Genomic DNA, 72,089 nt, shown 5'->3' with positions numbered 1-72,089 from the left:
GATTTTTTTATATACCAATGGGGCATGGCATATATAGCTATACACAATATACTAATTCATGTGTATGTAGCTTCAACCAAGTACATGTACTAACCTAAACAAGTAATATCAAAGTTTATCGCAAAGTAAGTTTGATGATTTGTATGTCAGTCCATTTCATTTCACAGGATTTAACTTATCCCTCATATACAAAAAACAACAACAACATCCATACATAGAATAAAAGTGCACGATGGACCATTGATTGAATCAAGCAATGCATACGTATGCATAATGTAGAGAGGTTCCAATAAGGCCCTAGAAAAATAAATAATTTCAAAATTTAAACCCTAGCTTACATTGTTTTTTTTTTTATAAAGTGAGAAACAACATTCTAGCCTTGCCAAGACTCTAGATAATAATTATCCAAGAACGAAGGATGATGTCTTTATATATTTTCCTTCAATTCTCAAGAATGGTTTACCTGATGAGGAAAAATTATTCATAAATTTTTCTGGAGTTAGTAACATAGAGCATATACATAGTGATGAAAATCGTGTATACTTTGGACATGTTAAAAAGAACTTAAAAAACCAGATAACAACTTGGTAATCCAGACAATTTTAAGAATGTTTTGGAGGAGAACAACATTGTTAATGTCGGCCATTTTGGGGGCCATTCATTTATCATTATTTTTTTATGTAGGACTACCTAAGAGGATACTGAGTTTTCTTTTGTTTCTATCAAAACTTGAAACATAAAAATATTTAACGGATATGGCCTTGGACAACCCGTTGGCCGGCGTGTATATTAGCATATTAGAAGGGTTCCTTGGTGCTTAGAAACACAGGGGTGGTGGAGTTTAAAATATTTTAAAAACCAGCACTTCACCTGTACAACCTGAGGGCTGGGGGGTATATTTGGGCATATTAAAAGTACATATACAACTATACAGCCTATTGGCCAGGGCAAAATATAGCATATTCAAAGAGTTCTATCGTGACATGTTTCTTCATCATTCAACAGTATACATCTTATTCATTAAGACTCTTGCAGCAACAATTTTAAGCTCCGTGTCTCCTGATATTGATAATTTAGTAACTCCGACTAGGTGGAGTTAAATCCATATCTCTGATGAATTTGTCTAGTATTTTTGACCTATTTTTTTTAGATCATAACGTGAGTTACATTTAGACGATTTTATAACTGGATTATACAGACTATAAAACAAGCATTTGAAAATAAATTATTTTATTAGTGAATAAAAACTGCATTCGAGTAGAAAAAGTTAAATAAAAATACATATCATACGACACAAAAATCTATACATTTTCCTAACAAGAGTCCAATTTAAACGATGCAATTACATTTCAAGACCTAACAATGGAATAAAAATATACATTTTTTAGAAAATTAACTAGTTCTGAATCAATTTTAAAACTATATAGATTGTCTGAAATAGGTGAAAAAAGAAGAGAGCAAGATTGGTGGTGATGTCTCAGGGAGCCCACATTAAGGTGAGCACTCTTGTTAGGACCTCTTATTCAAGCCACAGATATAGGAGTTGAGAGGTTTTATAATCCAAACTTTATGTGTGGCTAGACAAGCCTCTCGACCCCTCCTGGCTGTAGACGAACAGGACGTGCAGAGATGCAAGTTACTTAGTTTTGTATACAAGAAGCACATCCTCGTGATCCTCGCAAGCCAACTGTCGTTCATATAAAGAGGTCCTGCCTGCTTGAGTTACAAGAGGAGACCCAAGGACTTACAGAACCAGTACTTCATAAGAGCCTCAAGAAGCCCTACTTCAGCTTTAACACGTAGAAATTGTACAACTAGATGTGTTGTGGAAGTACTGTGGATCCGCCCGAGTCATTGAGCTGTTCACTGATTGCGATCTGTTTGTTCACTAAGATGTTTATGATGTGATTCATTGTACCATATCTCTTATGCTCCTTATGCATAATGATGAATAATTATATAGTTATGTTCAGGCTTGTTGATAATTGTTCAAAACTCAGAATTGTTCATTGTTTAATAACTTCCTAGTATAGAAAGTCCAATCTACAAAATACTCATTGATATATGAATCCCTTTTTTGTTTCTCAATACATAAAATGAGCCTCAAGGGCGTAGCTTACTAAAAACAAAACAGGTAATCCCAGGGGTCCTGAAATGTAAAGGGCTCTAATATACTGGTAAAAATGGTGCTCTCAATTTTTATAAAATGGTGTTAAATTTATTGAAAATGTTTATTTTAAACAGCTTCCTAGCAGTTTTTTAGGGAAGCCTCGAAAAGTGGCTAAAGGCAGTACTTCAAGGCAACCTCCAATTGATTTTCGACAGCCTTCCTCCTTTAAAAAAACAGCTGAACAGACGCATTTTTTCAGAGTAACCTTATTTACTAACAAGGCCGATCCGTGCCATAGGCAAAATAAGCAAATGCTAAGGTTGTAGTTCATTCAGGGGGTTCCATAATGGGTGTGAAAGAAAAAAAAGGTGAGCCCAAACCTAACCCCACTTTTAGGTCGAGCTCTATTTTTGCAACATGAGAGTTAAATAGTGTTAAATGTTTAAAATTCATTTGAATCTTTTCACACACTCTGTGAAAAAGAATATATATATATATTTAAAGGACTTAAATTTCATTCTGATACAATAACTGACTCAATTATGCTCTCACTTCATCTCCTTAACAGCCCTTGATACTAATACATGTCTATTTAGTGTGGTTCAATATTATACAACACCTCTGATGATTGAGAGTTGAGTAAACTTATCATGTATTGATTTAACTAAAGGACACAAGGCAAAGAAGGTAGGATTTAGTAGTTCTCAATTCTAATTAGCTTAAAATTGGAAGCTGCTACATGTTCCTCGAGAAACACAGCCAGTTTGAAAAGGCCGTCCCCCTCCCCCTATTGAAAAGAGAAGAATAAGAACGACTACGTCACAACAATAACACGATATTATAGGTCGGTGTTAGGAACATAGTCTTCCTTTTATTTTGATTGAATTATTTATTTTTCCCTTAGCTGCTATTTTCCTTGAGTCCCTCAGATTAACTAGTGTTTCTTGTTTGTAGAATTTATTTCCCTAAAAAAATCTGACTAACTGGAAGAAGAAGCTGTAAAATGGACTGTAATTATGTGTTGAAAGACTCGCTACTGCAGATTATAATTTATGACCAATGATTTGATATTGTAATAATAAATCCTCCACGTCTTGCTAGGCCCATTCATCAAGCTCTGTATGCTACCATGTCTTAAAAATATATCTGTCTCTCTAAGTTTATTAAATAATTAATGGTACATAAGAATGTACAGGTTAACATTGTACATTCGTTCAAAACTACAAATTGTGTAGTTATGTCCTTTTTGTACACAGTCCTCATAAGTACAGATATGCTCATCTCCCATTTTTGAAGTTATTCCAGTAAATAAATATAAGTGTCTTCCAATCGAAATGACTTCAGCCAATTTTTATTGCTTCGTTTATTTTGTTTATTCCACTTGTGATGCCTGCAAATGCTCTTCAAATGCAAGCCTCTCCGTCCAACTTGGGCAATAACAATGATCCTGCTAAGACGACTGGTTGATGACCTACAAATTGTGCTTCTACAATACATCGAAAGTAATCAATGTACAAAGTAATGGCAAGTTCAAAATACAAAATCAGATGTATAATTTTTCAATATCATAAAACTAAGATTAATAGAAATATTAAACTTTATAAATATATTTTAGCCACTATCAAAAATAATAATTATAATTATACTACTGAAAAAAAGATGTAGTAATCTTCCAAAAAAATAGTCAAAAAGTAAGCAATAAGAAAATGAACGTCAAAATGATTTTTTTTCCATTCATCGTGCATTTTTTTCCCGTTTGTCGTTCGGCCAAAAAATGAACAGAAAAGCGTGAATGCTGTACGTTTTTTCATTCAATGCCAAGCCAGATTCTTAGATAATGATAACTTTTAAACTAAATTTTTACTTGTTTAATTTATGTATTATTAATAAATAAGAGTTCCAATGACGTCAACAAAAACAGAACGAGAGAGATTTATTTAATAAATCTGCACTGCTTGCCCAGGTTCATGTTCTAGTAACATTGCTTCCAATTCCCAAGGTACAGGATAATTTACTACACCATTTTTTTGCTGAAGTTAGAAGTTTAATATTGAAAGCTCCAATAGCTTCATACATATTTACTTTGATGTTTCTCCTCTTCAGATATCGGATAAAATGCGCTATCAAGAACGTTATCCATTCCCGCCTTTATTATTTAATATTAGATGCTGATAGTCGATAGAGAACTGAATAAAACCCCTAAAATAACGTCGCCGTCTTCTGGATTTCTGAAAAAGGAGGCCCTGGAATTCGGAAAATACTTACCGCATGAGAAACAGATGTCCTGTTGGATTTGTAGATATAAATGTGCCTTTAGTCCCCCGTCTGGAATTACACGCCACTCAGTATCCTCATCTCATATCAAGAGCATGGATATTCATCTATAAAATCAAGTTAACGATGAATACATCAAGTCAGATTTTAACTTTGATCTCACAAAGGTGCTTATTGGATTTAATATACCCTTATCCATTGCTAATCATCCTACGTTCAAAAAAATTATGGAGAAATATACGGATAAACCCGCCCCTTCCCGAGGAACTATTATTAAATCAAGCTTTTGCTCTAAAACTTTACACTGTCATGTTAGAAAACTATATTAAGTCAAGAATGGCTGCCTGAATAGTCTCATCTGTTATAAAGGAGTCTTATTTTTGTATTTAAGATAAGTAATTAAGGTTTAAAATTTGACTGCATGGATTAACTTTTTTTTATATAGATAAACATGAAATAAATGAAAGTAGGATTATAAAAGCAGTTCGTACTAAGATTGGAAGAAGAGATGGACATAATTCTAACATTTTTTTATTGGTATATTTATTGTCTAATTTTATGATTTTGACAATTACTTCATTATTAACAATTATTTAGATCTTATCGGTAGAGATATATCTATCCTGTGCACATTTGTACATATATATCAACTTTCACATGAGGAAAAAGGGGTGATGCTCTTTTTGATTAAATGCCATGTCTGGCTTGTGGGTTGGAACCTAAAATTATGACATATTTAACTGAATTCCGATGTCAGAACAATAAAATATTATTTGAATCAATCTATTATTTCAATATTCTGTATTTATAATTTATTGTTATTATTAGTTAAATGGTTTTAATTGTTTAATTTTGTATACTTAACATAAATGTATGATGGTTTATTTTTTAGTATATAGGTTATACTTAATTTAAGCCTTCTTTTTTAAACTTGGAACTTCAAATTTGTATTTCAAAATACTCTACTTTGTCGTTTCATTAGTTATTATTCTGAGAATATGATTCATAATAATTACAATTTCATACAGTGTGACTTTTTTAAATCTACTTTAACGGATAAAAAACGTCCAAGTCAATTATACGTAGTATATCTTTATTAAACATTTTGCTGATAAATACTGTCGTTATACCCCCAAAATTAATAATAAAGCTGGCAGATGATAATCACATCAGTATTTTAAACAATGATGCCATAATTCTTTCTTACCCCCCTTCTTCTTGCACTCGTTTTTCTTTACAGGATTATCAACTTTACCAATGAGACATGCATGTTATGAAGAAAATGATTGGTATATATATAAGGATGTTAAAACTAGACATAAGCTGATGTCAAAAAATTTCCGATCCGATATTATTTAAATAATTATTTTCCGGTTCAATATTCCGATCTCATCTTATATTTTAAATGATTAGATAAACATTTAAGAACATGTTTCTAATTCATCTTGTTTTTAGCTCTTTTTGGTTAATACTTTACTTGATCACAAAAAAACTTACTTTTGAGGGACACATTTATTTGAATAATAAATATTTAAGTTATAAAGTTCGGATACATCTGTTTGATGACGGTTTACTTCGTTTAGCAAGATGACCGATTAAAAACAAAAGAGCGATTTGAATGGAAAACAAACTTGACGTACCTTGGTAATGAATAAATCTTATCTTTGATTTTCTCACGTAACGTAATGACCAAAGATGGAAACTTTGTATTTTGTTCTTTTAAGAAGTACATAAGTCATAACATATGCATTCATTCATCAAATTTGTTATAAATGATCTACAAAATGAATGACTGACTGTTGTCAATTCAATTAATACACAACTTTAATAATCAAAACAGGATATACCTGGCAAACTGCGAAATGTGTTCAATCCTTCACATCCTTGTGTAAAAGTGAACAATTGTGGATCATACCTACCTTCAAATCCTTTAATAAATTGTTTTTGTGAACATAGTATACTACTTAAGTTATAATTATTCTGTTTACGACATAAACCTCTTTTTAAGGCATTTGAGAGACATTATTATAATTGTAGTATACTGTTTTTTACTGTTTAATGTGTTTTGATTGTCATATACTTTTTAGATGCTCAAATCCTGTTTGATAGAATTATGAAATCATATCATTTTCTTGAAGCCCTACAATCACTTTGTTCGGATTTCGATCCTTTGTGACTACCATGGCATTCTAGAACAAAACAATTATTCACCATATGAATGGATTTCAATGTAAGGCACTCTGTATGAATTAACCTTGGACCAATGGGAGTTTCTACAAAAATATTAAGTTTTGACTACATACTTAGATATATATAAGTATATAATTGTAATAAGTGTAAATCATAGTCAATTAATTAATTATGAAATATATTATAAAGATAACCAATTTAGACAATATAAAAATATAAAATTAAATCAATGAAACTCATAAATATATGCATATTTCGACCTTTTCATAGAAACTGCTCTCTCTTTGCTGTGATTATCTTGCAAATGCTTTCTGTGAAAGGGAAATATCGCAAAAAATGCAAAAATTTTTGGTAGAATTTTTTGGTTCCTTATATTTATTTTATCAAGTTTGTTTATCCTAAATGGGACTAACCCCTCGACACTTTGGTAATTATTCTTAACATTTTATCCCAGTTTTAGTCTAATGCTTCTTCCTCACTATAGCAGGAAACTATAATACCCAGAAACTCCTCGATAAGTTCATTTTAAATAGATGTAAGTAGTTGTGTCTTTGATAAGGAGGCCTTTAATCCAGATTCCTTTTTTCCGAATCGAGATTGATTGCTTCAACCTCAAAGTGGGGTTTAGGACTTGTCAACCTGGATTTTTTTTTTGGAGAACCTTGACATTAGCTGGCTCAAAAAAATTCGTACAAGTTAAGATTTTTGGGTGGTATTAATTAAGTTGAAATACAAAGAAACCAGAGGAAGCTCTTTCAAGGAAAACATACTTAAAGGGGCTTTCAACCTTCCTCAAGTGACGAACAAGCTTAGTTGGTACTAGAAAGAATATCTCAAGGGTGGTCAAAAACCTTTGTACAAGTTATCAATATTCTAGGACAAGAAGAACCCTAAACTATAACCCAAGATTGGATACAAGGAATGAATACTATCCATTCCTCAATATTACTACCGCTGGAGAATACTGGCTTTGGAATGAATGAGGAGTGGTCCTCCAAAACTTTATAACTCACAGGAGGACTACTTCACTTGTCCTCTAGGACAAAGGAACTAGACCAACTCCTTTTTTCATAGCTCTAGAGACAGTAAAAAATAAAAGAATAAGAACAGAACTACTAGGTCGGGAGAAACCTCAGCGGAAAAGCTGGTAACCAAACGTTTGGATAGACTAGGTCTCCTGAGGGTTGACTTCGATACAAAAATACTAATTAAAAATTTGTGGATTTTTCAACACTTCCTTATCCCTCACTTGTAACAATAAGGGATCCACAGCAACTATAAGAAGAATTGCTGCTATGGGATCTCCTTGCTTACATCCACGTTCTACCTGGAAAGATCTTAATATGTGTCCTGACCCATAACTTGTACTGAAGTTTACATGCATTGTAGCAACAGCTCTTATCATGAATTCTCCAAATCTTTTGCCTTTCAATGTTCTTATAATGTGAGTATGCGAGACACAGTCAAAAACCTTTTCAAAGTCCATTGGCAATATAGTACAATTGCCAAAATTATCGAATGCAGTCTGTAAGTTTGCAACTGACCAGCTATAAATCCTCGCTGGGAATTATGTACTCTATCTTGTAGTGTCTTCTTATGTCTTTCCACAATTACATGTGAAAATACTTTGTACAAAGTGTTCTGAAGAGTGATTGGCCTCAAATTCTTAATGAATCTTATATCTTTTCCTTTTTTGGGTATTGTAATAAGTAAACCATCGTTTATATATGATGGAAAGGAACCCATCATCAGTATCCACTCAAATAGTTCCTTTAGAACCGGTGCAAGTTCATACGCATAAAGTTGATATATTTCAAAACCAAAGCCTGATAAGCCAGGAGATTTATCTTTTTTCCACACTTTCTTATTGAATCTACAATTTCTTCCTCTGAGAAGTGTTTCTCAGTTTCCTGAACAGACAATGGTATGCATTCTTGAGGTTCAACACGAATATAATCGGCAAAGCTGGCATTATTCAATACACACTTTTTGCAAGTAATAGCTAACACACAGTCCCGGCATTTGTACAATTCTTGGTAGTACTTAACCACTTAATCAGTGTCAAATTCACTCGTCTCATATCTTGAACTGTGTTTATGATGACGGAACTTTGTCCCCGGATGGCATCCTTTTTAAAATTGTTCAATCGATATTTTCTTAACTTCTGATTTTGCAACACGATAATTGTCATTCAAGAGACCACTAATCAACTGCCTACTCCCATTATCTTTTCCTAGCTTCATAAGATTTATGAGTTCCGCTTTTTCCTTCACTGCATTCCTACAGCTGTATTTTATGGCAATTTTTTTCCATGTCAACTCGATATTCTGAACTTCTTCCGACACTTCTTTCTCCATATCTATACGAAATCTAGCATTGGAGATCACTGCTCTCATTTTCTCGCGGCATTCCTCATCGTATAGGATGGATAAATTGAATATCCATCTCCCTTTCAGTTTTACATTATGTATTGGTTCGAACTTAGCTAGAATAGACTGAATGTCAGAAACATTATTTGGAATAGCGGTAAATTCAATAGGCCTAAATGCATTCCCTGTTCTACACAAGTAAATGTCGAGACGTGAAGATATGATCTTATTGTTTCAAGTTTTAGTAAAGAAGGTCTGTAATGGATACAGTTCATTAGAATAAAATTCAGGGGTATCCTCATTCGGTCCATATATACCAAAAATGTCGATGAAAACACCAACGTGTTTTATTTTAATGTACCATAGATTACCGCCGTAGTGAGAATATTTCAACATATTTTTTTGCTAATATGGCTACTCCTTGACTATTTTCATTTGAATTCGATTTGAATATATCAGAAAATTTAGGAATTCCATAAAAACATTTGATACTTGTTCTCGTATCAACCAAGACAACTATATCTGGCCAATATAGAAATAAAAAGTACTTCATTAGCTCTGTCTTCCTTGGTTTTTTTTTGTCAGAGAATTTACATTCAAAGAACAGATAACTAATGTCATAAAAACTGAATGAATATGAGAAAACAAGCGAAAACACCTATCCTGTATTTTGCTGATATTGCTGATGAAAATTGAATAATTATTTATTCAACTAAAAAGAGTATGGAAATAATGAGTAGATACTTTCATTGGTTTGTGAATATATTTTGTAAAGTTAGTCCTATTATGTTTATCAATTATTTACGGGAACCGTACTTGTCACGGATACAGTAATTACATGTGTATATGCACTTTTTTCAAATAAAAGTCATGAGACATTTGTACAGTAGATTTTGGGATAGATTAATGAGGAACATATGTGGAGTTACATTTAATCCCATTAGTGTATTAGCTGATTTTGAACTAAACACTAAATCTTCAACTAAGGATGCTTTACCTTTGACTAAAGCTGTTGAATGTTTTTTTTTTTTTTTTCATTTGAGGCAGTGTTGTGGAGGCAAGTTCAGAAGTCAAATTGACAAATTGAAACGAGGAAATACTAACTAAAATAAAGAGTTTTATTGTATTACCTTTCCTACATCCTGATAGAGTTATAAATACTTTTGAGATCCACACAGAAACATTTTCTGAGGAAATCAGAGTCATTGCCAATTATTTTGAAGATAATTAAATTGGTAGATAAATGGGAAGAACAAAAAGAGAGCCAAGATAGCTTTATGGAATATGAATAAAAGAATGGAAGAAGGTGTACCTTCAACAAATAACTCCTTAATGTCTTCGTGTATGGCTTTCCAGTCAGCCAGAACCCTTCATTTTGGAAGCTTCTCCAAGCCATCATTAAGGAAAATGGCTTACAAGAAGTTGTCTTCCAACAAAATATATCAGGATCAAGGTTAAAAGAAATACAAGGTTATACCATAATGCGTATACGACTGATGTTTGACTTCCATCACGCTTTTAATATTGACGCCATAGTAGATGAGTGGTTGCGTGTTTTTTCAAAATCCCCTGTTTTGCCCAGCAGTGAGTACAATACATCAGATTGAAAATTCTAGCAAGCCCAATTAATATGATGGTCTAACCTTGTATTTCTATTAACCTTGATCAGGGTTAGTTCATTTACACCCCCCTCCCCCATAAAAAAAATATAAAGATTAAAGATGCAATAAATAATTAAATTCAAAGCATAAATAATATCCCTATTCTTGATTTTTTGGGTGGATACGATAAGTATAGAAATAAATGTATAATTTGAAAATTAAATTTTTTTTAACTTATTTTAATATATAATACCAAAAAAGTAGAAACTTAATATCCCGAGTCGTCACCTACAAAGGTAAGGGCGAGGGGGCTACGTGGAAGCAAGTAAATGGAAGGATGAAGGATTAAACAAATAAAATGTGTATTGTTATTAGCGAAATTCCTCTACATACTAAAATGATCAAGATGGGTACGTACAAGGTGATAGATTGGTAAAAGTATTATGAATATAAGTGTAACTAATACTAATATGCTACGATAAACAAATATCCAAGTAAAAATACATCACACCTGACCTATGTATCAGCTATTATTGATTAATTTAACTATCCACGAATAATCGAGATTTTTCGAAAACTTGCTAAATTATTAAAAAAAATCCACATAGATAATTTCATCTAGGTCTTTCACAAGTTTCCGATCCATATTCTAAATGAAAATAATCAATCAGTTTATACATTTAACATTACTAATAGGGAGATTCCATACTTTATTTTACCCTTTAAGAATTTTTATATTCAATGAAGCTAGCAGAGTGATGAAAGAGTACCCAAAAAGATCCGTCCGAACTCCCATCAAGTCTTCTCCTTAAAAGAACAAAATAAAAGTAAGATAGTTTGTAATCAAGTCAAAAATGACTCATGAATTAAATGTTTACTGACATTAGACAGCAAAAATGACCAGTGAAGGTACATCCTTTTTTAAAGATCCTTTTCCAGGAGGACCCATGGATCAAAGTGTATGAATGCCATCCCACTTAATATGTTTTGTAAATTCATCCCTCCAAATAAGCTTAAGGAGTAGAGACGAAATCCCAAAAGAACCTCAATTGCTCCTTCCAGACTTCTCTAATTTCATTTTGAACACTGCTCTGATGGGTGATACAGTCTATTAATGACATAATTGATTTCATAATATTTACTATATGAAAATGTGGCTAAAATAAAGCTTGCCGAAATCAATACTTGCTCAAATGATGTTGCTAAGATGATCCTCACCTAAATAAATGTTGCTCAAATGAATGCACGCCGTATATGTGTCTCTAATCATTATGGCCACAGACCAGTCTATATTTATATTAATTTTTTAAATCCAAAGTATTCCAATGTAAGACTCTGAGCTCACTCCCATGTTTAAAAATTGTTTTCATTTATCAATGTTTTTATGTAGGACTACCAAAGAGTTTACATAGTTTTCCATTGTTTTGATTAAAACGTTAAGTATATCAAACAGATTTGGCATACACAACCCTTGGGCCAGGGTGTATTATAATAACAATCGATTAAAAAAAATTAATCTATTTCAAAACACAATTTCTAAAAATGGGAATTTTTAATGTATTACAGCTTAGAATGAATAATAGCCTTATACACACTTGTGTATCTATTTGAAAATATAGAAAAAGGTATATATTAATCAAAATCTTTTGAATTGCTACAGACCGCTTTCAATTGATCACAATGAAGAAGCATTTAGTAATAACGCTCTTAAGTTCAATATTGTTTTCACTCTGTTTGAGTGATGAAAATGTTTCCGATGAGGGAAGCTGTCGAGTTCTGGTGGATGCCCATGACAGAGCTGCTATGTATTCAAGGAACTTTATTGGAGGAAAAAGCAATAGATGGCCCAATGGAATTGTTCCATACACAATCAGCTCAAGTTTCTCTTCAAGTCAACGACAAACTATCATGGATTCTATTAAGCACATTTCGGATCGAACATGTGTCAAATTTGTTGAAAGAACAAATGAAGCGAATTATGTAGATATCTTCACTGGCGGAGATGGATGCTATGCTAATCTTGGCTACAATAGTAGGAGATCAAGAAGTGTCCTTCACTTACAGAGCAATGGCTGTGTGGTAAAACGATTTTCATTATGTAAAAAACTATGATCGACAATAACTTTGAATTTTTTAATAAGCATTTGGGCGTTATTGCTCATGAATTGCTCCACATCCTTGGATTTGCCCATGAGCAAACCAGACCTGATCGAGACCAATATGTTACAATTAGTTGGGAAAATATACGAAGTGGAACCTATAGCAACTTTTGGAGAGCTCTTGGGGAGAATGAAGCTGCTACTATTCCATACTGTGGAAATGTAGGCATTGATCAATATGACAATTGTTATGCTGGATTTAGAGCTTCAACCTTTGGAATGGCCTACGATTATGGATCAATTATGCACTATGGACTTACATAGTAAGGTCTACCAAAAACCATATAAGATTTTATTAATTTAAAAAAGTCATTTTCCCTGTTATTAGCTTTTCAACTAATGGTCAAAACACAATTTCATTGAAAAAGTCGACAACTGCTCGCATTCCAAATAGAAGTGGAATGAGTGATTTGGATGTTCAAAAGACCAAAGCAGCCTATGAATGCCAAGATGCTGTCACAGCTCAAGCTTCTACTACATCTCCAGAACCCACAGCTTCATCTCTAGCACCTGCACCATCAACTACAACTGCTAAGCGTAAGAAATATTTACAAAATTTTAAAATAAATAATTATTATTTATTCTTTTTTTACAGCTTGTGTTGACGAATTTAAGTATTGTAGCCGCTATACATCCTATTGTGGAAAACACTCGTATATTAACCAACATTGTAAAAAGACCTGCTTCAATTGTGGTATGTGATTTACATTTTGTTTTTGTATTCAATAATTAATTAATCATCTCTTTTTTAGTATGTGAGAATAAAATTGCTGATGAGAGTTGTACAAGTCTAAAAACATATTGTGGATATAGTTTTATCCGTCAATTTTGTCAAAAAGGATGTGGAAAATGTTAAACCCCATATTTATTATACATATACAAACATAAACCTTTTGTATGTGCTCAAAATTTTTTTTTATATTACCAAATATTTAAATAAATAACTGTTGATTACATTTTCATAATTTTGGACTCTTCGTTTTCTCCTTTTTTGTATTTTTTAAGGTTCAGTAAATGTTTATTTTTACTTAAAAATAACATACATAATACATCATTCTAAAAATTTATTAATATATTAGTATTCTCAGTAGTTTGGGTGGTTTATAGAGGAAAGGAACAATTTTGGTTAATGAAAATTTGGATTTAACTGTGTACTGTACATAATTATATGAATTTGAAGATATCAATAGGAAACTAAAGTTTTGACTTACTATTTTCCAGAGATGGAGACTTGGAATCGATAGGTAAGACTCAAGACTTGACTTGTACCTCAAAGCTAGTACCTAGTCAATTCAAGAAAAGCCTTAACACTATTGATCCTTTATTTGTTTGTGAAAAAGTTAAAACATGTAAATAAACAAACATGAAAAGTCAAAAAGTCTGTAAATTGAAACTAAATTCGAACCACAAGCAAATATATTGTGCTTATATAAACAGGCGTCCTTTTGTACATTGGTGTCACCTACCAATTCCCTGTATCCCTTGATACGGCATGTTTATTTCATAATTAATTATTTTTGATAAATAAACGAAGTATACTCCATTTCGAAAAGGACCGGAATATAAATTTTGACCATCTTAATATTTTTATGAAGAAATTTTTGGCATCATATACAAAATTCAATTGTATAACTTCGCTTTTATTAAAGAATTACTTTGCAATATTATAATACTCTCTGGACAGTCTGATGTGAAACCCCGAGATCTCTTTTATGGCCCCTCATTGAAAGGAAATTACCTGGGCTGTTTTATCTAACTCCTCGTGGTCCAGTTTGGCCTTTTTGACAGAGTCCCTCTTCTTTTCCAAATTGGATACTGTACCACCTGGTACAGTATCGAAGAAATTACTAGATGGATTTTAATACTATAAAATTTATATATGCAATTTATTTTGAAAATTGTAGATAAACAATATGATAATGATAGTCCGGGAATATCAAAAAGATAAGTAGCAGTTGGTATGATTTACTTGTTTGGCTAACTTCTAGATGATTTTGGGCCTTTCACCGGATGATAGATTGTGTCGTACAATAAAGGTATCGACGTGATAAAGATCATTAATAGGTAATTATACTTGAAAAGAAAAAATATGATTCTGTAGAAGAATACTCTATTAATTTATCTATATGGCATGACCATATTAATTGTTCTATTGTAAATTGGCGAGTCTAAGAGATTAGCAAAAATACCAACTCATCATAATATGAAATGAAATACAATTAAAGTATGTAATCGCATATATTATAATATTAAATATAATTTATGACCCAAGTGTCCCAAATTTGTTATAAGGCAAAAATATTTTTCTCAAATAGTCCTAGAGCTAACCCCATTACTAAATGAATCTAATAAATAATCTTTAATATATGTAGATTATTTTAACAAAACGACTGCTGATCCCCGTTGGGAGAGGATCAAGCCCTTCAGAAGTGGTCAAACCGTTTGACTGTTGGAACCTCTAATCCCTATTAAGTATGAATATAATAGTAAATAAATATGGAACTATTAAATTTTGCAGCTGTATTCATTCAAATATTTGGTGATATAAGATATTGATAAACAAATTAGATATTAACCCTTTTTATATTCTTTTTGACAACATTTTTGAATGAAATCATGTTCACAATAACGAGTAAATTTACTGAATAAATTGTCATCCAGTTTGTTCTCACAAGCTTAAATAAATTAAATAATGTATTTTGAAAATTTAATTTTTTTTTAGGTCAATTGGATAAACACAGCATTGGGTAATTGTGTTGTATCTAAGTATATATCATTAATGATAATTTGACACGCTTATTTGTACCTCTATATTATAAAATAATTATTGTAGTATATAAAACCTTTTAAAATAAACGACATGTGTTTAATCTTAATTGGCGTTTTCCATCTCCTTGTATTTGCTATCTAATTTTATCATTGTTTTTTTTGTAACATATTATCAAGTACTCAACTCCATGGAAAACCCTGAATGATATCACAATATCAATAACAAAAGTCAATAAAATTTTACTTTTCCAAAGGTCTTTTAGATTTCATGTCAAATTTTAATTTTTCGAGTTGAGCACAATCAGTACCTCTGTTTTCAAGAATTGTAACTTTGGAAATAATATTTGGATTCATTTTAAAGATATTTCGATTTGAATGAGAAGTTAATTACATTTACATAAATTGACTATTTTTTTTAATATGATGAAATATTAGAACTATTGAAAGATATAGTTCTTTTGATTTTTTTTATGTTTCCCCATTATATTCCATGCTCCAAGATGTGAGAACCTCAAAATAATTTTTTAAAGGAAATTACGTATGTTTTATGTCTTAAAGTTTTTCCAAAATACAATTTTTGATATTGTTGGGTAGTTTTTGGACAAAAAGTTTAGATAAAACATATGATTGAATGCCAAAAAGACATTCCACTCAAAAATGATTATTTTTGAATAATATTTTTATATATTTTATTATTTAAGTATCAAGATTACCCAGATACAATGAAGGTAAAATGAAGCATATAGGAGCGCGGATGGCAGGAATAAAAATTTATAGATATACTCTCATCCATCAATAATAGTTTATCTTATATTTATCTATTTTTGGAAAAAACTTATAAATTTTTATTTTAATATAACTTTTCTAATACAAATAGGAAAATCAAAACGATATATTTTTTATGTATTTTATTAGACTTCTATAACTGAAAACGTAAAATTGAGACATGTAGTTATTGGATTAAATTATTAATAACCTAGCTTAGCAACTTGTTTGTTAATATTTAAGAATTAAGTTTCTCGTAATGACTTGCCAAAAGTACTCGTCGAAACAGCACTACACTAGGATACCAAAATGTTAAAAGATTTTCATGGATCCAATCCAGATATCATGAAGGGAAACTGTTTGGAGTACTAAATGAGAATACCAATCCAATGTAAAAATAGATCTATTATAGACATGGAAAATCAAAGTATGATTAATGCCTTGGTGTTTTTACACCATGGCATTAATAGTGGAATTCATAAGTGGAGCTGTTAAGCTTATATAAAACAAGTTAGACGTAAAGTTATTTTATCTAGCATGTAGACAGGATAGGGAGTTGTATACGAAGTTTGATAAAAAGTTGTTTAGTAAAGTTATGTCTCCTAAAATTCTAAATTGAATAAAGGGCATCCAAAAAGCCTCACTATCAAAGGATTATGGCTGAAAGAAGGGCAAATTATTTAAAGAAGATTGATAAAATTTTGAAATTTGACACATCTCTAAGAGTTGATTACCAAGATATTGCAGAACTCACTATAATTTCACTCTTCCTCGAAAAAGAAACCAGGATAAATTCATCAAGCAACATGGATGGCCAGAAATATATACTCTCCAAAAGATGTTTTTTTTTTAAATTTAGGGAATTAAATATGATGAAGGTACAATGAAAAAACTGGATGGAATGAACAAATTCCTGATTTTTTTAATAAGCCAAAATGGATTACTTCACCATTTGCACTGGATACTCTTGTCAAAGATTTGAAATTTTTTCGAGGATATGTTATTATTCAGAGGAATTGATAATAATTTAGCAGAGATCGTAAGGAAGAATTTTCATAAGCACATGTTATATTTGGTGCAGGAGTTGGTTCTGTTCGCTGTATTCATCAATTTTTTAGATGAATATCAAAAGAGGAATATGGCCCTGAAATTATATTCGACTAAAAACCCTGACAGCTTAAGAAAAGACAAACCTATATTTCAGATTATAACTGAAAACTCTAAATTAGTTATCTTATTGATCTAGAATCGCATCCTTTTTTAGATAGATTTAGATTTTAAATAGAGGGTCAAGTTGGCTTCAAGATTCAGTAAATGAAGATTATACATCATATATATTCTTTAATTATAATAGTCAACTAAACTAAAATTTATATTATAAAATTTCAGATTGTCAAGGATGAATTGAGAGACAAGCATTAGGAAAAGAAAATTTAGTGAGGAATTTTTAAAAGTATAGATTAATTTTCATAGTTGAAACAGGAATGGAAAAGCTACAATCTGCCATTTGCAACGAAATGATGTCTCCCAAATCAATAAAGCCCACAAAATGAAGCTCCATTTTGACGCTAAATTTCCTAAATTAACGGGTTAGGATGTCCAGTATTTAAAAAAAGAGCAGATGGTAGCAAAAAAATATTTAGGCATGATTCTGGTGGCAAGTACCAGAGTTTGATTTATAGCCTAGTACTTCTGTAGCTCCAAAAATGAAAAGAAGGTGGATCAATCCAACTAATATGGTCTAATTGTTATTTTGCACCAGTAGTTCCCAATATCAGGGCTGTCAAGTCTCACCCTTGTGGCGTGAGATTCAAGTAATTTTTTTACCTGAATAAATGCTTATGTGTATTTCATGAACAAAAGTCTCAAATTCTCACACAAATTCAAAATGAAGAACCTGTATCACAATCTGGCTTTAACCCAGTCTGAACAAGAAGCAACCGTCAATTACCCCAGGGTAGTAGCTCTTTTACATCCACACATCCTTGTATATTTTTTAGAAGAGTGAATAGTATTTAAAATAACAAATTTTTGCATACAATTCAATTCAAGAAATGGATAAAGATACCAAAATTGGTACCGTAAAAGTCACAATTTGGTTTTATCCAGTATCTCGATTCAAAGTTGATAAAAATATGAATCTTTTTCTGCAACATTCTTTATTATGATAAACATTTAATTTTTTTTATGTGGCTATAGCCTGTTGCACTCGTTTCGTATTGGAACTATCCTTGACTTCCTTACATATATTAATTTATTTGACACATTTGTTTGTCACTTCATTTAAAACAACAATAATATGTTTCTGACCAGGATATATATTGATTGGATAAAGTCTAATTGGCCAACAATTATGATAGATGATGTATCAAGTGAATTATTGGACGTCGTACATATTCTATGTTTTTAATCTTGATAAAAAAAATATTGTATTTTGTTTTTCACTCTACAATATTTATCATTCCAAAGTTTATCTATCTTCTTCCAATCTACTAAGAGCTGCTTAGAAAGGGAAAAATATTAAATCAAAGTCACTTATCCAAATCCCAAAGTGGACTCAATCTTCTGGAACAAAATTTTCCAGAGTCAAAACCCCTCAGTGAAAAATCCTCCGAGGACAACCCTTTTGCCCCACAAGATAAAACACAAACCTAAACAAAAATTTAGGGAAATCCATTTATTTAATATTTTGCTACAACGACTCATTCATTTTACGTTATTGAAGAATATAAAAAAACATACTTAATTTTGAGCCCTCACCACGATATTTTAACTGAAAAAAAATGTTCATAGCGAATGAAAACGGCTGACTTCACGCTAGAAAGTTTCAACTTGTACATGCTGTGTACAAATTGCTACTTTTATAAGCAAATTGTACAAGTTGCAATTTCTTTGTCATAAAATACATTATTCAATTATAACATTGGACATTCTAATCAAGAAAAACCCTTTTTTTTTGTTCATTCGTAGAATTTCCCAGAACATGGCAATAAATCCGGCATAGTCAGAGCTTGTCAATAGAAGTGTATTAGAGGGAATACCCTATATTTGTCAGAGTTATTAAGTGCCCATGAGCTTATATTTAAAGTACCCCCCCCCCTCTTTCTTTTAATATGTTGTTGTGGACTTTAGCTACACACTCCTTGCCAAACCTCGTATAAAGTCACATTCATTATTTTACTTTATATATGAGACCCGTCAAAACAAAAACAAGCTAGAATGAATTTTAACAAAATTCATTTTGTTTGAAAGGCCATATTGGGCTAATATAAGTATTTTAAATCAAATTCTGGGATCTCTGAAGTTGAGGGGCATTTTCATAATGAGTAAGACTGGATTGTTAAATTTATATAATATCTTTGCTGAAATGTTGTTAATCCCCAGATAATAGGGCACTTCTGTAAATACTAATGATTATAATTACTAGGTAAGAAACTTTGCTGTAACTTCGACTTTTTAACTGATTCGGTTCCCTTCTAATTAAAAAAAATCAGCCTCTATAAGCCATCACTGATGCCGAATCATTATGAAGTAAAAATAAGCTAATAAAATTCATTATATAAATTATGTTTTTATGTATTTTTACTATTAGGATAAACTTGAATAAAATCAACCAGCCCAAAATGAAAAGGTTCTCTTAATACTAAGTTGTTTTTGTTTTTAAACAAGGTTCCTTGTTGATTTGCTTTATTCTCCCAATACTCTCAAGAAACCAATTAGTATACATTTTTAAAATCCTGAGCAATATGAAATAGGAAACTGTAGAAAAAGAATTATCTTTTTTTGGAACGGTTGCCGGTTGGTTATGTCAACAGCTGCAGTCCTTATCACAGTAAATAGTGTATAAACTTTCCTCTCCGCCTGGAAGCCATCATTACCGCTAAGGATAGCTACATTTATGATTAAGAGAGCTCACCCACACATATATTTACAGTAGGTTTTGTTGGAATTATATTCTTAATTAAAAAAATAATATATTGTGAAAGTTTAAAATTCAAAGGGTGTAAATTTTAATGGACCACTCAGTATGTATAAATAAAAATATTCAAACGTCATTAGCTTTTACCATGTTTATATTATTTACTGTCCAATAGGGCATAAGCAATTCTCTTGAGCATGTGGCATTTTTTAAAAAGAAAGCTACAGACTATCACAACACCTTGCAGATAATATAATTTTAGTTTGTTCATGCCCAGGGGCGTCCGCAGTGGTTGAGTTGGAGGGGCTAAAATAAAAAGAAGATTTTTAACAAGAAAAATATTATATTTGAAATGTTTCTCCAATATTTAATATTGTAATTTTTTTTTCAAAAAATGTTATATTTAAAAAGTTTTTTTTTAATTTTTTGTGATCAGCTGTGTTTTTTTTCTCAAAAAAATGAATTTAATATTTGATTTTTTGTTTACTATTTGAAGAATTTTTGCAAGCACTTTTCCTTTTTTTTATTTATATAAAGATGACTGTTTGCTTCAGACACCATTTTTTTTGCAAACATATTAAACATTTCTGATGCAATTTGATTAAAGAAAGTGGCGCTGAGAAGATAATTATTATTGTTTAAAGATTTTTCAAGCCATGCTGTAGTTTGATTAGAAGTAAAAAATCTTCGTGCACATTTTACAAAAACACTTCTGAAAGTAGCCATAGATAAAATAACATTTCACCCTCCTTTATTTGAAAAAAATATGTCATCGAGATGTCCTCCCAGAAGATGGATTATATCACCGGACTTTTTTAAACCACCTCTATTAATTTTATTTACAAAAGGAGTCTAATTCTTAATATTTTCACAATATATCTATTAAGAAAGTAATATCTCCATCCGAAGATAAGAACTTAGTGCATCACTCCCGATTTAATGGTTTTAAAATAAAATGAATAACATTGCCTGATACAAAATAAATGAGCGGCTCCAAACCTTTAAGTGAATCTAATTATATTGCAGAATTGGCTGATAAATGTAGTTTTTTGAAGCTGAAAAAAAAAAATCGTGTTAGCCTACTTTTAAAATCAATATAATTCCTGTATCGACTAGAATGATGCAATGGTTGATATTGATTTTAAAAGTAGGCTAACACGATTTTTTTTCAGCCTCAAAAAATTGTACACAACTGATATAGTAATTTCCACTAGTCAGTTGTTTATACCACCCAAAAAGTCTTTCTATTGGTTTCGAATGAATTTTACAAAGAAAAATAAACTTAATTTTATTTTTATCCAATAAATATATGACTAAATTGGCAAGTCCTATGGATATTTAATAGGTGATATGAAATGTTTTGGAAGATAAACCACCTCCATGTTTCTTTGAGAGTGTCTCCCATGTTTTAATCCATTCTCCAAACTTAATCAAGAAATCAATTTCTTCCCGCTCATTTACAAAAATTGATTTTAATGAATCATCTCTCTTATGGACGTACATAGTATTAGATTTCACATTTATGGAATATCAAAAGCAATTAAGAATATACATAACTTGTGCTGTTTCTTGAAGCTTCTGGATTAATTATCTTTCGACACATAATGGTTTAGTGCATTCAGAGTAGACTAGTGAAAAAACCTTACGGAAAGATCAACATTACACTTTTCAATTGGTTGGGGAGCAATTGCTTCATGATTAAGTTTGTGAGCTAATTTCAATCCCTGGCCTAGCTCCATGTAGTAAATTTGGCTCACATACCCAAATTCGGCTTCAAGAATAATCTCCTCATTTTCAAAAGATGGACATGATAATTTTTGTTTGCTAGTAAAGTTGTTATACATTTTTTTTGAAGATATGTACGGAATCGAATAACATAAATATTTTTCTTTCGGAAGTGAAAAAAAGATTCAATATATTTATATCTAGGAAAAATACCTTCTCCTAGTTCATCCACATACAATTTTCTGTTTGAGGCATGGGCATCCGTAATGGTTGCAACGGGGTGTAGCCCAACTTTGGTAACTACTTCAAGAACTATCATATACCGGGTGTCCGGAAAGTCCTGACTGATTTCTAGCTTCCAACTTCATTAAGATCTACAAGGACTAAAAGTAGAGATACAGAGAAATGTTTTTAATAAAAAACTTTGGTTGGTTATAATCTATAATATGTTTTTAACAATTTGGCCTTTAGCTTCCATAACAGCCACAACACGGGGACGGAAGGAGGAGCAGGTGTTCTTGATGTAGGTGGGGTCCATCTTGGCCCAGGCCTTAGTGTTACTGGCCTTGAGAGCTTTGGTACTGCTGTGGCGTTTTTTGCCAGCCTGCCTCTCAAAGACACCCAGATGCTGAAATCCAAGGGGGTCAGGTCGGGGGAGGAGGGGGGCCAGAAGTCCTTAGGCCAGAATTCACATTCTCCTTCAACCACTTCTGGGTGTTCCTGGCTGTGTGTACGGGTGCCCCATCCTGCTGGAAACACACCCTCTAGCCAGGATACTCCTTCCTGATCCATGGAACCACCTTGGTCTTGAGCACCTTGATGTAGTCCTCTGAGGTGAGTCTGTAGCTCTCTCAAAAGAAGACTGGAGGCATGGCTTTACCATCTGAGCCAACAAATCCAAGCATCATGATGCTGGCTGGGTGCTTGGTCATGGACACATATTTCTCAGATCCCACATAACCATTAAGGCTAATGTAGCGATCATTTTTGCGGTTGAAGACTGGATCCACTGTAAAAGTTTTGTCATCGGAAAAAATGAGAATTCTGTCCCCATTACTTTTCATGTTGTTCAAAATCTTCTTGCATCGGATGTATCTGGCCTCCATATTGGCCATGGCCAACATGGGACGGGTGGTGCGGACCAAGAATTTGCCCCTATGTCCTTGACAATGTTGGCAGCAGTAGTCTTACCCATGTTGTTCTTCTTGGCAATTGTTCTGATGCTCAGAAGAGGGTTTATCTTGATCTGGGCCCTGATCTTCTTCTTAATGGACTTGGTGGCATTTAAGACAGGTCTCCTACTTCGAGGCTTGTCTTCAAGGCCTTCCCCCTTGCCCAACATCCTCTTGATCCTGCCAATGGTGCTGGTGGACATGCTGGTGGCCTCAGAGATCTCCTTGTGGCTGATTCCTGCACGAAGCAGAGCAGCTACTTCATGTCTTTTAGCCTCCATGTCAAAAACAATTATGAATGTCGAAGTGTTATTGAAACAAAACTTGTAAATCTGAAAACGGTCTTTAACTTTTATTTACACAACATTTACGTAAAAAGTCTTTAAAATCTCAAAAAAAGCCATCGAAGGTACCGGTCAAGACTTTCGGGACACCCGGTAATATTGTTTTATAATGGAAGATTTAATATTTACAATTGGTACCATAGCTGCCATGCCACTGTATTTCCGAAGTACACTCTTCAATGTATGGCTTTAGAATATTTTCTATCCCTATCACATCTAAAAAAATTGCCACCACTAAATTCAACTCTCTGTGAAGAATAGACTTTGTCAATTATTATACATACATATTTCTTTTTTATATCCAATAATTTAACTCAAGATTTTAAATAATCAATTGTTGAGACACAGTTGTTATTCTTCTTATACGCGATTCATATGGCAAATAAATAATTCAAGATTCTCTAATTTGATTCTATAAAACTGGGATTGTATTGTGCCAAAGTATTGAAATTCTAAAAATTTGGGAGAGTATCTTCGTCTTTTCGCACTTACAAAGTCAAGATGAAGTGTTTCTATAATAAAAATAATATTTGGGCTCATATGATTTTTCGAATTTAAGTTTTGACGATGTACTGCTTCTTCCAATATCTTAATGGCATATTTGATGGTTGAAGCTATGTAGTTTATGTTCATTATGTTTATTTTTTAAATATGCTAAAATGTTATTGATCTCAGGATAACGGCTCACACTCTTTAAGGAACATATAATATTCCCTTTTACAATAGGTATAGGACGTCCTTTTGAATTTTTTTAGAAAGAGAGGTCATTATTCACTTTTAAACCAAACAAAATGTAAGTAACAAGATCCTGTGTGATGATAGGGGGGAAAACATGACGAAGATCCAGGGTTTTTTTAAATCTGTCAAATTTTTTATCTAATCTTCTTGCATATTAACATTCAATTTGAGAATTAAGACGAAGTCTATCTTGCTCAAATCTGCAAAATATAACAATGCCCTTTAAATTACTTTGAAATTTTAATATGACTTTTCTAAAGCATAACCTTTTCGTAGAAGTAGATGATGTTGTTTTCCTTTCAGGAAAAGTTTGTTTTCTGATTTTTTTTTTTAAATATCCGAAAATACTGTTGGAACAGCATCATATCTTAATTTATATCATTTAATTGGACTCTATATTTTTTGCCAAGTTGAATTTGTATCAGTTCTTTCATGAATAAAAGCTGATATAGGAAAATGCTTGCTATAGATTCTTGAATTTTGATTTGCCTCCTAGTTTTTTCTTCTGATGGAATTGACCCATACTTTTAGTAAGTTCAGAATCTTTTTGAAACTTATGAAAATAATGTTTTTCTTCAACAATTTCTGCCTCACTATGATTTTGATGAGTTTTTGATAGGATAATCAGTCCTACAAGTGTAGTGACCTTGTCAGTATACAGTTTCATAAATTTTACAAAATTTGGATGGCTATCAATATGGAGTGAGATATTACAGGAGACATACGTCTTGTTCATTTCTGACATAAAATTAGAAGCAGTAGGATTTGATTCAATTATATATATTGAATTATTATTGTCAATACAGTTTTTCTTATGCTGTTCAAATGCAAATTTTCTAAAGGTTTGGATCCCAAAACTGTAAAGACCACATGACAAATCTTGAAGCCTTGCGATCAATCTTTTTATTCTTCTTTATTGGCGATAAAGAAATTAAAATTACATATATACATAACAATTATAAAATGAAAATTAATGTTAAAAAGAAATATGAATGTTATAATTATTTTTCCTTGTTACATGCATAATATTATATTTAAAACATGTTAGAATTCTACATAAGAAAGGTGTGTAATATTAAAATTCTAGGTCCAATGCATCACAGAATAAATACACTTAAAACTAATTAAACTACCCTTAAAGATTAAATTGCAAATGAAAAATATAACAAGAATTTAACATCTTTAACTTACCCTCTAGTTAACCCTTTATTAATGTAAGCGTTTATTTTTGTTAATAAATTATTACTAGTTAAAATCACCTAACTACCCAGGGGCCGGGGTTTATTTTAGGATATTACAAGAAGTCATTGATGCTCAAGGAAGCGGCGGCGGAGGAATTTAAACTACCTTAGGATCCGGCCTTAAACTCCACAACCCGCGGATCGGGGTATATTATAGAACAATAAAAGTGTTCCTTGATGCTTAGAAACCCGACGGAGGTGGAGTTTAAACTACCTTGGGGCTTAGAACTTTTGCTAGTACTACGCGTTGGATGGGGTGAATTTTTGGATATCACAAGAGGTCTTTGACGTTCAAGGAAGCAGGGAGGTGGGAATTTAACCAGCCTTGGGGCCTTGCACTTCACTTGCAAAACCTGTGGGCCGAGGTGTATTATAGTATAATAGAAGAGGTCCTTGATGCTTAAAAAACGCGATGGTGGTGGAGTTTAATCTACCTTGGGGCTTAATACTTCACTTTGGAGTGTATTTTAGTGTATTACAATGATATCTTCTAGTGAATCAGTTCTTTTAAGATTCGTTCTTTTAAAGATTCATTTCTTTTTATGATTCGTTCTTTTAACAGTTCAGTTGGTGAGTTGCTAACTTATCAGTCATTCATGTGCGCAAACTAGAGTGCACTCAAAGTATCAAACTAATGAAATACCGTGTGATACTTAAATATATTCTTAAGTTTATAATAACTTAACAAAAAAAGCCAAAGTGGATAGAAATAGTTAATTGAGGTTGAATGATATATTTTATATATGGGAAACTTACGATATATACAAACGAATCACATTACAACTGAGTCATTTCAGTACGTTCACTAAAAAGAGTCGTTCAAAAGAACAATTCGTGCGCGAACGACACAGCACATCATACAAATACATTCCGGCGCCGGTGATATACAGTCCAACCTATTTCATCAACAATAAACATAAGCAATGTTGATTCTAGCACAAGATTAACCTTATAGTGTTCTTGAACAAGAACTTCTACAATTCTTATCGATGGTACTGTCTTAGGACAAGTGTAAGATATATGAAATGAAGTTTTAACTCCGTTTAATAAACATGGTATACTCTGTCCTCTGCTTGGAGTTGAGACTTGTTTGTAAAAATGGAAGATGTCACTAATATGTATCGGAACCATTTATCTCAGAGGTTAGAGAATGAATTCCTAAAAATCACGTTTGAATCCATTTTAACTTTAAAATATTTTAGAATTATTCTCTTCTCCCATAATACAAATGGAATTAAAGTTATTTTTATTATTCAAGATGCATCGTGAGTTAAGTATAGCCTAGTTTTCAATTGTTAACAATGGTTACAATATTATTCCATTATCTCACTCAATTTTTATTAAGGTTGAATAACTTACGAAATGTTCAAATTTGAAGAAAAGGATCCAATCCTAGATCATTTGTGTCTTAAAATGGTAAAACTCTCAATAAAGGTATGAGAAAAGTAGAATATGGATCCTTTATATTACAATATTAAGCTATCATGTCCTCTAAATATTGAATTCATATTCTCTTTTTAATTACAAAATTATTATTTCCAAGAATCGGATTCATTATTATGTAGGACGTCAAAGAACAATTCCATCGTCATCATCAAAATCCAAAAAAGACAACTCAAATTATTTAAATGTAGATATTACCAAAGTTTGATTAAAAATGAAATCAAATTTCAAAGCGAACACGGATGGAACAATCAAGTAGAAACTGCAGCAAAACCCACTCACACAGTAAACAAGAATGCCCTGCAAAGGGTCAGAGTTGCAACAGCTGCAAAAAGAAGGGGCATTATGCTTCCATGTGCCAGAGCTTCAAAGTCTCTTATGTGTATGTGGGAAACGTAGACAAACAGTCCCCAGAGTTGAAATCAACTAAGTTCCATGAGCTCAGGTCCATCACTGCCCATTTCTTCTCCATCAATGGAATCTCGGTGGGATCCCTCAGGAATGTGTTCCCAAACAGTGGTGCTTCAGCTAATTTCATCAGTACACAGAACACTGAACGTCTGGGATTTAACATTAACTCCGGCAAAAAGACTGAAGGTCAACTCAAAGCATCAAATAACCTCAGTATCAACATCATCGGCGAGATAAAGATCCAAATAAAATATCATCACCCCAATGACTTTTCAAATATCCAGTGAATACTGTGGCACACTCCTCAGTCTGGACACATACATTAAACTGAAAATCATCGACCCTGAATTTCCATTTCCAATAGAACCTGTCAAGAACGTCCAAATTCGAAGTCCTTCACATTAACGGCGACTCTGCTACAAGCCCTTTGCATTACTCGGGAATAACTATTAACACGAATCAAAACAACCCTGAAGCAGCAGTAGAAAGTATCTTCACCACCAAAGAATCCCTCCTCAGGGAATATTCCGACGTCTTTGAGCGAGAAAAACATCTGAAAGTCATGGAAGGACCTCCCATGTTCATCCACCTAAAACCCAACGCCACTCCTTTCAAAGTTAGAGGTCCTAGACCTATCCCTCTACCTCTTCGTGAGCAGGTCAAGAAGATGTTCGATGAACTAGAATCCCGAGGTGTCATCCAAAAGATTTCTAAGCCCACTGAATGGGTCCCCCCTATGTTAGTCAAAGTTCCACTATGGTCAAGCAGAAGTCAAATTTGCTGGCTTCAGAGTGACAAGCCAAGGCATCCAACCTGACCCAGAAAAATATAAGCAATTGCTCATTTTCCGACACCTAAGAACATCTCAGATCTCTCTTAGGATTGGTAGAGCAATTAGTAGGATTCTCAGACACGATCTCAGCAAATTCATTCCCCTCCACCCACTCCTCAGCCCCAAGAATCCATACAGCTGGAAGGGCCTTTGAAGAGATCAAAAAGTGCTTAGTTTCGCCACACACACTAACGACGTTTGATCCTAAACGGGATACAATGATTCAAACGGACACAATCAGGGTCAACGGCCTCCGGTATATATTACTCCACAAAGACGAACAAGATGTCTGGAAACTTATTGAGTGGAGTAGCCGATTTGTCACAGAGACAGAATCACATTATTATGCCATGGTTGAGCTAGAGTCGCTCGCTGCTGTCTGGGTACTGAATAAATGCCATCCCCCTGGAGGGCATTGCACACGATCTGATCTTGGAAGACATTGCTCAAGTATCTCGGAATGATCCAGTCTTCCGCCTCTTAAAAGAGAACATTTTAGAAAAAATGATCAACAAAATATCAATCCTGTGCTAAAGCCCTACGCAAAGAATCTTCCCCATCTCATCATTGACAGCACCATCCTCTTCGGCGATAGAATAATCATCCCACAATTGAAACGGGACAAAATCCTCCCACGACTACACTCCAGTCATCAGGAGACAGAGATGACACTGAAACGGCCCACCAAACTATTTTTTGGACTGGAATTAGAGCAGATATACACAACCTCATTGAAGCTTGTGAAGAATGCCAAAGTCGTCAATCAAGCCTACACAAGGAACCTCTTTAATCGGACCCTACCCCTAGAGATGCTTTTCAAGAGATTGCAACCGATTTTTTTTAAGTCAGAGACAAGCACTATTTGGCAATAGTCGACCGATACCCAACATCTAAGTCCCTTATCAGCAGCCTCCTCCAGCATATCGCAACCTTCAGTATACCAATAAGAATTTTCTCAGACGGAGGACTTCAATTCACAGCAGCAAAAGCACAAAACTTCTTTGCTCGCTGGGACATCGTACATAAACTTTCATCACCACACTTCCCTCAATCTAACGGACTAGCAAAATCCGCCGTTAAGCCAATGTAGGCTCTGCTCCTTAAAACTGGGAACACAGAATCTGAAACCTTTCAGGAGAGGCTACTCTAATTGAGAAACACACCACTTCGACATGGCTCAGTGCCCCCAACTTAAATTGTTTTCGGAAGACCAATACGATCAAGACTCCCTGCTCACAACCTATCACTTGCCTAGGAATATGCAGAATAGCTTCATCGAACATGACAAATGCATCGCCTAACAGTATGAGTACGCAAGAAACCGCTATGACAATACAGCAAATTAGCTCAACCCCATCCCTACGGTTTACAAGGTGTGGATCCAGGATCTAACTTCCAAAATCTGGTATTGGACAGCTACCGTTCAAGGCAAAAAATAAGATACGAAATATATTCTCCTCCTTCCATCGGACAGACCCTATGTAGAAACCGACGCTTCATCCGGATCGTCAAAAATCGCAAGGACATAATTACAAAGCCTCACTGCGAAAGTTACCTCAAGGATAACGGTCAAGCTGACAAGCCTTCGAACCTACAACCACCTAAAAGATTAAGATTCGCTCCAAACAAATTTACCCATTCGGATTGACACAGGCTCGAAAGGGGGTGTGAGGATAGACATTAAGGGCTCGGCTCGTGAGCTATCGCCTCATTCCTAATCCTACGACGCTCTGACTTCAAAGAGCATCTCTCAGTATTATGATTCTATTGTATTATGTTATATCGAGAACACGTGTGAATAATTGAAAAGGATAAAAATTATATATTATAAGATTACATTTTACAATGGTTAATTGATCTTATAGTAATCCCATACGTAATATAGGGGAGCACAATTTTCGAGAGTTTGAACCCCCCTGTTCTATTAGAAAAAATAGGAAGATATGGTACATTTGCAACAATTTAATAGATATTATTTTTTGAAGGACCAATATTTTTGTAATAATGTTATCAGACAGTTTTACATTGTGTCATATATATGAAATAAAACTATCCATTAGAGGGATAATTTTTTGAAAGAAAGGTAGGTTTAAATTCTTTTATTTGTTTTGTGTCATGTTGATATTGAATTTTTTACTCCTCTTTATCATTTTAAATTGCTACGCATGATTAGAATACATAATCTCTGTAGCCAGAGTAAGGCCATGAAGGGGCCGGTATGAGAGTAAGAGTGTACGCACACAGAATATCTTTATTCAGTAATACTGATCCGTCATCTATATATAATTAATATAAATGTGGTACATTATTATATTGAAAGTTTAAAGTCCAGTAACTTGAAAGATCTATTTATATATTTACCCAAGAAATATGATCTAGTATAATTTTCTAAATGATATAACTTCTAAATTTATTAAATAAAATGGAAACATATGTTGATATGTTATGTTAAATTGTGGTGTGTTGATATCAAAATTAGCTAAAAATAAGAGGCATTGCAACTGTCTTCGATCTACTACATAATTTTGTTTGATGTAATTTGAATATAGCACCAGAACCATAGGGGCTAAAGAGCCATTGCCCCCCCCCACTTTTGTAAAAATTTTATAGTTATAACATTAAATAAAAAATTCCTCTTGTATTAAAAATTAAAGATGTTATAATTAAAAAAGAAAAAATCAGGTCGTTAGTTCAAGTAAAGTATTTTCCAAAAAAATCATTATATCCAAAAAAACAAAACAAAACAACAACACTTGCAATTACATTGCAACGCAGGTGATATACAGTCCAACCTATTTCAGCATCAAGAAACAGAAGCAAAGTTGATACTAGCGCAAGATTAACATTATATTGTTCTAGAACAAGAGCTTCTACCATTCTTATCAGTGGTACTGTCTTAGGACAAGTGCAAGATATATAAAAGTAAGTTTCAAACTTCGTTTTATAAAAGTGACATACTTTTTCTTCTGCTCTGTTCTTACTTTGCCTGAAAAAATGAAAGATGTCGCTCACATGGGTCTGATCCATTTATCTCGGAGGTTAGAGGATGAATTCCTAAAAATTACGTCTGAATCCATTTTAACTTTAAACTATCCTAGAATTATTCTGTTCTCCCATAACACAAATGCAATTAAAGTTATTTCTATTATTCGAGATGCATAATCTAAGAAAAACGATAAAAAGTATCTATCGTGCTGGTAAATCACTGCACATTCGGTATTCTTCGGTATGCAACATTGTTTTCAAAGTTATGATTATGGGTTGGATAAAAATCTTTATGTGTTTCCATCTATTTCTCACTATAACGATTTATTCGTCTGTCACCATCTATCAATTTAATTGAAAATAGCCCATGAATTTTATCTTTACCAACGAATTATTTCGTACAAGATACTTCCTCATCATCTTGGAGTAATTTATTAGAAGTTACAACTCGTCATTTTCCGTTGCTTCATTTTTTAAATTTTAATCTACTTGTATTCTATTATAAGGCACATCATGTAACTTTGATAGCACAAATATGGATTTATCTACATCTTCTGATCAGATTGAAAACTTCCAGATGAATCAAAAAATGATATGCTTAAATGACAAAAAATAAAAAATAAGTGCTTTTCATGTGATGGATGTAATTTACAAAGTAAAAATTGAAAAAGGAGAAAAAAAATGTGGATATTGCACATTTTGCATAAAAACATTACAAAAATCGGAGAAAAGCTATTTTTATACAAAATATTAGTCATAATCTATAAAATGAATTATAAAATTATTCTAGTTTGAGGGGTTTTTCTTGTCTACCTCCTGTATTCAAAATAATTGGTTATGGATAAGAACCCATTAAAAAAGTATATGATGATATTTATGTTATATCATTAATATACTATCTATATTAAGATGTAATAAATAATTTTATTGTGTATTTTAGTCTAGATCAATTTAGTTCTATACATTAAAAGTTGGAAGATCTGAAATAAAAATCCTTATTTCTTACATTCATTTCCAAAATATTTAATTTTGTAAATAGAAAACAAACGTGACCACTATTTACTGTTAAAATAGAACTATTTGATAATAATAAAATAATTATATTTTTCAAGCAAAATGCTAAATCAAGTTAACAAGGAATATAATAGTGTATAATAAGAAATTCTTTATTATCTAAACTAAAAGTACACCGTAATTTCTAAGATTAATAACTTTTTCATTTCAAATTATAAGAATATCTACTTCTAATATTCCTAATCCTTCAGCAATTCGATCCTCCCTTTAAACTAATAAATATCTACAAGAATTACATAATAAAAGTTTCAGTAACAATCTGGATGTGGTAAGTCAGTAAATTTGTATTCAAATAAAGTAAAGCATTACACCAGATTAACTCATTTGTAAGATATGTAGAGGGAAAAAATCATTTTCTGAACTTCCAAATGTGCCATTAGGCGACATTTATCACTGATTAGGAACACGTTATTTAGGTTAAAAATAAGTTCATCAAACATTACAGAGTTTTATTTGCAATTACCAATGAATAAATAACCTATGGAAAACTAAAATTTAATAGGAATTGAACTTGGAAAGCTAAATTATATTTTATAGGTAGATAATGACTACATATAAATAAAATAGCATGTTTTGAAAAACTACACATTTTCAATTATAATTTTCGTAAATTCAATAGGAATAGTTTCAAATCTTTTTTCCGTTAATATTACCATATATATCAGAGATAAAATAAGAACATTAGTATCTCATAATCCTGGAAGAGAGGAAAAATGCAGATTATATTAGATACTTTCTTCTTATATTACAGGATATTATTTTAAGTCAAAATCATAGGATCCTGGAAGATACAGTTCTATGCAAATATCATGAGTCTAAATAATTTAGGCAACTTAAAACAAATTTTACTCAAGTAGACACCCCTTGAGTCATTGTCGAAAGCTAAATAGTATTCAATAGTGGACAAAAAGTCTTCAAAATATTAGCCCAAGTCCTTGAATATCTTGATCAGATTTCTTTTGAGAACAATTTCAGTCCATAATTATAATATAGGGTCAATAGAGTTTAAACTTTTCGTGAGTTCGGTATAAACTAGCTTTTATGTCATTAGTCCTAGATATCGGGTCCAAGTAAAGTTTCGAGTCTTTGATTGTGGGATCAAGTCGAGTCGCAAGTCTTCAAAACATGGACTCAAGTCCAACTCGAGTCCCTGGTGTCTCTCTGGTAATTAATTTACAACATAATGAGAAGAAACTGATTAACAAAAACATTGAACAATGGATTGGAGTTTCGATAGAAATTGAATTTTTTCTCTTCTTATTATTTATTAAGCTTTTTTATTCCTCACACTTAAAGAAGCGCATTCTATTAAATATGTGAGTACCAATTACCCTAGCTCAGTTGTTATTCAGTGTTTTTTTCTTCATAATAATTAACCTTAAATATCGGGTCGTATATAAGAATAATTGAAATATTTATGTAATATAAATTATAGTGCAATAAAGGAATATAAAACTGTCCTTGGTTTACTTTAAGGAAAAAAACAATCTTTTTATTATTTCTTGTGTTCATCTACAGAGTTGCATAAAATGTTATTTAAAAAGAGGGTCTGCGTTTTTCCAGTTGTTACGTAATTCAGGGAGGCCACCGACCTATGTATAAAGTTGATAATTCTGTAGAGAAAAACGCGTGCAAGGAGACCGGGGGGGGGGGTGAGAAAGACTTATGGTATCATTGTTTAAAATACTGATGTGATTATCAACTGCCTACTTTATTATGATTTTTGAGGGTATAACGAAAGTATTTATTAGGAAAGTATTTAATGAAGATATACTACGTATAATTGACTTAGACCTTTTTTTATCCGTTAAAGTAGATTTGAAAACGTCACATTCCATGAAATTGTAATTCATTATTATGAACCATATTCTCAGAATAATAACTAATGAAACGACAAAGTAGAGTATTTCGAAATATATTTGAAGTTCCAATTTTAAAAAGAAACCTTAAATGAAATATAAAAAAATAAACCATCATACATTTATGTTAAATGTACAAAATTAAAGAACTAAAATCATATAACTAATAATAACAATAAATTATTAATACAGAATATAGAAGTAATAAATTGATCCAAATAAGTTTTCTTGTTCTGACATGAATTCAGTTAAATATGTCAGAACTTTAAGTTGCTAAACAAAAGCCAGACGTGAAGTTTAATAAAAAAGATCATCACCCTTTTTTTCTAATGTGGAAGTTACTATATACAATTGTGCACATGATAAATATATCTCAACGTATGAAATCTAAATAATTATTAATAATAAAGTAAATGTAAAAACCGTAAAATTAGACAATAAATATACTAATAAAATGTTAGAATTAAATCCATTGTAAAGATTTAGTGCAAAAGCTAATTATGTAGTAATACCCGGCGATATTACTTCTTATTAAGAGCATAAAAAAATATTTATGCTTATATAACAACATACTATTATATGAAGGATACGCAAAATTGCTAATTATATTGCTACACCCAATGTAACTACCCCCGTTGTTGTGACCATTTAAGCAGTTGTTTTTGCCTTTTATGAGTTTTCTGAACACCATTTCTTGAAGCTTATCAACCATAGCTAATCCTTAAATGATAAAAAAGTAATATTTATTGACTATGTAATATTGGAAAACCTAATGATCATACCCAAGTCATTAAGTGAAGAAACTAATGTCAGACAAACTAGTTGCAAACCATCCAAAGCTACTACTCCCGTTGTTGTTTAAGCACTTGTTTTTTTCTATTTAATGAGTTGTGTATCATAATTTTTGATAATTTTAGCGAAAATAGAATCATATTTTATGATTAGATTTAAAAAAAAATGAATACTTACTGTTAGATGGCACAAAATTCAGAGTTCCATTTCGTAATTTGGTGTGGATGACTCTAAACATGCTGAAAATTATATTAACTTCACAATTTACAATGGGGTATTTCTATAAATGACATCATTACCAACATCCTCCATTAATTAATGATGGTTCTTCGGGAAGGGAAGAATTTACCCGTGTATTTCTCCATAAATTTTTTGAACGTAGGATGACTAGCAATAGATAAGGTTATATTACATGTAATAAGAATCTTTGTGAGATCAAAGTTAAAGTCTGACTTGATGTATTCATCGTTAACTTGATTTTATAGATGAATATCCACACTCTTAATATGAGATGAGGATAATGAGTGGCGTGTAATTCTAGAAAGGGGACAAAAGGCACATTGATATCGACAAATCCGACAAGCCATCTGTTTCTCATCCCTTAAGTATTTTCCAAATTCCTGGGCCGCCATTTTCAGAAATGCAGACAAAGGCGACGTTATTCTAGGTGTTTTATTCAGTTCTCTATCGACTATCAGCATCTAATATTATATTAATATTGAATAATAAAGGTGGGAATGATAACGATCTTGATAGAAGAAGATGTATATTATTTAATCAATGATGCCATAAGTATTTCTTCCCTTCTCCTCACACACTTTTTTGCACACTTGAGGAGAAAAATATATCAAAATTCATAATCATTAATCATATATAAATAAGTAACCTGTAACTACGGACTACGTATTGATTATTTTCATACGTTTTAGAAATGTGTAAAGTTGCTTCATGATAAAGTTTGAGATAAAGTATTGAGTTGAGATTTGGTTTTGTAAGTACAGTAATTCATTACGTTTCTTGTGTTTGAATAATAAAGTTGTGTACTAAAATCATCAAAATGTCTTTTTCACAAAAATTAATTTTTTGGATCGCTGATAATGGTGGTAAAAATATATGGAGTTACAACGAGGATTCTAGATTTTTTTTGTTTCTAAGTATGTTATTGCATATTCTTCAATAACATAAAATGATTGATTCATTATACCAAAAGAGTAACTAAATATCTAAGTGGATTTGCCTAAATTTTTCTAGGTCTGTTTTTTATCTTGTGGGTGTAGAAGGATTGTCCTAGGAGGATGTTTCCCAGAGGGGGTTTGCCCCTGGAGAATTTTGTGCCAGGAATTTTATCCACTTGGGATTTGGATAAGTGACTTCGATTTAATATTTTTTCCCTTTCTAAGCAGCTCTTTGTAGATTTTTCACATACTTAAATTGATGAATATTTGGAGAGGATAAATACACTTTGGAATGATAAATATTGAAGTGTGAAAAACAACACAGGATATTTTTTTATTAAGATTAACTACGTAAAAAATGTATCAAGTGAATGATTGTACATTGTACATAATTGTTGCCCAATCAGATTTTATCCAATCAATTTATATCATTATCAGAAACATATTATAAGGGAGTGTTCTTTTCAAATAAAGTGATAAACAAATGTGTCAAATTAATTAATATATGTAAATGCATGGATTATTTAAGTAAGTAAGTTATGTACAGATTATTAATATTGCCTTGTTGAGGTCACTTCAATAATTAATTGTGGGGTGACTATGTTCAGCAATTGCGTCTAAGAGGCAGTGAGCTTCTACCTGTTTTGTCTTTAGGGGGTGGGGGGTTGTCCCTTAACAGTTTAGGGGTTATTTATAAATTTTGTTTATTTAGGATTTTGTTTAGGTTGAACTACAGAGTTGTTTTTTTGTTGTGACTTAATTATTTAAGGTTATCTAGGTTTTATGTGTATCTAATTATTATCTTACTACTTAAGCTGAATATGAGTCTAATGAATGTGGGGCGGATCTATAAGAATAAGTTTTTATTCTGGCAAACTTTAGTGATAGTGAGTTTTATGTTTATATTTTATAGCTTTTAAAGATTATTGTGAAAATAACCCTTGGATTTTCTTCAAAGCTATTTGTCTAATATTACTCGTCACCCTTTCCACTTAGTTCACGAGTCTCCGTGACCTTTAATGAGGTCTTTTGCGGGAAGTTTTGTGGGTTTAGGTTTATTAAATTTGTTTATAAATAGAAGAGGGTCTTAATTTTTATTTCCTCATTTTTTTTTGTTACTGGTGATAATTCAAAACGACTACAGGACTTAAACTCTAAAAACGAGCGGGTATGTGTTATATGAGCAACGTGCTATTTCTTTCCTTATTAGTAGTTACAAACATAATTTATATCTGTACATATTCTATTAATTAATTATCGTAATTATCCGTTCACTGTTATTAAACCACAATTTTATTTGGATTAATAGAATATTTATTTTATTGTCGTAAAATTCTTAGTTGGTATTTTTAAAATATGATGATCCTATTCGCTTAGAATCAAGCAAACAATATTATATTAGTATTATACTTATATTATCAGTTATATCGAAACTCATGAATGAAATTAGTATAAATATAATTATTACTAAATAATATTTATTGTATATATACAGAGTTACACATAATATATCTATTAATATAATATTAAAATAGCATGTGTTAGTTATTCTCTCGATGAAGACTAATATCTAGTGTATATTTTTATTTTTGGAGTTTAGATATCCGTTTTTATTGATAAAGCCTTTGTTCATTTTGTGATGATTTTTTTATTGTTATACTGTCATTGACCATCTTCTAATCTCTGATAATGTAGTATTGCATTTAAAAAGATCTTTATGAATTTGTACAAATAGTTAATGAAGTGCTGCCCAATAATGACATCAACAACACTGATAAAAATGTAAAGGAGTCGTCTTTTACATATCAGGATATATATAGCAAGGTCCATTATATAAGTCACAAAATGCCATGTTATAAACTACTACCATTTTTTTATTTATCCAATGATCCGCAAGTTGATTGAGCTCAACCATTAAAAATAAATTTGATGAAATATAAATAATAGAGGTTATTTAGTTTTAACCTTCTAGTATAATTTATTTATCTTGTGTCTTCACTGTAAAACTTTGTATGAAAATTATGAAGGAAACAAGGGTATATATTTTTTCTTTCAGTCCGTCAAATGACTTATCTTAAAACATATATATATATATGTATAAGTCAAATTCCAGACAAAAAAGAGTTCACTTCTAAATTAACAATTGTGTGTGATGATGATCATTCTTTTGTAGAATTTTTTCGGCATATATCAAATAGAAATTCAATGTTATGAATATATTGTAAACGGAGCTGTTCACAAGTAATTTTTACGACGACTAGTAGAATCTCAATTATTGAGAGATAAGCTTGCGCCAATTCTCATAAGTAAAGTCCGATATAATACGACTTAAAGTAAAGTCGAGAGTTATTGGGTACGTGAATTTGTGAGTTTCAAGCTTGGAGTCTTATTAGAATCTGAACCTTGTCGATCTGACGACGAATTCTAGACGAGTTACGAGTCTTTTATATTGAGTCCTAGTCAAATTTAATATTTCTTTTTTTTAGTCCAAATCGATTCCTCCTGGAGTTCCAAGTCCAAATTTAATAAGAGTTAACTAAATCCCATGTTCGCGTCTCTAATTCTAATTAATGAGTTATAATTATAATTCATTTATGACCAAATAAACTGAATAATATTTTCTTCACTTCAATTCTATGTAAGTAGGTTACAATAAATAAAAAATAACTTAATCAAGGACTTTAAATAGGTTCCTTCGATGTATATTAAGGGTAGAATTTAATTGACACCAAAATGACATATATTTGTCGGATAAGTAATGAGTTATTGTACTTTTTCTAAGCCGAAAATTGAATTTTCTTTTCATACTAATACTTCCACAAAAAATGACGTCATTTCTATGTTTATATAGGTACGTTGATGCCTCATCCTAAAATCAGGTCCATCTGTTGACGTTTATATTCCTACGCAACCATTCATTAAATTAAAGAGGTTATAAATTAAAATAAATATATTATTTTATATAAGATAAATATATAAAATACAGCTGTTAATAAAAATATATAACATAAGAACACTTTTCGTTATAGTATAACATCACAATTTCAATTGAATGTTTTTCATATAGATGACGTCAGAACGTCTCTTTCATATTTTATTTATTAGTCATTGTGTTTAGGAAACAAAATTTCAGCAGTCCAATCATGGCTTTATCAATGGATATAGTTTTATAAAATTATTCCACTTGATACATAAAAGTCTAAAGTTTATCAAATTCTGCCTGTAGTTGACTGGAAAGGTTTGGAAGTTGACGAAATTAATCTTTTTTAAGACACAAATTCAAAAAGTGAATTTTCAATTTGGAATGTATTAGATCTATTTAAAACGATTTTTTTCTTTAAAAGAGTGGTAGATGACAAAAGAATTTATTAGTAGCCATATATAAATGTATTCTTTATGTCTGACAGCCATCAAACTGAATATGTTATTAAAAATCAAATTTTTGCAAGACTTATAATGTCGATGTCAGCTGATGTTTTTAAATAATGATTCGACAATTTATAGACAAAACCCTAAAGTTTTCCCGATCATATCTGTAATTTACTGGAGATGTCTGAAAATTGAAGAAAATTAACCTTTTTTAACAGACAAATTTTAGAAAGGTAATTTTGAATATATTATAGCTATTTAGACTTTTTTATTTTAAACAAAGTTGTAACCGATATAAAAATGTATTTGTACCTTTATATAAAAATCTGTTTTCTATTTATTGTAGCCTACTAAATTTGTGATTGCGAAACAATATTTTGCAAGTGCAATAATGTTCATGTCAGCTGAAATAATTTTATGAAACTTTGCTAGTTGATAGAAAAAAGCCTAAAGTATACTGGATCATTTCCGTATTTTACCGGAGATATATGGAAGTTGACAAAAAAAATTTTTTTTTTTTAAAAGTCAATTTTGAATGTGTTAGAGCTGTAGAAACAAAAAAGGTATTACACAGAGTTGTAGCTCAGTTCATGAAAATTAGTTAGCTGAAAGATAAAGGAAAAAAAATTAAATTTGGCAGAGTAATTTACGATAGAAGAAATGCATATATTTAATTTCTTTTGAAAAAACAGAAAACAAACCTCTAAAAGTAAGTATAACAATTTGATGGTGGTTCCTTCTAGGTTTGTAACCTCTAGGTTTATATAATGAATTTAACTCTAGAAAACTGCATGTTAGTATAGGAAAAGTTGATAATTCCAGAAGAAAATATGGGGATAAATTAATAAATGAACATGAAGACTCTTTAGAAAACGTTGAATGGTTTGGCTTTAATGGAAAGAAAAGTCAGTGCAAAGTTATTCATTCTGATTTAAAAAAACTGGAGAAATACAAAATATTAAAGTATCCCTGAGCCAGATATGTGAACCATTTTGGGTCTACGAATGGAAAAGGAATTTCAATTGTGAAAACGAAATTGTGACTGTAACTAAAAAAGGTTAAATCTTAAAAAACGTTAAATGCAATATTAGTTGATGGGTGTGGAGTGAATACTGGTCCTGAGAAAGGGGCTTTTAGATTTGTCAAATAGAATTGCAACGAGTTCTACAAGTTCTCATTTGTTTATTGCACGAAATGAGTTGTCCTTCAGATACATATTTGAAAAAATTGATGGTAAAGCGGAAGGACCAGAAATTAAACAGGATTCATTGGCAAAATAAGTTCTTCAAAAGATAGACTCAAGCTAAAACCGCCTGAAGAATGCTAAATGTTTGAAGCAGTTGATGGAAAAGTACCAAGGATTCATTTTTAGGTAAAAATAATGGCTTAGAGTACTTATATCTTATGTGCCATTTGGTCCAGGATGGGCCAATTAAAGGAGATTTATCCATTTTAACTCGCAAACCTGAAAAACTGAGCTTATTGTCAATTTAAACTACCAAACGAAGAATATAGTGGAAGCCCTACTAGTAATGACCCTAATTGGTACTTCCATTTTAAACTTCTTGTAAAAATTGCATTAAATCTTTACGCGCTTATGTGTTGTCTATTCAAAAAAGATATAATGGGGAGAGTGGTTCCAAGCTTTTGTTCGAGCAGCTATCGTTTTCTAGGGATAATTTTTAAGAATTGTCAACACAAATGTCGACCTTGAAAAATGTCTTCGAAAATTATTCATACTTTTCTCACTCTGAGACAATTTTGTTGGCTGACTTGTATGATTCTAACTTAGAAATAACTCTAAAATATATATTGGAAGCCAGAAAAGTGAGCCAAAGATAAAAAATATTCGAAAATTCAAAGTAATAATTGGGAAAAACTTAAACCAGAGAAATTTCGTCACCTCTCCTTCTAAGAAAATATTCAAACGAAGAACTAATACTTACAGCTCAACGAGACCAAGATTTAGAATTAGATCAATTCCCTCATCATTCTCAAAGTTTGGAAAGACTAGTTGTGATAATTTATATTATCTACTTTATTAATTGAAGAGATTCTTTTTAAAATTTTTAAATCGTGATCTATTATATTCTACGGCTTCAAAGAGATACGCTCTCTCTGCGCTTGGGATTTTTAGTTATTACATATGCATAGTCAGTCATCATTTTTACTCTTTCTCTGCAATACCCGAATGCTATGTATATTTTTTTTTTCTCTCACGTAGTCTTCATGTTCTGACTATGATGTAACAGGATCTTGAAGCTGAAATGACTTAAAAAAAGATGCGATTCTGGACAAATAATCTAATCTAATTTAGAGTTTTCAATTATAATCTAAAATATAGGTTTGATTTTTCTTCAGCTGTCAGGGTTTTTAGTTGAATATAATTTCTGGACTATATTCCTCTTTTGATTATCATCTAAAACATTGATAAATACAGGGAACAGAACCAACTCCTGTATCAAATATCAGATGTGCTTATGAAGATTATTCATTACGACCTCTGTTAAATCATTGTCCCTTCTTCTGAATAATAACATGTCCTGGTAAAATTTCAAGTCTTTGACAAATAGTGAAGTAATCCACATTGGCTTGTAAAACAAAATCAGGAATTTGTTCATTCTATCCAGTTTTTTTCATTGTACCCTCATCATATTTAATTCTCTATATTAAAAAAAAGAACCTTTTGAAGAGTATATATTTTTGGCTATCCATCTTGCTTGATGAATTGATCCTGGTTTCTTCTACTGAATATCTCGAGGAGGAGTGAAATTATATTGAGTTCTCCAATATCTTGATAATCAACTCTTAGAGATGTGTCAGATTTCAAAATTTTATCCATCTTCATTAAATAATGTGCCCTTATTTCAGACATAATCCTTTAATAGTGATGCTTTTTGGATGTCTATTATTCAATTTAAATTTTCTACAGACGGAATTTTACTAAAAAACTTTTTCTCAAACTTCGCATACAACTACCTTAAGCATATGCTGTCTACATTTGGGATAAAATAACTTTTCGTTTATTTTTTTTTTCAATAAGCATAGCCGATCCTTTATGAATTCCACTATTAATGTCCTGATGTCCAACACAAGGGTTATTGTAATTTTATTCCTGATTTTCCATGCCTCTTATTGATCTATATATGCATTGGATTGGTATTCTCATGTTGAACTGCAAATCACACGTCTCCAAACGGGTTCCTTTCAGAATATCTGGATTGGATCCCTGAAAATCTCCTCAACATTTTGGTATCCCAGTGTAGTGGAGGATATGGAGAATGAACTGTAATGTATGATGGCAGCTATGTATGCTTCATTAATTTTATGTCTGAAAACCATTTTGTTTGACGTGTAGTTGATGTAGATAAAATAAAATGGTCTTAGTTAAAATAGATGTAATTTGATTAAACTGACTCCATGATTACTTTTTGATCGATTATTACATTAATGATAATCATTAATAGAAGAGACAATTGGTCGTAGTTATTTAATATGTATGCATAATTAATTTAAAATCATGTTTCAGATCTTTTTTCATAATGTCAGCCTGCTGTTGTATACCAAATGGTCGCAGTGGATATAAAAATGCACCAAAGGACCTTACAGGGTCTCTATACTCGTTCCCTAATAAAGAATGCTTAAAAAGTGCCTGGCTTAGAGCGATTCCTAGGTACGCTGGCGGAGTTTAGGCACCTTCCAAGAATTCACGAGTTTGCTCTCTTCATTTTCAAGACCATGATTTTTGTTACAAAAAGTCAAAATCAGTTAAAATCGGTGGATATCATTCTCAAGAATCGATATTTGAAACCGTCTTCTATTCCATCCGAAACTTTTCCCAAATCTTCCCAAGTATTTGTCTAATCACAAACATGAGAGAACAACTAAAAAAGCCACTTCATCATTAAGGCTTGCAGTTGGAAATCTCAGTATTCTCCAAGAGGAATTTTTTTTTAGGAAAATGGACTCCGTGGGCGACTTTCATGATTTATGTTAAAAAATTACTAGTGAAATACTTCCGGCTAATATCCATGATAGAAAAACAGATAATTGTATTCGATTTTATTGCTTGGAAGGCTCACAACAAAGCTCCGTTGAAATAATAGTCACTTTCTCTATTCAAATGGATCTGATATTCTTACTGTTCCATACGAATATTAAAGTGCACCATAAGATTATTCAACACATGACAGTTGAAGAGAATATTATTTCTATCAGTACCCTTCAAAATATATTAGCCTATATGAAATCTCTTAATTCTCCGTCAATGCAAGATACCATTTGCAATGTTTGAATGATTTTAATAAGCTTGTTAAAAATTCGTCATCGGATCTCATCTCTCATTAGCGAAAAAAAAATTGTATTTATATGTGATCAGCTCACTCTGCTTAACTCTCCTGCAACCCTTAGACGTTATTCACCAGGCTATTTGGGATCATCCCTCGTTCGGTACAACCCAAGTCCTGCACTATATTGCTAGATTTCAATTGATGCTGTAACTTTATTTTCGCCTAATCATCATAATAAACATTCTTCTTCGTTTACAATGAATGTGGGGTTAGCATCTTCATTAAGAGAATACTTGTTTTCAAGATCTATATCATTATCAGATGTTCAGAAGAAAGTTGTTCTCTTAGTGGATGAAGTTTATACTGCTACAAGAGTCGCGTTTTTTCAAGGAAAATGGACGAGACAGGAAGGAGGTTAAATACCAAAAACTCTGCGGGTCATCATGATAAAATCAATATGTGCAAATTATTGAGATACCCCCGTCTTAGCCTGACCAGGTTCAAAAGAGTCACCCATACAAAGTTTTAGCATCCTGGGACCAACGGTATATGCACCCATAAAAGACACACACACAAATTAAATAAGATATAAATACATTTTTCGGCCAAACGTCCATTTCCAAATTGTCTTTAGGCAAAAATGTTTTAGGCGAATTTCTTCGATCCACTATGAACACAGCATAGGCTAATCAGAGGCAATTGCGTTGTATCTAGATATGTATTATAACATATTTGACACACTTATTTGTAATACTTATAGTATAGTATATAGAATGCTTTGAAATAAATAATATTAATTCTAAAGTACTACATTAGCCAGCAATTTATACAAAGGATGTCAGAGGCTATTATATATTCTATGTTAATTGGAGTTTTTTCAACTCCTATTATTTGCTATCCAATATTTATCATTGTGTTTTGTAACACATAATTTAGTACTCAACTCCATGGAAAATTTCGGAAAAACCTGAATGATGTCACAATATAATAACAAAAGTCAATAAATTTTACTTTTTCAAAGAAATTTAAAATTCCATGTCTAATTTTGATTTGACAAGTTGAGCACGAATCAGTACTCCGTTTTCAAGAATTGTAACTCAGGAAATAATATTTGTATTCATTTTAAAGATATTTTAGTTTGAATGAGAATTTAATTACATTTACATAAATTAACTATTTTTTTTAAATAAGTGGAAATATTAGAGCTATTCAAAAATATATTCCTCCCGAATTTTTTTATGTTTCCCATTTTATCCCATGCTCCAAGATGTGAGATGCTCAACTATTATTTTAGGGACTTATTATGTAAAAATATTAAGTATTTTAAGATACTAAAACATACTACTAACACAGTAGATACTTGCACAGTATCTTAGACTTATTAACCTATATAAGTCTTATAGCCTTGCCTTAAAGTTTTTCATAAATGCAATTTTTGATAATTTTGAGTAGTTTTTGGACAAAAAGTATAGATAAAATCCACGATTGAATTCCAAAAAAGACATTCGATTCATTTATGATTATTTTTGAATAATACTTTTTATATATTTTATTATTTAAGTATCAATATTGCACAGGTATACAATGAAGGTAAACAGAAGAATAAAGGAGCGCGGACGGCAATAATAAAAACTGCGGATGGCAATAATCCAATATATACTCTCATCTATTTACGAAATTCTAGTCACATGGAAGAATCACGTTTTTTTCACGTTACAGGATGGGTTTAATAATTCTCTTTTATTTTTTCAGAAGTTTACAATAATTTATTATGAGAACAATCTTTTATGTAATTTAACATGATTTTTTTTTGTTTTATTCTACAGAGGAAAAAAAATAATAAGCATTTTATATTATTATAAATTTTAGTGATAGATTTAATATTTTCCTCGTTTTTTTACAATCTTTTTGTGAGTTTACAGGAAACCTTTTCATTTTTATATCATCATTAAGTGTTCTTGAATAATTTTTAGACCTAATATATAGTAATTGAATGGAAAAGTCATTAAATAAGCTTTTAAAGGAATGATTAGATGCGCAATCATGACCAAAGTAATAATCGAAGTTGTTATTTTTTTCCGAACAAATAACAGAGAATAGTCTTCCTAAATTTTGGCATTGGAAAAACAACGATTTTGATTTTTCATTATCAGTTGATACACAATGTACATTTTAATAAGCAGAGAAAAAAGATGCCTGTAAGAGTGTAGAGACCTCCTCTATTTATTTGTACAAGAAGTTTAACTATGGAATAGTTGTTACCAGATTCAGTGAAAGTAACTGAAGGAAATTTTTTTGAAGATACAAGTAGGCCAAAACAATCATTGAATTTGAGCCTTGATGTTTGAGACCAAGCAATATATCAAGAAATCACACAAAGAAGGGCTTTATCACTTTTTTCCCCTCATACACAATTTTACCTTGATTCATAAATGCCAAAAAAAAAAAATCATTTGAACGGGTCAATATCTTGGGAATGTTGAACTTCTATACTGGGCTGAATGAATGCCCTTTTTTTTGGCATATTAAGACCATCTAATTTTCCAAGTGAAAGTATTCTTCTTTTCTTCTCAGCATCAAGTACTTGTCTTACATTAACATAATAGCTCCAGAGAGCTTACGGTAAACCTTGATTCAATAAATTTGCTCTGTACTTACCCAAGAAGAACGAACATAAAGTTACACTTTGTTAATATATATTCCACAAGGCTTAATTCTGCAGTAGTAGACTGATCACAGCATTGAATGTTTTTATTGTGAGACTCTTTTTGTGATTTTCTGCTTCATCATGCCAAAGCTTCGCCCAGGTATTAAACTTCGCCGGATACTCCAAATTTTCATGTCCTGAACTAAGCAATTCTTTAGAAGCATCTCTTTTTCTAATCCCTGCTGAAGGTGTCTTGCAATTGACGATGTTCCAATAAGTTTTTACAACAAAGAGAAAGTTTCCAGCTATTTTCCATGTAGGGTGTGATGAGGAGTAATATTGAAAAGTAGCAATGGTGCTCTCATGGAAAATGTTGTCAGCCAGTAAAATGTTGTTTTTTTTCAATAGGATTTGGATATACTGATTTGAGGTTAACTTGTGAGCAATTTTGCCAGCCTTATGGTATCCATCTCATACAAGTCAATGACGTGTTGAAAATTTGGAGATGAAAAGGGATATTATTCTATATACAGAAAATAAAAAAATAGTTTGTGGAGATCAAGGAGACTAGATAGGGGTTGAGTTTATCAAAATTTAGTCATGCTACTGAAAGTTTTGGGTTCCCCCTCTGGAAAAAAAAAGTAGATTTTCCATATCTATCAATTATTCATTTTCTCATCAGAAGAACATTCGATTCGATGCAATTACCTTGGTTTCTAAGGAGGCGCAGTGCTCCTCAAACAGCCACATTCAGCCCATTTCTAATGATTTTCTTTCACCATTACAACATTTACTAGACTTCCGCAGATTTAATACATCCATTGATTGCTCCACTGTTTCTAATATTAACTTTATTATCTGTTGATAGGAAAAGTAAAACTAGCTATCATGATGTAGCACTAGGTCAGCTGCAAGTAGCCATGAGAGGAAGGTAATGAATCCAAACTCGAATCCGTCTCTAGCAAGACTGGAATTACTCCAATGTCGATCCTCAATTCGGCTACAAATTCTGCAAGGACCTACACTTATAACTCCCGAACAACCCCTCATTGTCTTTCATTAGAAAACGTACTAGTTACTATTTCAAACTTAGATGTTCCCTTATTAATATTAATGATAACAACAATGAGAAAAAAAAAAAAAATCCCGTTCAGATTACCAACTAAAAGGACGGTAAGCAGCTAGAATAAAACTGATTTTTATGAATTCCTTCAAAAATAACAAAGCAAATACAGTATATGACTCAATGACATTTTGAGTAATCAAGAAACGGATCTCTTAACATTTCACAATTACATGCAGTTATCAGGGGCGTTCGCAGGAATTATGTATATATATATTTATATTTTGGGGGTGGATGTCTTGGGTTTGGATTTGCTTTTTCAAAAATTCACAGCTATTTATAAAAAAAAATTGTCAAAGAAACTAAAATATTAAATTTTTGTCAAAAAAAAAAAAAAAAAAAAAATTCAAAGCTCCACAGCTGTTTACATAAAATTATTTTTTCGGAAAAAAAATTCAAAAAGTATATTTTTTGTTAAAAAATTTCAAATATATAATTTTTTGAAAAAAAAATAAAATCAAATGTTCATTTAAAACAGCAAAAATTTCTTTGTGGGGGATGGGGGCTACAACCCCTCCCGCTAATCCCCTGTGGACGCCCCAGGGATTAAAAAAATGAGCCTATTGTTTGTATGACAGTAGAAAACTATGTCCAAGATTTCATTTGGGCTTAGCTATTGATATTTTGAATAACATTCATTCAGTCAAAGGAATGCATATGTTGTATCGATAACTCTGAAAATGAATAAAAAAGTTTAAATGAATGTATTTTTAGATAAAGATCACAAATCCTAATATATTTTATAAATTTTGTTAAATCGATATTGGTTTGTTTTACAAAGAGTGTTGTGTTTTTTAATTGATTTTGTTTAATAAATAACCTCCAACTTCGAAGTTAAAAGTGTAATGAAATTTACTCTTGGCTTAGATACACTCGCAATAAAACATTTGTTACAATATTTCTGATAATCATGACGTGTATTAATGGCTTAATACTAAAATTTTGACAGAATCTCTGATTTTTTTTGTATTAAAAATAATAACAAAATACGCTAAATTATAGAAAAATTTATTAGAATCATTTGTAATTATCAATGTTTATAAAAACTGATCGATTGATATACCTATATGAGAATGATTTATTATTTTTATGGACCAAGAAATGATTTTATTTTTTATGTTAGTTAGATAGACTTTTCGAACAATGACTGATTGTTTCCAAAAACAAGTGTAAATTGTATAAATATGCATGCTGAATGTCTATTGTAGCATCATTAGGGACTAAGCATGAGAAAATATTACATTGCAATATCATTATTCCAAATCCTCTTTACAATTTCTTCGATTGAAGATAATGCTTTCCGAATGAGAACAGCTGTACAGTACTAATGGATGCTCATGACAGAGCCGCTATGTTTTCAAGGAAGCTTATTGGACGACAAAGCAATCAATGGCCCAATAAAGTTCTTTCCCACTCAATAAGTTCAAAATTTTCGTCAAGTGAATGACAAAATATCTTGAGGTCCATGTAGCACATCTGGGATCGAACTTGTTTCAAATTTGTAGAAAAAACAAGTCAAATTATTTATGTAGATATCATCAATAAGGATAATGGATCCTATGCTCATCTTGTCTACAGTAGTAAGAAAAAAATAAATATAATGAACTTGGGGAGCAACAACTGTTTGGTAGGACCACTTCAAAGTTACCTAAACTAAATAATAGTTTTACTAACGGTAAGTTCTCCATTTAATTCACAGATATTGGGTACAATTGTACATGAATTACTTCATACCCTCAGACTTGGTTATAAACATCTCAGACCTGATCGAGACCAATATGTTACAATTAACATATTGAACAATTTTGATAGCCGATTCTAGAGGCACTTAAAGCGAGCTCTTGGGGAGATTATGGATAAGTAATACATTAATATCTTAAATTGTTAGTCCCTTTTTTGATATCCTTCATATTTGGTAACAATGATTACTTTTTACCTAGCTTTACAAAGAATGACAAACCAACAATTATAGTGAAAAAATCGACAAATGTTAAGATGCCTAACATAAGAGGAATTAGTAATTTTGGATGATTTAAAAGCCAGAATCAGCTTATGAATCTGAAAGTATAAGGACTACTTAATATCCTACAAAAATAATAAACGACCTTTTATTTTTTAGCAGCTTGTTTACACTTATAGGTATTGTAGCTACTATAACAATTACTCTGGAAGACACAAATACATTAATAAACATAGTAAAAAGACATATCTCAATTGTGGTATGTATTTAATTTTCTTCTTTTAAATTTGCAAAATAATTTATTTTAGCTTGTGAGAACAAACTGGAGGACAATTGATTCAGTTAACTTACTCGTTATTGTGTATATTGTTTAATTCAAAAATTATATCAAAAATAATGTAAAAAGTGTTAATGTCTAATTTTTTTTATTAATATCTTATATCAACAAATGTTTAAATAAATAGGGCAGCATTATTTAATTGTTTCATATTTATTTACAATTATATTCATACATAATAGGGATTAGAGGTTCCAACTGCCATACGGTTTGACCACTTCTGAAGGGCTTGATCCTCTCCCAACGGGGATCAGCAGTCGTTTTGTTAAAATAATCTACATATATTAAAGATTATTTATTAGATTCATTTAGTAATGGGGTTAGCTCTAGGACTATTTGACAAAAATATTTTTGCCTAATAACAAATTTGGGACTCTTGGCTCATAAATGATATTTAATATATTAACATATGCGATAACATATTTTAATTGTATTTCATTTCATATTATGATGAATTGGTATTTTTCTTAGTCTCTTAGATTCGCCAATTTACAATAGAACAATTAATATGGTCATGCCATATAGGTAAATTAATAGAATATTCTTCAACAGAATCATATTTTTTCTTTTCAAATATAATTACCTATTAATGATCTTTATCACGTCGATACCTTTATTGTACGACACAATCTATCATCCGGTAAAAGACCCAAAATTATCTAGAAGTTAGCGAAACAAGTAAATCATACCAACTGCTACTTATCTTTTTGATATTCCCGGACTATCATTATCATATTATTTATCTACAATTTTCAAAATGAAGTGCATATATAAATTTTATAGTATTAAAATCCATCTAGTAATTTCTTCGATACTGTACCAGGTGGTACAGTATCCAATTTGGAAAAGAAGAGGGGCTCTGTCAAAAAGGCCAAACTGGACCACGAGGAGTTAGATAAAACAGCCCAGGTAATTTCCTTTCAATGAGGGGCCATAAAAGAGATCTCGGGGTTTCACATCAGACTGTCCAGAGAGTATTATAATATTGCAAAGTAATTCTTTATTAAAAGCGAAGTTATACATTTGAATTTTGTATATGATGCCAAAAATTTCTTCATAAAAATATTAAGATGGTCAAAATTTATATTCCGGTCCTTTTCGAAATGGAGTATACTTCGTTTATTTATCAAAAATAATTAATTATGAAATAAACATGCCGTATCAAGGGATACAGGGAATTGGCAGGTGACACCAATGTACAAAAGGACGCCTGTTTATATAAACACAATATATTTGCTTGTGGTTCGAATTTAGTTTCAATTTACAGACTTTTTGACTTTTCATGTTTGTTTATTTACATGTTCTACCTTTTTCACAAACAAATAAAGGATCAATAGTGTTAAGGCTTTTCTTGAATTGACTAGGTACTAGCTTTGAGGTACAAGTCAAGTCTTGAGTCTTACCTATCGATTCCAAGTCTCCATCTCTGGAAAATAGTAAGTCAAAACTTTAGTTTCCTATTGATATCTTCAAATTCATATAATTATGTACAGTACACAGTTAAATCCAAATTTTCATTAACCAAAATTGTTCCTTTCCTCTATAAACCACCCAAACTACTGAGAATACTAATATATTAATGAATTTTTAGAATGATGTATTATGTATGTTATTTTTAAGTAGAAATAAACATTTACTGAACCTTAAAAAATACAAAAAATAAGAAAACGAAGAGTCCAAAATTATGAAAATGTAATCAACAGTTATTTATTTAAATATTTGGTAATATAAGAAAAACTTTTGAGCACATACAAAAGGTTTATGTTTGTATATGTATAATAAATATGGGTTTTAACATTTTCCACATCCTTTTTGACAAAATTGACGGATAAAACTATATCCACAATATGATTTTAGACTTGTACAACTCTCATCAGCAATTTTATTCTCACATACTAAAAAAGAGATGATTAATTAATTATTGAATACAAAAACAAAATGTAAATCACATACCACAATTGAAGCAGGTCTTTTTACAATGTTGGTTAATATACGAGTGTTTTCCACAATAGGATGTATAGCGGCTACAATACTTAAATTCGTCAACACAAGCTGTAAAAAAAGAATAAATAATAATTATTTATTTTAAAATTTTGTAAATATTTCTTACGCTTAGCAGTTGTAGTTGTTGGTGCAGGTGCTAGAGATGAAGCTGTGGGTTCTGGAGATGTAGTAGAAGCTTGAGCTGTGACAGCATCTTGGCATTCATAGGCTGCTTTGGTCTTTTGAACATCCAAATCACTCATTCCACTTCTATTTGGAATGCGAGCAGTTGTCGACTTTTTCAATGAAATTGTGTTTTGACCATTAGTTGAAAAGCTAATAACAGGGAAAATGACTTTTTTAAATTAATAAAATCTTATATGGTTTTTGGTAGACCTTACTATGTAAGTCCATAGTGCATAATTGATCCATAATCGTAGGCCATTCCAAAGGTTGAAGCTCTAAATCCAGCATAACAATTGTCATATTGATCAATGCCTACATTTCCACAGTATGGAATAGTAGCAGCTTCATTCTCCCCAAGAGCTCTCCAAAAGTTGCTATAGGTTCCACTTCGTATATTTTCCCAACTAATTGTAACATATTGGTCTCGATCAGGTCTGGTTTGCTCATGGGCAAATCCAAGGATGTGGAGCAATTCATGAGCAATAACGCCCAAATGCTTATTAAAAAATTCAAAGTTATTGTCGATCATAGTTTTTTACATAATGAAAATCGTTTTACCACACAGCCATTCCTCTGTAAGTGAACGACACTTCTTGATCTCCTACTATTGTAGCCAAGATTAGCATAGCATCCATCTCCGCCAGTGAAGATATCTACATAATTCGCTTCATTTGTTCTTTCAACAAATTTGACACATGTTCGATCCGAAATGTGCTTAATAGAATCCATGATAGTTTGTCGTTGACTTGAAGAGAAACTTGAGCTGATTGTGTATGGAACAATTCCATTGGGCCATCGATTGCTTCGTCCTCCAATAAAGTTCCTTGAATACATAGCAGCTCTGTCATGGGCATCCACCAGAACTCGACAGCTTCCCTCATCGGAAACATTTTCATCACTCAAACAGAGTGAAAAGAATAATGAACTCAATAGCGTTATTACTAAATGCTTCTTCATTGTGATCAATTGAAAGCGGTCTGTAGCAATTCAAAAGATTTTGATTAATATATACCTTTTTTCTATATTTTCAAATAGATACACAAGTGTTTTTGACACCGTTATTCCTTTACTTAAAAACTAAATAAAAATCAACCTATCAACGTAAACAGGATTATAATATACAAATTTCAATACGGAGAAAATAATTTTGTCTATGGATACGAATAAATTGTTTTGTTATTTACAACTCTGTGTGAGAAAAATTTCATGTGAAATAGTTCTAATACATTCAAAATTTGCTTTTTTTAAATTTAAAATTTAGTCTTTTATCTCACAAAAGGCATAATTTTATAAAATTATATCTACTGATATAGCCATCATTTGACTGGTGAAATTTTGTTTCTTTGGTACAATGACTGAAAAAGAAAATATTAAATATGAAAGAAACGTCAAGGCGGTACCTCAAAACAGCCCCAACCTTTGGGGTGTAAATGAGGGTTTGTGAGGGTCTCTTAGGAATGGCTTAAATAGAGCTTTAGAGTGGGTTTAAACTAATTTTGGAACCTGATCATACTCAAAAGACCCCCCAACTTTTTGGCAGGGAGGGGCATATAGGGGTTTGCAATGGGGTTTTAATGGTTGCTTAAATTGTAGTGGTGAATTTTATAGCAGTATCCAAAAATAGCCTGAACATTTTGGTTTTATAAGGGGATTTATGGGGGAGTTTATATAGGACTGGTGGTAGTGGGGTTTGTTTCAGGTGAGAAATGTCTGAATAGGATATACTGCAATACCATTTGGATGAGCCCCATATTTTGTATCGACGATTTCTCCATTCAACGTTTAGTCAGTCGACGTTTTGTCCACGAACAGTTTTGACGTTCCAAAATCAGCTCCTAAGCCCGCGGATTTATTTCTTATGGAATCATCAAAACCCCTTAAGCCCATTAGCAAAAAGTAACAGAGCTGAAGAACAGCTCTGGTGACAACTTTTTTTTAAACTATTGGATCACATTTCAAATCAAATATTGCAATATTCGACATACCATTGAATAGAAGAACTCTAATTGGGTTGATTTTTTCTAGGAAGGAGTTTATTTATTGCGCTAAAAATATATCAATATAAAATGGCTCCAAAAACTTTGAACAAGTCAATTAGAATTACTTCACCAGAACGCACCTTACTTTGTACTCTCTCAATTTTATCTGGAATATTTCTACATATATCGGGAATGATCCTCCCTTCAGGAATCTTTTCTTTTTCATACCAAGCTTATCATTTAAAATAGGGTCCATTTGGACTGCAACAACACCAGAGAGGATTCTATAGCTTTAATTAAGAACATAAATTAGTCTCTAGTTATTGACATTCGTAGGCAAACCTTTGTTGGGAATCAAGGCTAAACTGCCTTTTCTCAATGACTTCGGAAAATACCCAATTATTTCCTTGGTCTTTCCTATCCCAACCAGATAAGGAACAAACCCATCCATGCACCGATGAAATTTTTGTCATTAACACCATCAGGCTCCGAAGCTTTCCCACATTTTTTTATAAAATAAATTATAACTTCTTTGCTAAAAATCGAGTGGTTACTTAATTTTGAACGAGGATAATTATCTCTCTCATCACCAAAGGTCTTTTGGAAGTGTAACTAAAAAAGATTCAATATCTTCCGAGAGTCTATATTAATATGGCTTTCATTGATAGTTTTTCTGATGACAGATGTAGAACGCCGTTGTTTAGGAAGAGAGTTTTTTAATCTTTTACAGGCGTAATTTTCTGTGTCAATTTTTGCTTTATATTCCAATTCAGCATTTCTGACAATAGAAATGAGTTTGTAGTATCTGAAGTAATAATACTACAAATAAGGAACCTTTTCCCAGCATTTCTCAATATATTTTTGAAATGACATTTATATCTTACCTTTTTTACGAACATACTCTAAAGAAGTAGATTTAATTGTACGAAACAGAACGTCTGATGATAAGTTTAAAAAAAAAATTAAATGAAGGTTTAAATTTATTAGTAAAACGAACGTCAGGTTTGTTGATAAATTTTTTGTCTCAAACCTTTTTCTAGGTCTACAAAAACGGAAAATAATTTCAATAAGCTTATCATCTGAATCCAGACGTGGGCGTTAAATAGTATATTTGTTTTGTATAAGATAGATGAAGAGGCAAAGGCTAAATCGATTCAAGAAGCCTTCTGGCTAATTTTTCAGGACACAATGTCTTCTGGGCTTAAAATTCTAATTATGTCTCTCAAACTCGGTTATTTTATTAACTTAATAGAGTTTTTTGATTGGAGTACCGACCATTTGTATATTGGAAGTCAACACTTCAATCTCTTATGATCAATACAGGATAAAAGTCATTCATAAAAACTTTGATAATAGATTGAAAGAAATTACCACCCCTTTTTGTTGTTATAAAATTTTATCGCTATCAACAGCCCTTGATAATTAATTAACGGTTCACTATAAAATGATTGTGCTCAAAAGGTATCGGACCAAATCGTTGGGGTAATATCTTTGCATGGTAATATTGCTGTGTACATTATCATTGGGAGACAAAAATGTTGTGAGTAATATCATCGTGAAGAATTATCATTGTGAGCAACATGATTATGAGCAATTTCATTGCAAGACAATATTATTGGGTATTGTAATATATATTATATTCGGACAATAAAACTATTGAATGATGAAGAAACATGACATGATGGAAACTTCTTGATCTGGGCTTTAAGTTGTGTAAGGGAATGCTGGGCCCCCAGGCAAGATAAATTTACCCGTTGCGGCTTCCCTGAGCATCAAGGTACCCTTCTAATATTCCAAAATACACAATCGCCACGTTTTTAAGCCCCAAGGAACCCTTTTAGCATGCTATAATACACCCCGGTCCAAGGGTTGTCCTTGCCAAATCTATTTGATATGTTTGTAGGAGTTCGACTTATTTAGATGATATTAAATATTCATCATAGTACCTTCAATTCTTTTTTCCTTTTTATTTTCGTATAAAAGAATGATCACTGTTACCCAGTTAAAATAAAGATATTTAAATCTTAACGTTTGTGACCCCGACGTGATATCATGCCTCCTAAAAAAATCTCATTCTGATGGTCAAGATCATGAAGACAATGTCTCTTAGAGCAAACAAAACTACGTAGCGGAAGAGGTCAACAACTTAACTCTTGCCGTAGCAGAACTACGTCTACGAATATTTCCATTGCTGAACACTCGTCCGCTTCGCTTCCTATCAATCTTGTGTGCAAAAAATATCTTCATAACACGTCCAAATTTACTACATCTATAGCAAAAAAGTATACAAGGTACTATGGTTAATATTTAATATCATCTAAACAAGTTGAACTCCTTCACTACTTAATCTTAACATGTACATGCTGAACGTTTTAATAAAAACAATGAAAAACTATATAAACTCTTTGGTAGTCCTACATAAAAACATTGATGAATGAAATCAATTTTTAAACAAAGTCGTACATTGGAATACTTTTGATTAAAATTTAATATAAATATATACTGGTCAGTAGCCATAATGAATAGGGAAACAAATACGGTGTGCATTCATTTGAGAAACATTTATTTCAGCGCGAGGATCATCTTAGCAACATTATTTGAGTAGGGATTGATTTCGGCAAGCTTTATTTAACCCACATTTTCATATAGTAAATGTTATGATATAAATTATGTCATTATTAGACGGTATCACCCACTAGAACGGTGTTCAACGGTGTTTTAGGATGTAAGAAAGGTAATGCAATAAAACTCCTTATTTTAGTTAGTATATCTTCGTTTCCAATTTGTCGTAGCCCTGACTTCAGAACTTGCCTCCACAATGACTGACTCAAATGAAAGAAAGAAAAACATCCAACAACTTTAGTCAAAGGTAAAGCATCCTTAGTTGTAGATTAAGTGTTTAGTTCAAAATCAGTTGATACACCAATGGGATTAAATGGAACGATATATACCTTCCTCATTAATCCATCCCAAAATCTACTGTATTTATCATGACTTTTGTTTGAAAGAAGTTGCATATACACATGGAATTATTGTATCCATGACAAGTACGTCTACTGTAAATGATTGATAAAATATAATATGACTAACTTTAAAAATTACATTCACAAACCAATGATGTATCTGCTCATTATTTCCATACTCTTTTTTAGTTGAATTAATAATTATTCGATTTTCATCAATTTATCCTTAATCAAACAATAAAATAGATTCTTCTAAGTTTGTAACTCTAAGGTTAGCTGGGGTTTCAAATCCACCCCTATACTCTGGCCAGGCGTAGTAGAGCTATTTCTCTTTATTCGTCTTATGCCATGCACTAAATTTATAATTTTTCCTAATGAGAGTGGAGTTTCATCTCCGATATTTTAAACAGCACCCCTTAAATGTCCCAATGTAGAAATTTTTTGGAAAAAAAAAAATATTTATTATGCCCTCAAAATATAATCCTGCCACTGATAAGGCAAATTATTCAGTTATTCTACATTTAATGAATAATTAAGAATATCATTTTGCCAAAATTTGATAGCCATTGGAATATAGTATATATCTCTTTCGAATTTATAAGAATTCTTAATGAGTAATTCCTGGTTAAAAAAGATTAATTCTACCTTTTTGAAAGTGCTAATTCCTATAATTCATTATCTCTGAAAATTTTGAAAACCTAAAACTATAATTTTTTATCTTTGTTGATATTCCCCACGATTTTAAATATATGTTTTGTTTTACAGGAGCATGATGCATTACTTTATTTGGATATCCAATCATTTTAAAATTGAAATGGGTACTATCGGCAGCAGAGTGCAAGAATATATCGCTGTATTAAAGATTGCGGCGGTGGACCTTAAACTGCATCGGGGCTCACCACTTCACCTGTACAATCTGTTGGCCGGATTGTATTTTGGGATATTAGAAGGGCACCTTGATCCTCAGAGAAGCGGTGGAGGATAAATTCAACTTGCCTTGAGGCCCAGCAGTTGAACTACACAGTTTGTGGGCCAGGGTATATTATATCAAGTAAAGGGTTCCTTGGTGCTTAGAAACGCGGTAGAGTTTAAACTGTCTTGAGTCCTACCACTTTACCTGTACAACCTGTAGGCTGCAGTGTATTTTGGGATACAAAAAGGGAAGTGGCAGCGGATAAATTCAACTTGCCTTGGGGCTCAGCATCTCACCTAAAAAATCTGTGGGCCAGGGTGTATTATAGCATATTAGAAGGGTTCTTTGAATCTTAGAAAATCGATGGCGGCGGAGTTTCAACTGCCTTGGGACCCAGCACTTCACCAGTACAACCTGTGGGCTGGGATGTACCTTGGGATATTAGAAGGGTACTTTGATGCTCAGGGAAGTGGTGCAAATAAATTCAACTAGCCTTGGGGCCCAGCAGTTCACCTACATAATCTGTGGGCCAGGGTATATTATAGCATGTTAGAAGTGTTCCTTAGTTCTTAGAAACGTGGAGGCGGTAGAGTTTAAACTACCCCGAGGGCCAGCACTTCACCGGTACAATCTCTGGGTGAGAGTGTATTTCGGAATTTTAGAAGGTTCCTTGATGCTCAGGAAAGCGGTGGGGATAAATTCAACTTGCCCAGCACTTTTACTACAAAACCTATGGGCCAGATTACAAGGGTTCCATCCTGGTATGTTTCTTCATCATTCAATAGTTCTATCGTTCGAATATAATACAAATTGCAACAAAATTACAAACGATAATATTGTCTTGCTATGAAATTACTCACATTCATATTGCTCAGATTAACATTTTTGTCTCCCAATGATAATGTACACAACGATATTACCACGCAACTATATTATCCCAACTTTTTGTTTGCAACCTTTTTACTACAATCATTTTATCTGACACATAGTTTCTCAGAATGATTTTGAAACTAGAGAAAGTATTCCCCTATCCATACCAGAGCCTGTGAAAAAGTAATAATAATTACAAGGAAAAAAAATAGACAGTTCTACGTACAACATGCTGAGGTAGGATCCCTTTACATCTCGACAAATAAAAAACTGTTTCCTACGCGTATAATAATGCCTCTGAAAAGCAAATAAACAAGAGGTTTATGTGTTAAACAGAATAATTATATATAATTATAAGTAAGTAGTACACTAAATATACAACTTGACAACAACAATTTATCTAACGTCTATGATTGTAGGTATGAGACACAATTGTTCACTTTTACACAAGGATCTGAAGGATTGAACACATTTCGCAGTTTGCTAGATATATCCTGTTTTGATTATTAAAGTTGTTTATTAATTGAATTGACAACGGTGAGTCATTCATATTCCATATCCATTGTAACAAATTTGATCAATGTATGACTTATGTACTACTTAAAAAGTACAAGATACAAAGTTTTCATTACATTACGTAAAAATCAAAGATAAGATTTTTTCATTACCAAGGCACGTCAAATTTGTTTTCGATTCAAATTGCTCTTTTGTTTTTAAACGGCCATCTCGCTAAATGAAGTAAACTGTGATCAAATAGATGTATCCGAACTTTATAACTCAAATATTCATTATTTAAAAAAATTTGTCCCTCAAAAGTCAGTTTTTGTGATCAAGTAAAGTATAAACTAAAAAGGTTTAAAATAAGACGAATGTGCAACATGTTCTTAAATATTTGCAACTACAAAATAATCAGTCAGGTCCTAGAGCCAAATAAAAGTATGGTCACGAAAATGTTATTAATAAATATTTAGTTTTGATTTCTTTTAAATACTGTATCCTTAGGATCATTAGGCAAATTAAACAAACCAATTGTAATAAAAGAAAACAAATACATTAATGGAGATGGGGTCATCTAATCATTTGTGAAATATAGGATCAGATCGGAATATTGAATCGAAAAATACTTAGTTAAATAATATTGGATCGGAATTTTTTTGACATAAGCTTATACATAATTGTAAATATACTAACGCATCGTTTTCTTTTCCACATTCATGTCCCATTGGTACCTGCTGTCTGGGACGGAGAGGAGACATTATGCGTTATAGCTAAGGGTGATAAATTTGGTAAGAATAGAAAAGCGTGCGAGGAGAAGAGAAGAAATACTTATGGCATCATTGATTAAATAATATACATCTTCTATCAATCAAGAACGTTATCAATCCTGCCTTTATTATTCAATATTAATATAATATTAGATGGTGATAGTCGATAGAGAACTGAATAAAATGCCTAAAATAACGTCGCCTTCTGTCTGGATTTCTGAAAATGGAGGCCCAGGAATTTGGGAATTACCTATTGGATGAGAAACAGATGTTTTGTCGGATTTGTCGAAATAAATGTGCCTTTAGTCTCCTATCTAGAATTATACACCACTCATGATCCTCATCTCATATCAAGAGCATGGATAGTCATCTAAAAAATCAAGTTAATGATGAATACATCAAGTCAGACTTTAACTCTGATCTCACAAAGATGCTTACTGCATGTAATATACCCTTATCCATTGCTAATCATCTACGTTCAAAAAATTTATGGAGAAATACACGGGTAAACCTATCCCTTCCCGAGGAGCCATCATTAAATTAATGGAGGATGTTGGTACTGAAGTCATTTATAGAAATACATATAAAAATGTTTTGAGTCATCTACACCAAATGAAGATCAAGTTATCAGTAAAAAGTATAAAATATTTACTAATTTCGAAATGGAACTCTGAATTTTGTACTATCTAACAGTAAGTATTCAATTTTTTTTAAATCTAACCCTAAAATATGATTCTATTTTAGCTGAACATATTAAAAATTATGATACACAACTCATTAAATAGCAAAAACAACTGCTTAAATGGTCAGAACAACGGGGTATCAGTTAAATATGTAATAACTTTAGGTTGCAAAACCCAAGCCAGACGTGGAGTTTAATCAAAAAGATAATCACCCCTTTTTCTTCATGTGGAAGTTGCTTTATACAATTGTGCACATGCTAGATATATCTCAACGGATGAGATCTAAATAATTATTAATAATAAGGTAAATGTCAAAATCATAAAATTAGACAATAAATATTCAAATAAAAAAATGTTACAAATACATCCATCGTAAAGATTTAGAGCAAAAGCTAATTATGTAGTAATGTCCGACGATATTACTCCCTTATTAAGAGCATAAAAAACAAATACCGTTATTTATGCTTATATAACAACATATCATGAATGATACACACAATTGCTAATTATAATACTATACCCAATGCAATGCAACTTCCCCCGTTGTTGTTACCATTTAAGCAGTTGTGTATCCCTTTTATGAATTTTCTTAACACCATTTCTTGGAGCTTATCAACCATAGCTAATCCTTAAGTGATAAAAAAGTAATAGTTATTGACTATGTAATATTGGAATCCCTAGACAAACTAGTTGCGAACCATCCAAAGCTACTACCCTCGTTGTTGTGACCATTTAAGCAGTTATTTTTGCCATTTAATGAGTTGTGTATCATAATTCTTAATATTTTTAGCTAAAATATAATCATATTTTTTGGTTACATTTAAAAAAATGAATACTTACTGTTAGATTGTACAAAATTCACAGTTTCATTTCGAAATTAGTAAATATTTTATAATTTTTACTTAAAACTTTGATCGTAATTTGGTGTGGATGACTCAAAACATGGTGAAAATTATCTCAACTTCACTATTTACAATGGGGGCATTTCTATAAATGACATCATTAAAAACATCCTCCATTAATTAATGATGGTTCTTCGGGAAGGGAAGAATTTACCCGTGTACGTAGGATGATAAGCAATGGATAAGGGTATATTACTTGCAATAAACATCTTTGTGAGATCAGAGTTAAAGTCTGACTTGATGTATTCATCGTTAACTTGATTTTTTAGATGAATATCCATACTTTTGTTATGAAATGAGGATAATGAGTGGCGTGTAATTCTAGACAGGGGACTAAAGGCACATTTATATCGATAAATTCGAAAAAACCATCTGTTTCTCATCCGGTAAGTATTTTCCAAATTCCTGAGCCTCCATTTTCAGAAATCTAACAGAAGGCGACGTTATTTTAGGCATTTTATTCAGTTCTCTATCGACTATCAGCATCTAATATTATATTAATATTGAATAATAAAGGCGGGAATGGATCACGTTCTTGATAGAGGAAGATGTATATTATTTAATCAATGATGCCATAAGTATTTCTTCTTTTCTCCTCGCACACTTTTGTATTCTTAACAAAATTATCAACCTTATTTATGGTATAACCTTGTATTGCCATTAACCTTGGTAATTTCTGAGTTCTTCTAGCCATTTGTAGCGGGTGCTTGAGCCTTCACTTACAGGTTTTCAGCATTATCACGGCATTACCTCTCTTACACAAAAATATCCTATTTATTTTGTAGTCAGCTCCTGATTCCCTCATCTTACTAGATATGTCACGGCTATTTCATAGATTTTTTTTTTTTTAAATAAATAAATGAAGTAATTAGTTATTCTTAGGGTTGTTGGAATCGTTATGAAAGAGTAAATTTGAAAAAAACATAAACAGAAAAAAAAACAGAAAATCCCCAGCTATTCAGAGAAGTTAAGTTTTTTGGGGAAAAAATTAAAATATTATGTTTTTGGGAGAAAATTTCAAAAATCCATAGGTACTCTCAAAAATAATAATTTTTTTAAAATAAATTTCAAAAATTAAATTGTTTGGAGAAAAATTTATAATAATTCGAAGCTTTTCTCATAAAATTAATTTTTTGGAAAAACTTTTTGGAAATAAACTTTCGAAAAAAATTAAAAATTACATACATTTTAATAGTAAATAAATATTTTTCTGAAAAAATTAATGGGGAGGGGGGGAACATCCCCTTCAGCTCACCTCCTGCGGACAACCCTGCAGTGATAGTCTTGGAGTAAATAAAAAATAAATAGCAGTTATATAAAATTTGATAACTACGCTCCACTTGGATGTCCATGTAAAAGCAAATTTCCTGGTAATTTCGAATTAATATCCTTTCATTACCCACCTTTTTCTTTAGTCAATCGTATCTATTATGCACGAAGCTGGCTTCAGGTACAAACAATTATCAAATTATTAAAATATTGTTACGTTTAAAAACTCCCAAACAACTAAAATCCAGTAATTAAACTCTATGTCTATGCTAAAGTTTATCAATCCATAAAATTGACGTCCTTTGTGAAAAAATTAAAAGAATATATTGAAAAATAGGGATCTGAGATAATTTTTTATAAATCAATGATGAACGATTTAAAAATGTATTTGTTGTTGTTTATCGTTAACTTTTTTTACTTCAATCATCGTTTATCGTTAAGCGATGAACAATTATCAACAAGCCTGAACATAAATATTTAATTATTCATCATTATGCAATATTATTTGAGGATGTCACCCGAGTTTGTATAATGATATTAAAATTAGTTATCAATTAGAAGTGACACACGAAGAGAAAAAAAAGTTTTTTGACATCCACTTAAAAGTCATGCCATCACTGTTTTAAACTCTAAAAGAGAATATGCTTCTCTTTTGTCGACATTTTGGTCAGCAAAACATATTTCTATTCTGTTATTACATATATAATTTTTTATTTGGACCTGTTGTGGGACTATTTGTTTCAAAAATATATATATATATTTGACTTCTTAACTTTTGTAGACTTATATTGGAATATCTGAAAATGTCAATGCAATCCTCTAAATCATCTTCTAAACAGCTAAATTGCTTATCACCATACTAGAATATTAATCCTGTGAAGATCTTTGAACTCTACACAAATAAATTAACTACTAAATTTTACGTTATTTTGTTGAAGACTATAATTCAAATGTAGTATCTGTAGAAATCTGTATTTATTATATTCTAAATAATTGACAAATTAAGATCTTGTTGTTATTTTAGGTTTTTTACATGATCATTTCATGCTTATTAGAATTATTTTTAATATTTTATTGATTTTCTGTGGTACTGATAGTTGTTTCTAATAAAAGTAGAGCTCATATTAAGACCATGACGTTTCATTTTATTCTATTGTAAGAAAATGTAATGCAAGTCCCTCTTCATATATTCCAAGAAAATAAGAAACATTTACATATAAATATTTATGTGTAACTTATATATAATAATAATATACAACAACCTCTTTTCATTCAAGCGTAAACAAATGAATAATGCACTTGTTAATATATATTTTTTTCTTCTCTTAAGGTGCTGTTGATAAGACGTACGTCCAAGAAAAGAAATTTTTGTTATTTCTTTTTATCTTATTGATTTATTCCTAGGTGACTATATATAAGGTATGTTGGTAAGAAATTTACAATACGGTCAGCTTGAAGACAGCTGACAACTTTTTTGATGACGTCACAAGGGAGCCAAGATCTGGGTTACTGACTAGTGTTAACTCCTATTATTCCAATAATTAAGTCTTCTTCTAGAGGTACTAGGCTTTTTTGTGCTGTGGCAACCTGTACAAATCCGTCAGATGTCCACTATTTTTGTAAATTTATTTAAAAATTTATGTTGTGATCTATTTTTCATTAAAAATAGCTTTTCATTAATTTTTTTAAATAGTTTTTGTACCTTGATCGTTGGAGGGTAACAATTAACGCTAAGAGTATTGTCTACTGAGAAAATTAAATACTTTTTTATGAATTAATAGAATTTTTTTTATTGAATTGTCTCCTATATCTTCTGCTAGTGAGGAATCTGCCATGCAAATAAACAGAAGAAAAATGAGTGAAAATACATATCTGGAATAAGTTTTGGAGAATCAAGATATGGGACGGGATAATATTTTCCATAGTCACCAATTTGCTAAGGTACACTCCCTATGACCCAAAAATGTACGCCCTGATAGAGAAAGAGAGAAGTATCCTGATCTGGAATGGAAAGAGGTCCAGTATATTACAAGATAGGTTGGTTAGTGCAGTCCTTAAGTGGGGGCTATGATCTGGCCATGTAAAAGTAGCATGAATAAATATTAATTTAAAATGGCTCCAAAAGTTATAAAGTAGTACGGATATATAGGCTTTAAGACTGAGAAGTCGGTTCAAAAAGGAAGTGGGGATCCCATTTCAAATGAGAGTCTTTATGGGTGACAGAGAAAAGATAGAAGGGGTCAGGGGCTTAGGATATTTCTGGAATCTTATGCACATGAGGAGGGATGAGCTTCTGCTTTTAATCCCGCCTCAAATCGCGGCGTGAATTTTTGTTGAGACATGATCAACAAAAATGGGAGAATATCGTTTGTGGTGTGTTGGCCATCCCATCAAGAATTTTATCCTTAATTTCAAGGTGAGAAGGAACAAATGGAACCATAGCCAAGAATTCATCTACTTATCGCCTCCCCTCTCTTTCTTAATTGTGACAATGATCTCAAAAAAATCTCAGTCAACGGCGTCAAATAATCCAGAAAAATTCATAATAGAAGCCTTGATTGCTAGATAAAAAGGCAATACCTCAAGGCTGGAGAAGATGTTCTAGAGATCAATACAATGATGGACAGTTTTAATGTGAATAGGATACTGGTTAAGTATATATAATAGAGTATTGAAATTGGCGTATTGAACTTTTTATCTATTTATTTCGTTATAGTTTCTTTTTTTATAGGTATTCCTATGAACATTTTTACTATCATATTATTTAAGTATTGTTTTTCATTTTGTAATGTGTATTTTACGTAAATAAATGAAAGTAAAAAAAAAAATATAATGTTGGTGTGTATCAAAGAAATCTTTTACTTCAGGACTTGAATGACTCATGCAACCTTTTGAAAGTGCATGTTTTTTTCTTTAGTTACATTCAATAGTGAACTGCAGAAACTATTGTCCAATTTATTCGGTCATCAATTAATTATAACTATAACTTCCTAATGATAATTGGAACCTGGGACAGGAGTTGTACCTAACTCTTACTAAATTAGAGCTTCATAACCAACAAGGAATCGATTTGGACTAGAAGAAAGAAATTTCAGATTTGACTAGGACTCGATGAGACAGAATCGTAACTCAACTAAAATTCGTCGTTAGATCGACCAAATCCAGATTTTTATATGGACTCAAGGCTTGAAACTCATTAAGTCACGTACCCAAAAACTCGTAAATTGACTTGGACTCGTATTTAGAGATATTGGAATTTACTTTTGAGACTTTATTCGAGCTTATCTCTCAATAATTGTGATTCTATTAGTGCTCGTAAAAATTACTTGTAAACATACATGTATTTCAGATATACAAGTAACCTTGAATTTTTATTTGATATGTGTCAAAAGAATAAACCTTACTACATACAATTGCTAATATGGAACTGAATTCTATTTGCTCTTGGATTCGACTTATATAAAAAGAAACTTAGCAAGGGCTTTATTTATAACCCAAGATAGATAAATTTAAAGAGATATGAGTCATTGGAGAAAATAACTAACATCTGCTATTTTAATATTAGATTTATTCTGTGTAACTCTGGATAGATACGATAAATATGTTAAGTAATAATCCTATTTATACTAATTTAATTCATGAGTTTCGATGTTATTGATACTACAAGTTTAATAAATTATAATAGTAATTAATAATAAGAAAATGAATAGCACGTAGTTCTTGTAAAATAAACGCTTGTTTTTAGAGTTCAAGTGTTGTAGTAAAAGATGTCTTTGGGTAAATATAAATTTAAAAAAAGAGATAATCAGAAAAATGATTTTGATAAGATTTATGAAAGATCAGCAAACGATAGTTAAACTAGAATATCTTTCCTTCCCTTAACCTCACAATCACAAAATACACCCTAGTCCTCAGGGTGTACAAGTAAAGTGCTGGGCCCCAAGGCAGTTTAAACTCTACCACCACCGATTTTTTGAAGCACCAATGCACCCTTCTAATATGCTTAATTCACCATGGCCCACAGGTTTTCTAGGTGAACTGCTGTGCAATTAGCAATTGTGGGAAGGTAGAGTGACGTTGGCCACATATTTTACGATCATTGGGAAACTTTAGCCTCCTTTTTAGGGAGGCCCTCCTAAAAAATCCTGTTGATAATTGAACACTAAAAATTGATAGTTCAATATAAAATCATTTGGATTGTGTACAAATGGAAAGAAAAGACTACACGAGTCAGTTATGTTAAATATAATGGGGATGAAGTTTAATTTTTGACAATTGACTTTTCAGAGACTAAGTCTATTCTATATTAATGTATTGAAAGAGGCACGACTCATTTCCTATATTTTTTTAATCAATTCTTCTTCTTCATTTTGGGCATGGTAGAAATAAAAAAACCGAAAATTAACATGGTAACTCTGACAATTTAAAGAATGTTTTGAAAGAAAGCAGCTAAGCTTTCTTTACTTTCCGCTAGATCAGCTACAAGTTGATGGGACGAGGGAGGAGGGGAAGAAGGAAATAAAGTACACCCTTTAAAAAAACGAAAAGTTATGAAAAATATGAGCTTTATTTTATCATTATATTGTTTTAGTACATCTAAGTTTTGTTGTCCCATTTAAAAAAAAAAAAAAAAAAAAAAAAAAATTGTATAATGTTCTGGTGTGTGATGCTCCTTTTGTACTAAAATAAACTACTCTTTGAGGACATAAAAAAAAAAGAAACCCTACTGTATAGATCTTTATTGCATCTAGACCATTGCAAAATCTTGAAAGTTCTTCTCATCTTTTACACGAACAAACTAATATAGTCACTAATTTATAGAGATTGATTTATCATAGTGTAGACCCCTTAAAGGGATTTGACAACCATGGAGCATGATGGTTCTTAAAATTCATTATATTAATTATATACATATGTATGATGTGTGGTTATTTTACTAGCAATGATAAGATTAACCAGTCTCGAAATTCGAAGTCGGACGGATGTTATGTAATCACCTCCGTTTGTAAGCAGTATACATAAGTTACAAAAACCAATTTTCTAAACTTTATAGAAAGATTATATTTGTTAACAGTAAGATGCCATTACATTTTGTAAGGTTAAAGTCCATGGTCTTAATAACGTTAAAAGTGCATAATTGACCATTGTTTTTTAAAAAAATTGATATATATATACATAACTCAAATTAGTGTAATTTGTTTGGTATTTCGAGAGAAAATGCGGCAGAGGTTTGCACTTGACTGAATCCCCATTCTAGTTTTATAGATACCTATAACACGCAAAATCTTATCTAAATAATTTAAATGTTGGCAAACTGTCCTTCGGAATTTTTTTTTTTGATCAATTGTCCTAGAACTACAAATATATAAAAAAAGAACACGGTAGACTATAAAATTCATTAATCAATGGTTGATAATGATAAATCAATCATACCGATATATTTATAGATCCCACTAACTTCTCATACTCTTCAGAAGTTAAACATCAAAATGGTTTATACAATTTTATGAAAGTACCTAATTAAGAAAACCGTTTTCCTTTCGAGAGAAAACATAGTTTATTAAATATTTTTTTCGTAGCAGTACTTAAATAAAATACATAAATCATTGATAAATAATTAAACTATCAATACATAGATGATTTCTAAGCATTAACGACCTCTTCTAATATGGAATAATACACTTTGTCCTACAAGTTGTTCAGGGAAGTTCTGGGCACCAAGGCAGTTTAAATATTATAATTCAAAAGTTTTATTTGGAACCATAAATATTTCTTCCACGCTTATAAAATTTGATGTGAAACAAAAAAAGAAAACTTCTTTAGCCAAATCATAGTCTTGAGATTAATAGCCTTCGAATAAGGAATACGTAAATTAATAGATTTATCATACAACTGGGGATATATTGAGTTGTGAACCCCGACCACAACGGCGTGACTTTTATAACTGTGTTGTTGTGTCGCTGTTAAAAATGTGTATCACTCTCCAGATGAAAATCCATAAACGGAAGGGCAAAGGAGAAAGAAATATACAGAAAATAAAGTAAATTATTCAAAAATTAAATCTGGAGCTCACTTCCTTCACTCTCAAAGAGGAGTAGAGGAAGGCAAGTAAAAAATTATTTGAATTGATATGGATATTAATTTCGACATTTTGTAAAGATATCAGATTTAAAATCATACATTAGGGTTCCAATGAAATCCCTTTTTGTGAAAAAGTAAAAAATTGAGGGTTCAAATTTGTTCCTTTTGATAAAAAAATACGATTCACAAAGTTTGAACAATTTTTATGTATATTTACAAAATTAGCTCCTATAAAATTTTCATTGCAATATTGTTAATTTTACACAATTTTTTGCTTTATTGTACAAAACTTGGCTATATCGATATTTTTCCTTAAAAAAAGCTCGTAAAGGTTATGGTAATCAAAATTGGCACTTTTTTTTTAATTGATTTTAAACATGATAGGTGGATGCTCCATCTTTGGATATAAAAGTGCAGTATGGATTTAGAATTGAAAAAAAACGAATGGAAACTTACATTTCTTCAAATTTCAATTTTCTAAAAGCTCTGAAGAACGTACTAGAAGTAAGGAATGGTTATTTAGCTTTCAATACTTTCCCAACTGGAAGCCAGCTCCAACCTCACTTATTTGTGGAAATCATTTTGAAAGGAAAATATTTCTCTCAAATCCATCGCGGATGAACAAAAAGATTTTAAAATCTGAAGCAATTTTGACCATTCAAGCTCTCCAACCACCTGATCATAAATATTTTAATAAATTTATAAAGTCTTATGAGCCGGTGACGGATGTACTACCGATGAGAATGTTAGATAATCATGTACCCTCATCTATATTTGATTCCACACAATGCAGAATATGTGTCATGATTGCCATATTTATGTAAAAAAGATCAAACATCAAGATGCTGTTACATCTTCTTTGAAGCCAACTATTAAAATAATGCGTCAAAAAATATGTAGTTTGAAAGACAAAGTATTTATCAATTGAAGTGTTATAACTCTGATTTGGTAAAAAATCTTAAAGTTAAAAATACTAAAACCGAAGTTTTTGTAATTATTCAATTAAATGATTGAAATTAAGAATGGTCTATGGGAAGTCTGGTTATGACTTATTTACAGAGTATTTACCTTTGCCTTGCATACATTAGAACTTTACAAAAAGGGACAAAAATATTTATGTTTCATGACGGAATCTCTTATGAAGTCTTTGACATGCTAAAGATCAAGGTCATAAGTATGTCAGAAATTGATAGGAAAGCGTCTTTAACATTAGATGGATGTTCGATTAAGGTTTCACTTGACTATGATTGCAAGAGTGGTTATAAAATGGGAGAATCATCATTTCCATATTCCGAAGGCAATGCTACGAAAGCTTTTCTTTTTATGCTTTTAGGAGTTTCCACGGTGAGATGGAAGCAAGCAGTAGCAAATTATTTTTTACCAAATGCTTATGACAGACTAAACTTAGTTCTAATTATAAATGATATAATTGAAATGTCCTACAAAGTGGGAAATGATATTATAAATATTTCTCCAGTAATGGGGTCTCAAAATTTTGTTATGTGGAAATGATTTGATATACATTGTGAAAAAAAAAATCTCAAAGTAAAGATAAAATCGATAACCCAGCTATTCCTAGTGATACACTTCATTTTTTTTGCTGACAACTCACATTTGATAAAAAATTGGAGAAATCTTCTCTACTCAGAAGATATAATTTTATCTTAGGAGTCTGTAAAATCTGAAAATCTTCCGTCAAATATAATTTATTTAAAACATTTTGAGATGGTTGCAAATTTCCAGAAAGATTTAGTACTAAGACCAGCATGCAATTTTTATCATAGTACAATATATCACACATTATTAGGGGATATACACCATTATCATATTACTAGGTATAGTTTTATAATAAAAAAACAATCATTATATCGAAGAAATCAATTGTATATTAAAAATAAGTAAATATTATTTTTTCTTAACATGAAACGCTCATCTGAAAAAAATAAACTTACAACTAGATCTTAATTTGTTATTTATGTTGATATAGAGTTTATCTTGCTAACAGAACTGAACATGATGCATTGAATAAGCCTCTGTTTCCTTGTGTTTTTTACTTATCTCTCAAGAAAGAGATATATGTAGCGATTAGCTACACCGGTACACATGACCGATTCTCCCCTAAGTACTTTATTGTTGAATAATAATGTATATGGATTTTACTAGAATACAGTTAGTATGTTTTATGAATTTAAGTGAGTAAGCCCTCTTATTGAAACAGCCAAACTGGTGATGCCGACGTGATGGCTAGAAGTGCCCGAGTTAAAAGAGAGAGATAACTTTTTGATCTCAGAGAGGATCTACATTACTTCAAATATTTCATTGAGGGGTGTCCTATTGTTGTATACACGGATCACAAGCCTCCGATCGACAGAATGAGTTTTAGAATTTCAATGATATTCAGTCTTTTCAACATAAGTCTACAGAAGTGAAGAGGTTTGTTATATATTTGTAAAAAACATAATTTTTATTCTGTTGTTTTATGGAACTCCTTAGTTCTTATATATAGAAGTATACGATGATTCCGTGGAAGATCTTACGGAATTTATGTAAAGGGACCATTATTAACGAGAAGAGGAACCACAAAGAACACAATGAACGATCGGATTGACACGGAACATCTATATTGACGATCACTAAACCTGTTAGGTAAGTAGATATATATATATATAACATTCCCTCTTTCCCCTAAGACAAGGATTACAAAATCTAAATCTAATAGTGTTGGGTTTTGATATGGAAATCCTAAACCGGTCTGACACCGTTATATCTTTTGTTGGACCCAATTAGCTCGGTCCAACAAAAAAGCTCAGTCTGGACCGGTCTCATGTAAAAATTCGGTGTAGCTCAGCTCTAAGGCAAAGTTCGGTCCAAAGAAAATCGGTGAAGACTGATTTTACATATAAATTGTTTATAACATGACATCTTTTGTTTTTTCAAGAACAATGACGTTATACGTAGTTTAAACAGAAATAGCTTGGATTAATTTTGATCCCGCCGTCTTTTATATGGACACAGTATTTTGTTCTGTAATTTATCGTCTACTTTTGAGATTTTTTTGAAAAAATGAATGACAGTTGATCTAGAAAAAAAAATTGGTCTCTCATTATATATGAGGCCGAAAAAAATCGGTCCAGAAATTGAGACCGAAAAAAATCAGTCCACAGTCTGAGACCACTGTCTGAAACGAAAAATCGGTCCAAATCGGTCTAGAAAAAATCACTTAAGACCGAACCAAAACAAAAATTCGGTGCTGTACCGAGTTTCAACGCGAAAATCTAAGTTATTTGAAATGAAATTTGCTTTCTCCTTTCACGATGCAAAAG

At 31.5% G+C, this 72,089-nt stretch overlaps 2 protein-coding genes and 2 long non-coding RNA genes across 4 annotated transcripts; 2 read left to right on the top strand and 2 right to left on the bottom strand.

Moving 5' to 3' along the window:
• The first annotated feature begins 12,197 nt into the window (after positions 1–12,197).
• LOC121116834 (low choriolytic enzyme) lies at positions 12,198–13,668 on the top strand. Its single transcript, XM_040711134.2, has 5 exons — positions 12,198–12,623; positions 12,686–12,966; positions 13,032–13,240; positions 13,299–13,397; positions 13,456–13,668. The coding sequence occupies exons 1-5, from the start codon at positions 12,225–12,227 to the stop codon at positions 13,557–13,559; spliced, it is 1,092 nt and encodes a 363-aa protein (XP_040567068.1). The 5' UTR covers positions 12,198–12,224; the 3' UTR covers positions 13,560–13,668.
• A 20,529-nt stretch (positions 13,669–34,197) lies between these two features.
• On the bottom strand, positions 34,198–35,581 carry LOC139905128 (uncharacterized). Its single transcript, XR_011779623.1, has 3 exons — positions 35,072–35,581; positions 34,950–35,011; positions 34,198–34,856 (listed from the first exon to the last, which is right to left on the bottom strand). It is a non-coding gene; the product is annotated as an uncharacterized lncRNA (long non-coding RNA).
• A 6-nt stretch (positions 35,582–35,587) lies between these two features.
• On the top strand, positions 35,588–36,445 carry LOC121116425 (uncharacterized). Its single transcript, XR_005863854.2, has 2 exons — positions 35,588–35,926; positions 36,024–36,445. It is a non-coding gene; the product is annotated as an uncharacterized lncRNA (long non-coding RNA).
• A 14,909-nt stretch (positions 36,446–51,354) lies between these two features.
• On the bottom strand, positions 51,355–52,886 carry LOC121116837 (low choriolytic enzyme). Its single transcript, XM_040711135.2, has 5 exons — positions 52,400–52,886; positions 52,057–52,337; positions 51,783–51,991; positions 51,626–51,724; positions 51,355–51,567 (listed from the first exon to the last, which is right to left on the bottom strand). The coding sequence occupies exons 1-5, from the start codon at positions 52,796–52,798 to the stop codon at positions 51,464–51,466; spliced, it is 1,092 nt and encodes a 363-aa protein (XP_040567069.1). The 5' UTR covers positions 52,799–52,886; the 3' UTR covers positions 51,355–51,463.
• Between the last annotated feature and the right edge of the window lie 19,203 nt (positions 52,887–72,089).

The sequence above is a fragment of the Lepeophtheirus salmonis genome, chromosome 4 (assembly GCF_016086655.4).
Source record: "Lepeophtheirus salmonis chromosome 4, UVic_Lsal_1.4, whole genome shotgun sequence".
NCBI classification, from domain to species: Eukaryota; Metazoa; Arthropoda; class Copepoda; order Siphonostomatoida; family Caligidae; genus Lepeophtheirus; species Lepeophtheirus salmonis.
This window is presented reverse-complemented; position numbering and strand designations above follow the sequence as displayed.

Bases quoted from the DNA above. Each gene is read 5' to 3' on its own strand.
- LOC121116834 (XM_040711134.2), top strand. From the start codon at position 12,225: ATGAAGAAGCATTTAGTAATAACGCTCTTAAGTTCAATATTGTTTTCA. The intron at 12,967-13,031 runs GTAAGGTCTACC...CCCTGTTATTAG, and splicing joins ATGCACTATGGACTTACATA to CTTTTCAACTAATGGTCAAA. The intron at 13,241-13,298 runs GTAAGAAATATT...CTTTTTTTACAG, and splicing joins ATCAACTACAACTGCTAAGC to CTTGTGTTGACGAATTTAAG.
- LOC121116837 (XM_040711135.2), bottom strand. From the start codon at position 52,798: ATGAAGAAGCATTTAGTAATAACGCTATTGAGTTCATTATTCTTTTCA. The intron at 52,338-52,399 runs GTAAAACGATTT...TTTTTTAATAAG, and splicing joins TACAGAGGAATGGCTGTGTG to CATTTGGGCGTTATTGCTCA. The intron at 51,568-51,625 runs GTATGTGATTTA...TCTCTTTTTTAG, and splicing joins AAAGACCTGCTTCAATTGTG to TATGTGAGAATAAAATTGCT.